Source organism: Sciurus carolinensis, chromosome 3 (genome assembly GCF_902686445.1).
Source record: "Sciurus carolinensis chromosome 3, mSciCar1.2, whole genome shotgun sequence".
Classification (NCBI taxonomy): domain Eukaryota; kingdom Metazoa; phylum Chordata; class Mammalia; order Rodentia; family Sciuridae; genus Sciurus; species Sciurus carolinensis.
The window spans coordinates 182,743,260-182,809,813 of record NC_062215.1 but is presented as its reverse complement, the minus strand read 5'-3'; the positions used below and the strand labels follow the sequence as shown (position 1 = coordinate 182,809,813).

Here is a 66,554-nt window from a genome sequence, read left to right as displayed (position 1 = left end):
CTCTGGTCTTGGGTCCAGCACACCAATTGGGTCGATTTCAAGCCCTTGTGCTGGCCAGCAGGTGGCGTGTCAGGGTACCTGGCCGGCTCGTTGCAACTCCAGGGGCCCCTCCTGTGCTGGCCTCTGTGCCTGTGGCCATGTTCTGCCCTCCTAGCCAGGTCTGCCTAGGCAGCCTGGGGCCTGCTGATGGCCTCTGCTAAGCTCGGGCCCTGGGGATGGAGGGCTGGTGCTTCTCACTCCGTTCCAGGCCCTGTGGTCCTTGTTGACCAAGAGGCCAGGCAGGTGTGGGCCACAGTGGGCGGCCAACACCACCAACCTGGCGACCCGTCCACACATCCTGCCGTCCCCCAGGGCTAGCTCCAGGTCTTTCTGCCTGTTCCTCTGGACATCCTCACACCTGGCTGGCCAAGGTCAGGACCCACAGTCCTCAGCCCTGGCCTGAGAGCCACCAGCCCAACCCCGGGCTGCGAGCTGACTCCTGTTGTCAGCAGAGGCTAACATGACCGGCTGAGCCAGGGCTCAGAGCCTCTGCCAGAGACCTGGGCTCAGCACAGACTGGATGGACACCTGCCTGCCCGCTGGAGGACACTGGTGCCTGCCGAAGTGGGGCTGGTGCTGGGAGCTGGACGTCCTCCGGCCCCCGGATGTGGTGGGTTGTGGTTCTGGGCATGCTGCAGGGGGAAGGCCCTGCGGCTAATCTGAGCGGTGGCCCGGCCTGAATAGCCACAGTGACATGGAGCCAGGGTGGGCATGTGCCAGGCACTTCTGCCAGTGCCAGCCTTGCCCTGGCCCTGCTGGCTGCCTGGCGCGTCCCTGGAGCTCACAGGGGCCGGGCCCTGCTGCTCCCTGCTTCCTGGCCACATGTGGCCAGCTTCTGCTCTTGTGTCCCAGAGGGGTGCTTCAAGACCCGGCCCCTCTGTGTTGTGTCGATCGCTGCAGGTCTCGAAGGCAGAGCTGCCCCAGGAAGCCTGACTGCCCACCATCACTGACTCACCCTCACCCACGTCAGGCTGAGTCTTCACATGTCCGGAAAAACCTGTTAGAGCAGCGGGGAATGCAGACGGGAGGAAGTGACCCCGCGACCCAGTGGAGGCACTGGGAGACTCTGCCTCCCTGGCAGCCACAGGGTGGTGTCCTGTCCCTGCTCAGGCTCGCTGTGCTGTTGTTTGTCTTAGGTTCTGATTTCACCTCTGCACTCGATGCTGCCACACCTGGGGGCCTGTGGTCCTGGGAGGAGGAGGCCTCAGCCAGGGGTGGCCCCCATGGTCTCAGCCCTGGGGAAGTGTGGGGTATGCCCCCAGCACAGGGGCCACACCCTCCAGGAGGGTGCCGTTCCTGGGAGGCCATGGGTAGAGCTGCCCTGGGGTGCTCAGGACTCAGGTGTCTGATAGGAGATGTGCTGGTGGTGGCCACCCTCCTGCCCCAGGCACGTGTGACCCAGAAGGCCCCTGCTCTTGGCTAGACCCGCAGGAGTGGCTGTGCCTAACATCACCCTCCTGTGGCTCCTGTGGCTTATGGGAATTGAAGCCAGGCGGGGAGGCTGAACACCTACCCGCTGCTCTGCTGTCTGGGGGGTGCCCTGGAGGACCCTCAGACCCCCAGTGCAACCCCTGGCACTGGGCGGGGAGGGTTGCTGGTGTAGCCACACTCACTGTGGAGGGCTGCAGTGTGGATGCCCATCACCCCTGCTGCTCCTTCCTGGACCCTGGTGGAGGCCCCCAGGACAGCTCCTCCAACCTCAGGGGTCTGGGGAGGACAGCCTGGGAGGCCCCGCTGGTGGCCTCATGCGCATGGATACTCTGTCTCAGTCCCAGCCCTTGGGTTCATGCCCTGTGGAAAGAGTGAATCAAAATGAAGTTTCTAGAACAGCACTTGCAGGGCAGTGGGTGGGGAGGAGTCCTGGGTATGCCAAGATGTGCCCTGGATGTGGCTGGCACGTGGGGTGGGGGCAGGTGGTGCCTGAGGGCAGGTCTGCAGTTGGCCTTCCTGGCCCTGTGTTCCGGGCAGAGCCGCCCCCTCCTAACTGGCCCAAGTCCAGCAGGTGCAAAGAGGTGCTCCACAGGACAGTGGCCCAGGAAGTCAGCTGGTAACCCTTTGTTACGGCAGATTGGTGCCCAGAGCCAGCTCTTGGGCTCTGTGGCTATTGGGCCTTTGGACAGGAGGGAAGATGGGCACAAAGGATAGCCAGAGACGTTTAGGGGGACTGGCAAGAGGAGTGAACCACGTTCAACCCCACAACTCTGGAAAGGAGACCTGGGGTCAGGCACCAGCTACAACAGCGTGCGTGGGGTGTGGCCCGTGGGATGTGGCCCTCGGTGCCTCTGTGCTGGGCGGCTGGCAGGGGTCCTCCTGGCGTCACTGAGCCCGGGTCTGGGAGGGTGTGCTGGACGGATGGCCCTGCTGTGCAGCCCCACTGCTACTGCGCCCCTGGTGGGGCAGGATGCCTCTCTCCTGAACCTTTGCCATGGGAGCCATGTTTGTCCTGCCCTCTCACCGCTGCCTGGAGTGAGCTGACTTGCCGATTCTAGCCTGGGCTTCCCTGGCCTCTCTGCTCCACCTGCTTGCCCCGAGTTTTGCTGGGACGTGTCCCTACTGTGGGTCCAGGACATGGACACAACTGCTCTGAACGCAGGCAATGCCCTGGGCACAGGGAACCATCCCTGGTGAAGCAGTGGGTGGGCCAGCAGTACCTGTCCAAGGTCCCATGGGCAAGGACGTGTGCTCTGGCACACACTGTGTTTCTGTGTCCCTGGTCACCACCTCTGAGCGCCTGTTGTATCCGAGAGGGCCTGCAGCCACACCTTTCACCTCATGTGGGCTGTGGGCAGAGCCCACTGGCCTCCCCCTGGCCAGCTGGACAGCCATTCTTGATCTTCCTCTTGGACCTGCCCCAGGGGCACAAAGGTAGCTGGCCTGCTCTTCCTGCTCAGAGCCCAGAGTGACTCAGCATCTGGGGAGCTGAGCCCCACCGGGAAGGAGGTTCCCCACTGCTGCCTGCCAGCCCCACTACCATAGTGTGGACCACAGAAGTGTCTGAGAGGCTGCTGGGGCCGTTCCTGCACCTGGGCAGCCTGGGCAGGAGAAGCAGGAGCCTGTCTAAAGGTGGAACGTGGGGCACAGGGAGCACCCGGAGAGAGTAACCAGGCCAGCCCGCCCTGCCGCCCCAACGGCCTGCTTATCTGCTGTTTGCAGCAGGGGCTGGTCTGCAGCCCTGTGCTCCGGGACAGCTCGGGGTCTGCAGAGGGTTCTGACCTGACCTCAGATGGGGATGCTCTCCAAGGTCTGGCAGCTGGACACTCTGGAGCACTGGACGGGAGCTACTGTGCTGAGAGCTGGGCCCGAAGCTGTGCTGGGCTCCCTGTCAGGACGGTCTCAAGGCTGCCCAGCTCAGGATCTCTGAAGACAGTGAGGCCATGCTGGAGAGTCTCTGGGTGCCCATGTCCACTCTGCGCTCTGGGCAGTGGGATGCCATAGGCAAAGACCTCCAAGTCACAGCCCACCCCTCATTCCTACCCCACTGACAGTGGGGCATGCTCCCCCTCCTGTGTCACTGGCCAGCACTCATCTGGAGTTGAGGTCCAGTGGACATGGTGGATGGGGCTGCTTGGGGGGCCAAGTACCCCAGATATGTGTCCTGTGCACCAGGCTCCAAAGGCACAGCTGTCATGTGCGGACTCAGACTCAGGTGGCCCATGGCAGGACCTTGGATGGGGAGAGGGGTCCAACCCCACACGTAACCTGTGCATCTTTGGGGTATTTGTTGTTTTCTTATTGATTTGCAAGAAACTTTTATTCATACAGACTTAATTCTTAGGACCAAATGTACCAAATATTTCTGTGGTTTGTCATTCATCTCAGAATGATGCTTATTTCCTGGGCAAAGAAGTGAAATTCCATGCCATGAAATCTACAAGTAGATACTTGCATTCATTTCTTGCTCCAGTGCCCTCTTTCACAAGTTCTTGTGCCCCAAGATTTCAAAAGCTTCTTTGCCTGCTGTAAAGGAAGGTTTTAGAAGGCCATACTTCTTCATCCATCCACAGATTCTCAGCCTTCCACACATGCAGAAATCAGGACATTCGCTCATGTCCTTATTTGGATGCAGAAGCCCTACTGGTCTGTGTGGGCCCCTCTCCAGTGGGGACAGCTTCCTCCAAGCCCACCTTCCCCAGACACACCTCAGCTGCCAGGCTCTGCCTGTTGATGGAGGAGGGGAGGTGCAGGGAAGGAGCCCAGAAGGTCTGGTTCTGCCCAAGAGCAGAACAGTTAAACCCTGGGATTGAGGTGAGAGAGGGTGTGGCTGACACCTGAGCCTCAGGTGAGCTTCATGGGGGTTTAGATTCATGTTCTGCTCAGCCTCCACACCTGCCTGGTGCCTGCTCCCTGGGGAGCCATAACCAGCAGGTGCCCAAGCCTGGGGGACCTGGGGCACTTGGACCTACCCTACGGCGTTGGGGGCTCTGAGGCCAGCATGCCCTCTGCGCGGAGAAGCTTGCTGAGGTGAGGCCCTGGGCCAGCAGCAGGTGGACAGTGGCACCTTACTTCTTGGACAGCCCGAGAAGTGCAAAAGGAACTCCTGTTTGTCCTTAAAAGGAAGCCTGTTTGGCTTTGGGGATTGACCTTGGAATGTCCCTGAGTTTTTGGCCATTTGGTTTCATTTCAGACAGGAGACTCCTCTGTCCTTCCAGGGCAGGTCCTTGGTATTTTGGGAGCTTGCGGGGTCTGCGCTGCACCCCCAGCATGGGGACTTGGGTGCCACCTGGGTGGGCTGATGGCTCAGGGAGGGGGGCTCTGGGAGGGGACTTGGCTTGGTGTGGAGGTCTTGGGCCCTGTGTTTGGGGTGTGAGTCTCTGACGCTTCTGTATAGTCTGGGATGCTCAGAGGGCAGGGGACGCTGAGCTGCATTGGGTCGGGAGCAACCCCTCGGCCCCAGCAGCCATGGTGGGTGGCTGAGCTCAGGCCTGCTGCTTCCCCTCTAGGATCAGAGCAGGGTTCTCCAGTTCTGGGGACGTGGGTGGTTCAGACTCTGCACTTCAATCCTGTGGCTCAGGTGTGTGGGAGACTCCTGCAGAGTGCAGTCCACCTCCTCTGGCCGGGTCCCTCTGCCTCCCCTGCGGGGCCACAGACCTGGGATGGACTCTGAGGATGGATGTGCAGGTGCCAGCTGACGGAGCCCCTCCGGCTCATGGCTGAGGGAGGGAGGGGGCCTCCATCCTGGCCGCCTCCCCACCCTCACGCTCAGGCCCCAGCTCGGGGACTGCATGTTTGCATGTACATGTTCATAGCATGTTGCTGTGCTGTGAAGGTCCACAGCTGGGGTTCTGCTCACTTCCCTGGGGGAGGTGCCACGCTCAGGTCCTCCGGCTGCCAGGGTCCCCGAGGTCAGCTGACTTTGTGGCCAGGGCACATCTGCACCGACCCTGCTGTGCTCCAAGGAGCCGTCTGCGTGCACCCACTGCCTGCAAGGCACCTGGGAGTTTGGCACGGGTTCTGGGCTCCTGGGTGGGCTTCTTGTGTTTCCTCTGTGGCTTCACATCCTGCCACACAGGCTGGCAGCTCTGCGCACACCACACCGTTGCTCGGCCCTGGGCACCGCGCTCTTTGGGCTGTGCTGAGTCACTGCCACAGCCTGAACCCACTGACCGGCCCAGCCCCTTGTCTCTTTTCCTAGAACTGTGCAATGCTTGGGCCAGCAAACTTGGCTTGTCAGGAGGCAGCAGGCCGCAGCCTGGGGAGAGGTGCAGCGTGGGCAGTGCAGGCAGGCAAGGGTGTCCGTGGCCCTGGGCAACCTGTGAGCTGCCTGGAGCAGAGACGAGGTCACCTGCCAATGGTTGCCCAATTCCAGTGACTACAGCGGACCCAACCTGCCCAGTGAGGCAGAGCCCCATGCCCTGAGGTGCCCAGGCCCGAGTGGCCTTCCACGCCATGACTGAGGCGCAGCCTCTCAGCTACCAGGAGGGTCGGGGAGTCCTGGACTCGGACATTCGTGCTGGTCTCCTGGCACTGCTGGGGACTCCACCTGAGGCCATGGGCCCGCCCCCAAGTCTGCATTCCTGAGGGGGAGTCTTGCCAGGGGACAGAGCTGCCCCTGGGGGTTATGTGACCCTGAAAGGGCTGTGGGGACCTATGAATGGCTGTGAGGCCCTGAAGTGGGGCATGTGGCCCGGTGGTGGCCCCATGGGAGGCTGTGGTTCAGGAGGCCTGCGAGGCCTGTGCTCGGCTGTGGCCCTGGGAGGCTGGTGGCCTGCACAGAGGCTGGCTGGCTGCAGGAGAGAGAGGAGCTGGGCCAGTGGTGCTGGTCACATATGGCCGGGGAAGGGCTGAGCCCAGCCCTGGCTGGCTGATGGACCCGGGCGGGCATTTCCCTCTTGCCATCAGTGTGCCTCCAGCCTGCCTGAGGAGGGACTGCCTGTCCCTCAGGAGTTACTTTGCGTGTCCCTGGAGAAGTCCGGTTGGCATCTGAGCCAGTCCTGTCTCCAGGGGACACAGTGTTGGTACTGCACTCTGACCTGTGGGGAGACCCATGCCCACAGAGCCAGGCTGGCTGGGAAGCAGGCCACCCCTGGCCAGGGTGCATCCAGGACTCCATGGGGCACTCATGCGAGGGAAGGCACAGTGCCCAGGTGGCTGGGGGCAGCCATCCTGGGAGCTTCCCTAACCCTAGTCAAGCTCTGCTGAAGGACGCTTGGGGAGGAGCAGCTCCCAGGGCAAGCCTGCTGCCCACAACCTGCCAGGACTCAGGGACAGCCGCGTGGAGCAGGACTCGGGCAGGCCCGTCACCCTTCCTGTCCCTGGTGGGTGGTGCAGGCTGTGGGGCTGGTGGTCTTTCTCTTGGACCTTCCACGGGGCCTGTGCCAGACAGTCTGGAGGGCTGATGGAGGGTGTCACCAGGAGGGGAGGTCTCGCTCACAGGGCTGTGGGAGCAGGTTCTAGCCAGTGGCTGGACCTCTGAGCCAGGCCTGGCTCACCACGGAAGCCTCTGCGAGACGGATGGGAAGGGCTGCAGAAGTGTGTGCAGCTTGCAGGAGCAGCTGCCCACCCTGGGGGGAAGGAGTTTCCTGGACAGGGTTTGGTCACTGTGAGGGGCCAGACCCCTCTTCTGCAGGCAGACACCGTGGTCACCGGTCCTCCCAGAGTTATGTTAGGGTCTAGGACGGGCGGTGGCCCCACACATCACGGCTGCCCAAGCAGAGGTAGTGGGATGCGGGCAGGGACTTGCAGGAAAGTGCTGCCTCTCTTGGGGGCTCGCCTGGGCCCCACCGTAGTCCTGAGCACTGGGGAGAAGCCGGGCGGGCTTGGGCACCAGGAGGCCAAGGCCCTGCCTGCCCCCTCCTCTGGCCTCAGCTGGCCTGCAGGACAGACGTGGCTCATGTGGCGGCTCTGCCAGCTGGCAGGTGTCAGTCCTGGCAGGCCTGAGGAGGAGCGGGCTGCACTGTCCCTGTCCTGGGGCTCTAGCGTCCAGGTGTTCCACAGGGTCCCAGAGGCTGAGGAAGGGTGAGGTGGAAGAGGTGGGACAGCTTGGGGGCTGCTGGGCAGGGGTGTGGGCACAGCCTGTTCTCAGGGCAGAGATGGACTAGGGCCTGGGGTTGTCCGGGTGGAGAAGGACGGGCACTGGGCATGCTCAGGAGTTCTGGCAGGTTCACACCATGGTCTCCAGATGGACAGCTGCTGGCCCTCAGATGAGAGACTCCACAGCACCTCCTCATACATGGACTTCTTCCCGGGTCCACCTGGTACTGGGTGGCAACCTGCATTGGCTGATCGACTTTATACAAAGGAAGAGCAAACTTCCTGATCTGCACATCAGGGAGCAGACCACTAACTTGGAGCCAGGGGCCAGCTGCCCTGCTGTGGTGAGCAGCATTCCGGGAGGCTGCCCAGGCTGCCCAGGAGCCTAAGGGTGCTGGCCGCGAAGCAGGCAGTGGGCTTGGCAAGTTTTTAAAGAGGTTTTTCTCCATCTCGTGGGTGAAGTGAGGGGCAGAGCAAGCATTCAGTTACTAGTGTGGACACTGATACTCTCAGAAGGGATGTTCTTTTCTCTTTCGCACCAGGGAACTACAATTTATTTTTTAAAAAGTTTAAAGTTTCTGTTTGTCTTTATGTTGTGGGAAATAGACTGGCCGAGGAGGAGCAAGCTACTCGGAGAGAACGCCAAACTGGATTTTATGCTGGTGGGCCCAGAGGAAAAGAAAGCTCCAAACTCTGAGCCCTGATCCACAGTTTCTCACAATATTTATAGGTTATTTGACATCATCTAAGACCCATCCTATTGTTGGGGCTGGGGCTGTGGTTCAGTGGTAGGCCCATGCCTGGCATATGTGAGGCGCTGGGTTCGATCCTCAGCACCATATAAAAATAAGTAAACAAAGTGATCGTGTCCATCTACAACTAAAAAGTATTAAAAAAAACGTTCCTCGTCTCTGCCGCTGAAGGCCAGTGTAGGGTCTCTAGCATGAAGCTGCTCACAGATAAGAAGGCTCTTCACCGGCAGCTGTGGCATTTCAAGAGGGAGATCAGACTCCTAGGCAGTGGTTGACAATCCAGAAGGTAGGAACCATGGCTGACCCAGAGGGGAGTGGAACCGACCCTTGCCTCGGCGTGATTCCGTCCCGCAGCCAGGTCTGGTTTTGCCATCACACTTGCACAGCGAGAGCAGGACAGGCTGGCCGGGAGGGTGCAGAGGGCCGGGTATGCCTGCCCTGGGCCCCTCCCTAGCCAGGCTGTGCGTGGCTCTTACCAGGTGAGGGTTCGGCTCTGATGTATTATGGAGCTGCCCACCCTGCTCAGGGGCACTGCAGCTCCTCCCTGGAGTGGCAGCCACAGTGGCCAGTTGGTATCACAGATGACTCAGGCTGCAAAGCTAACCCCTCATTCGGTGCAGGCACCTCCCGGGGGACCTGGCCCCTCGTGGGCTTCTCTACCTGACCTGGAGGACCAGGGAGCCCAGCCCAGCCTCTCAGGGTTTGGTACACTGCCACTGGGTGCCCCTCAGGTGGCTCCTGAGCTCAGTGTCCAGACCTCCTGGAAGTGTTGGAAGCAGAGATACAGGAGTCCCCTCTGCAGGCCTGGGACTTGGCTGGGTGGAACAGCAAGTGTGGAGTGGGGACAGCAGATGGTAACTCCATGTTGGTGGCTGTGGATTTGGGGCACAGTTCAGTTCACAGCATCCCTTGTGACCTGTTCTGAGCAGAACAGGGGAGCCCGCCCACCCTGGGGGCACTTGAGGGGCTCACCACTTGCTGTCACTGGACAAGAGGCCCAGACCCCTGCTGGGCTACGGCCCACAGACTTGGTTGGGCTCCAGGAAGGGCAGGTGGGTGCGCTGGGTGGCCCTGAGTGGCACTGAGTCCTGCCCACAGGTCCTTCTGGGCCCTCCCGGTGTTGGTGGTGGTCCTGCTGGTCGGCTTCCTGTGCACGGACACTGGACTGCTCACTCTGTAAGTCCTGAGACCGGGTACCCCGCGCTCTGGGAGGCTGGCTTCACATCTGTAGCCTCCACCGTGCCTGTCGGGCCGTGGTGGAGGGCACCTCCTCACCGAGCACCCATCTGCTCTCTGGGAGGAGGTGGGTGGCCCTTTCTTGTGGGGACCTATGAGTATCCTGGGCCCCCAGGGTATCTGTCTCCATGGCCACCTACCTACCAGGTCTCTGGACAGGCTGCAGGGGCATGGGCTGCCTGGGCAGGAGCCAGGAGCTCTGCGAGGCCCTTGCCCAACCGTCACTGTCCCCAGGTGGCACAGGCCTCTTGACCCTGTCCCTTGTCCTCCTGATCTCTCTCTCTCTCTTTTATACCTTTATTTTATTTATTCATTTTTATGTGCACATGTGCTAGGTGCTCACCACTGACCACAGCCCAGCCCTCCTGGCCACTCCTGGCCTGCACCCGGACAGGGAGGGTGCCTCCTCTGGGGCCCAGCCTCCGCCCTCTCTGGCCCTGCATCGGGCTGGCTGGCCTAGGTGTCAGGGGTCCTTTCTTGTTCTGGGGTGAAGGGTCAGCCAGGAAATGGACGTGTGGCTGAGGTCAGCAGGCCAGTGCTATGCCCAGTACCCTGGCAGTAGAAGCAGGCGGGGGCCCAAGCCTGTGGCGTGTGTGGGAACAGATGGTACGCTGCTGTGGCAGGGGTCACGCCTGCCCCGAGGGTCCCTCTGGGCCAGGGGTCTCAGGGACCTCCGGGTGAGGACACCAGGCTGGGGCCAAAGTGTTGGGAGGGGCATGGTGACGGCAGAGGTTTGGGTGTCCCCAGGGTGGGCTGCTGGGTACAGGGGGTGTGACCGTGACCTGGTCCTCCTCCAGCCTGCTCAGTGGCCCCGCTGAGGGACCGCCTGTCACCAACATCATGTTCCTCAAGACGCACAAGACGGCCAGCAGCACCGTGCTCAACATCCTCTACCGCTTCGCTGAGGGGCACAACCTGACCACAGCACTGCCCGCCGGCTCCCGCTTCCACCTGGGCTATCCCTGGCTCTTCCTGGCACGCTACGTGGAGGGTGCCCAGCAGGGCAGCCCTGGAGCTCCTCGGCACTTCAACATCATGTGCAACCACCTGCGGTTCAACCTGCCCGAGGTCTGGTGCTCCTCCTGGTGCTGGCTGGAGGCCTGGGGGTGGACGGGCCCGAGCTGAGGGGCTGGGTGGGCCACGGAGGCCAGCAGACTGCAGCTGACTGCCTCAGAAGGAGGCCAGCCTGGCAGCCCTCTCCTCCTGCTCCCTGGACAAGCCCCTCTTCCACCCAGGACTCTGGAGCTGCCCTGTGGTGACTCCACAGAGCCTCCTCCAGGTCGCTGGGCCTCAGCTGAGATGGACTCCTCCCAGGGCTTCTCCTTGTTTCTTTCCAAAAGAGACTAGGAGGCTGGGAGGCGTTGTGTGGGGTGTGTTTCAGGGTCTCTGGGTGCTGCAGGGGAGAATGGCTGGCAGGACGGGGGGCGGCCTGGTCTGTGGCCCCTGCTGCAGGTGCCTGGCACTGGGCCCCTCTCTGGGCCTGGGAGCCGACCGGCACCTGCCGCGGGTGGCGGGGGTCTCTGTGAGTAGGTCTCCCCAGCCTCCGACTGGGTCTTCCTTCGGGAACAGGTGCAGAAAGTCATGCCCAACAACACCTTCTACTTCTCCATCCTGAGAAACCCGGTGGCGCAGCTGGAGTCCTCCTTCGTCTACTACAAGGACTCCGTGCCGGCCTTCCGCGGCCTCCGGAGCCTGGACGAGTTCCTGGCCGAGCCGCAGCGGCACTACGACGCCAGCCTGGGCCTGCGGAACGCCTACGCCAGGAACCACATGTGGTTCGACCTGGGCTTCGACAACAACGCGGCGGCGGAGGAGGGCTACGTCCGCGCGCGCCTGGCCGAGGTGGAGCGGCGCTTCCAGCTGGTGCTCATCGCCGAGCACTTCGACGAGTCCCTGGTGCTGCTGCGGCGCCGGCTGCGCTGGCGCGTGGACGACGTCGTCTACTTCAGGCTGAACGCGCGCAGCCAGCGCACGGTGGCCCGCCTGGCGCCCGAGAGCCCGGAGCGCGCCAAGCGCTGGTGCGCGCTCGACTGGCGCCTCTACCAGCACTTCAACCGCACGCTCTGGGCCCGGCTGCGCGCCGAGCTGGGCCCGCGCCGCCTGCGCGCCGAGGTGGCGCAGCTGCGCGCGCGGCAGCGTGAGCTCGCCGGCCTGTGCCTGCAGGACCCGGCGCCCGAGAACTCCACGCGGATCACCGACCCGGAGCTGCGTCCCTACCAGTCGGGCGCGGCCGACATCCTGGGCTACAACCTCAGGCAGGGTCTGGACAACGCCACGCTGCGCCTCTGTCAGAGAATGGTGACGCCAGAAATCCAGTACATGGCCCGTCTCTACTCCCTGCAGTTCCCAGAAAAGCCCCCCAAGAACATCCCCTTCCTGGAAAATAAGGGGCCCGGTGCCAGGGAGAGGCCCTGATGGACCCGCCGGCTCCTCTCGCTCTGGTCTTCCCTGGGAGACCCAGGCAGCACCAGACCACACTCCAAGGTGAAGAACAGGGTGAAGACCCTTGTGAAGGCACCCACCTCCAAGGGACACCAGGGTGTGACAGTGGGCCCGTGTGAGTGCTGGTCAACCTGCCCGTCAGGGCATGCTGCTGGGCAGAGCTGGCAGCTTTCCATCTGTGGCTGCTCATTTGAGGAGTATTACTGACCAAGGAACAGTTCAGACTGAGAGATGTCAAAACTGCCTAGAGGACTAATTAGCCTGAGCTGATCTGTAACAGGTGGAACCAGCTCCATGGCTCCTTGCACAGACCGTCCTCAGATGTCCATCAGAGGAAAAAGTGAGCACCTGGTTGCCTTGGAGGCCATGTTGGATGTGGTCTCAGGGCTGCCCCTTTGTCCGCGGTGAGGAGTGCCTGAGGCCCTGCCTGGTAGTACATGCTCCCTGTTCCTGGGGCCCAGTGGGTAGCCTGGGGGTGCACACAGCCATCATCAGGTCCTGGGAAAGCTGGGTGCCTGGATTCTAAGGCATGCAGCCATTCCCACATGCCTGGTGTAGAGGCTCAGCCCGAGCTCCTGTGCCCAGCCTGGGGGGCCGTCCTTCTTGTCCGGGCCCTCGGCCCGAAGACCCTGAGGGTGCCGTGGGTGTTGCCTGTGTGTCTAGAGTGGTGACACTTTTCAAGGAACTGAAGTGGGGGAGACTCCAAACTCCAAACAGCCAGCAGAGGAAGCTCCGTGGACACCAGTGTGGGAGAGTGAGGAAAAGTGCACCTTCAGTGAGACCAGAGACGGCGGGCTGGAGACCAAGAGAACGTGGCCTCAGAGCACGGAGCAGCGGCTGTGGGGGAGGGAGTGAGCACCGCTGAGAGCCAGGTTTGGCCAGCGGAGTGTTTGTAGGACCACCTATCTTCAGACCAGAGGAAGTCACAAGTAGACACAGAGAAAATGCAGCAGGACAGTCAGATTTGGGATGAGCCGTGGACAGATCCAGGAGTCCCAAAGACGAGGAGAGGCGGCCAAGAAACTAGTCCAACCAAGAGCAGGAGAGTCACCCTGAGCGGAGGAGAGACGGGTTTCCAGGCACATCCTGTGAGAAACCCCTCCCAGGCTCCTGGCTTCGTTTCTGTTAGGGTGGGCAGGAGCCATGGTGTGTGCGTCCAGCAACTTTTGTGTTTCCCCCTTGCAACGTCATAGTCAGTCTCTGATTGTCCCTTGGTGCCGGGACGGGCCTGTCCCAGTGGTGGGTCTGGGCTGGTCCCACACTGGGGAGCATCTGGTGACCTGAGGTCAGGGTCAAGACCTGCCAAGCCACATCTGTGCCGGGAGCGTAGAAAGAGGTCCTCAGCTGCGTCTGCCTGGAAGGGTGCAGAGCGCAGCTCCCTGGGCAGTGCCCCTCACCTCCAGCACAGAGCTGGTGGCGTCTCCTCTGATGGGCACGTGCAGAAATTTGGCAGGCAACAGGTATGGGGTTTAAAAAGGACAGCAGAACACATACCTGCAGAAGCAGAGCAGATCTGGTTTTAACCAGGGACCCAGGCTTATGGAGAGCTGCCTGGAAAGTCACAGGACCGAGGGGCACGAGATGGGAGCATCCTGAGACAGGGACGTAGGACAGAGAGAGATACACCAAGTCTTAAGGGAAACGTCCAGGAGCTATCGAGATGCACAAGGCACAGCTGTGCATGCTGAGCCACCGGCCCTTTAATGAGGAGAACTGACAGCCTGCAGCAGGCTGGCTCTAGTGGGCCCTGAGTCAGCCCGTCTGTCAGTGCTGGACCCCAGCCCAAGCTGGAGTCCAGCCCTCTTGAGACGGCCACGGTCTCTCTTGAACATGTAGCTACTTCCTGCATAAACTATGCCTTTGTCTGGCTTGTGCTGAAATTCTTTCCCTCACATACACCGAGGGCCCTGCTGGTTCTGGATCAGGTCCCTCCCCTCTGGGAATCCCTCCAACCCTTCCTGGGAGACCTCTCTTCTCTGTGACATGGTCATTGAGACTTGGTCTTATTTTTCATTGGGTCTCAGTTTCCTCAGAGGGATTTATCCAGGTAAACATTTAGTATCAGCAACAACACAGGCATTTTCTTACTTAACCAATAAGTAATTGAGAGTGATCTTATCATTCGATAGCCCCTGGTTGTTGGGTTGAGTCCAACAGTCTCCCTGCTAGCACACTTTGAATGAAGGCTCGCATTGGAGTTGTTGCCAAAGTCATCCGCTCAGTGGACATAGGGTTTCTTGGGTCAGCCCTACAGTATTGTCCCAAGTAGCTGTGGACCGTGAAATGTTAACTACAGCCATGCCTTAACTGAAGAGACAGGCCTGCGCAAGAAGAAAATTAAGTGTATGTTAGTCAAAACACCCAATAAGAGCAATTTAGAGGAGAAAAACTTATTTGGAGCTCACAGTTTCAGAGGTTCAGTCCATTGCTCAGCCTGAGGTGAAGCAGTGTCGTGGCACAGGGATGGCAGAGGACAGCGGTCAGCTCATGGCAGCCCGGGCGGGGGGAGCCAGGGACAAGACATAGTCCCCAGGGCATACGCCAGTGATCTGTGACCTGAGCCACACCCTACCTGCCTACAGTTACCACCCAGTCGTCCAGTGAAATTGTTAATCCATCAAGTGGATTAATCCACTCCTGTTACAGCTCTCAAAATCTAATCACTGCCTAAAAACCCCACCTCTGAACCTTTCTGCACTGGGGGTCGTGCTGGCAAAACCTGAGTCTCATTATGGGTCCCAACCACAGCTAGGAGAAAGTCTCAGTCTGATGTGGAGCCTCCTGCGCTGTAGTCCTCAAGTCTCTGGTTATGGCACTGGGTAGTTTGGGAAAGATTCAGAGATGACGCTTGTCCTTCCACATTTACATCAAGCTGTGCAACTTCAGCTTATGGGGCTTTAGGAGAGACCAGCCCCCTCTTAGATATCTTAGATATTCCATGGGAGAAAACTGGGTTGGGGGACCCAAGGAGAATTCAGAACCCAGACCAGTCTGCAGGTAGATTCAAACAAACTCCAAAACTCAAAATCCCCAAACAAATCCTAAGAACGATGAGCAGAGACACTCTGATAGCATGAGCACTGTAGTTTTCTTTAGAAACTTACTCTCTCCATAGTCATACCAATTTTTATCAAAGATAATCAAAGAAAAATCAAAATAAGTTTAGTTTTGACTTGATTATTCATGTGAGTACATTGATTTACCATATAGTAATCTTGGGTTATAAACCTCTGAGGCACGGGCACTCTGGTGCTTGCCTGTGACCTCAGCAACTCTGGAGGCTGAGGCAGGAGGCTTGCAAGTTCAAGGCCAGCCTCAGCAACTTAGTGTGACCCTATCTCAAAATAAAAAATAAAAAAAGCTGGGGATGTGGCTGTGTGGTTTAGTGCTCCTGGATCCAATCCCTGGTACAAAAATCAAAACAAGACAAGAAGCCTGCGGCTGCAAGCCAAGCAGGGAACATGGATTTCACCTGCTCTGGCCCTCATGCCCTTGCCAGGGCCAGGACCCTGCAGCCAGGCTTCCTGTCCTGTTTCAGAGAGGACCAGTTCTCACTGAACTTACCCAAACAATCACATTGTCATTAAAAACATATACACAAATAGTTTTTTAATTCTGCAGGAATCAAATAAGGAGAAAAATAGTAGATGCCGCCACCTCTCTTTCAGTCAGCTTTTTTGTGGCTGTGACCAAAGACATGACAAGGACAAATTTAGAGGAGTAAAGGTCTGTCTGGGGCTCACAGTTTCAGGGGTCCCCGTCCTTAGACGCCTGACTCCGTTGCTCTGGGTCCAAGGTGAGCAGCATCGTGGAAGAAGGATGTGGGGGAGGAAGGCAGGTCAGGACGTGGCGGTCAGGAAGCAGAGAGAAAGCTCCCCTGGCCAGGGACGAAATGCACCCCAAAGCCACGCCTCCAGGGGCCCACCTGCCCCAGCCCCACCTGCCCACAGTACCACCCAGTTAATCCCGCCAGGGAATCAGCACACCGATCAGGTTAAGGCGCTCACAGCCCAGGGTGCACTTGCTTGTGCAGACTCCCCGTGGGCTCTGGGGGCCTCACCTCTGAAGCACGAGACCCGTCCGTCATTCAGAAAAGCAGTACTTCCAGATTGTGGCTAGTGGTGGACAGCGCCAGAAAGTCTTCCTAGGTCCAGGGAAAACGATTGAGCAGAACTCAACCTTTTAAATGAACACAGAAGCCCACAAATATCTCTGCATTCAGCCTCCTGGGAACAGTTCTGGTTGATTTTTTATTTCTTTGGGTGCAGGGGACTGGACCCAGGACCCCGGGTGCCCGTCAGACTGTCCAGCACTCAGGGGACTGGACCCAGGACTCCGGGTGCCCGTCAGACAATCTGCCACTCAGGGGACTGGACCCAGGACCCCGGGTGCCCGTCAGACATTCCAGCACTCAGGGGACTGGACCCAGGACCCCGGGTGCCCGTCAGACTGTCCAGCACTCAGGGGACTGGACCCAGGAACCCGGGTGCCCGTCAGACTGTCCAGCACTCAGGGGACTGGACCCAGGACCCCGGGTGCCCGTCAGACAATCTGCCACTCAGGGGACTGGACCCAGGACCCCGGGTGCCCGTCAGACATTCCAGCACTCAGGGGACTGGACCCAGGACCCCGGGTGCCCGTCAGACAATCTGCCACTCAGGGGACTGGACACAGGACCCGGGTGCCCGTCAGACTGTCCAGCACTCAGGGGACTGGACCCAGGACCCTGGGTGCCCGTCAGACAATCTGCCACTCAGGGGACTGGACCCAGGACCCGGGTGCCCGTCAGACTGTCCAGCACTCAGGGGACTGGACCCAGGACCCCGGGTGCCTGTCAGACACTCCACACTCAGGGGACTGGACCCAGGACCCCGGGTACCCGTCAGACAGTCCAGCACTCAGGGGACTGGACCCAGGACCCCGGGTACCCGTCAGACAGTCCAGCACTCAGGGAACTGGACCCAGGACCCGGGGTGCCCGTCAGACACTCCAGGACTCAGGGTACTGGGCCCAGGACCCCGGGATGCCCATCAGACACTCCACCACTCAGGGACTGGACACAGGACCTGGGTGCCCATCAGACACTCTGCCACTCAGGCAACTGGACCCAGGACCCGAAGTGCCCGTCAGACACTCCAGCACTCAGGCAACTGGACCCAGGACCCGAAGTGCCCGTCAGACACTCCAGCACTCAGGGGACTGGACCCAGGACCGTGGGGTGCCCGTCAGACACTCCAGCACTAGGTCCACTCCTCGGCTCAACTCTGGCCCCTATGAAGCAGTGAGAAGAGATGGGGTCCTAACCTTCCTTCCAGGGCACCCCCAGAGTCTCATCCTCCAGTTGGGCCTCACGACCTAAAGACAGGTTCCAAGCTGCTGTGCAGAAGGTCGTGTTGTGGGCAGGGAACTTCCCCGATAAGGCTGCACTAAGCCGCACACCCCACCGGCTGTGCAGACGGTCCTGAAGCAGGCCTGGGGTGGGCCAGCCCCCTGGTCTGCCGTGCACAGAGTGCACCCTTGTTGTGCAAGATGGCTGTCCCCGGTCAGGGTTGCAGTCCCTCCGGGTGACCAGCAGGTACCCTCCCTTCTTGTGCTCTGCCGTGCCCTCGCCCTGTGACTTGGTCCCTGCTGGCTCTCTCTCTCTGTCTGGGGTGAAGGACAAGTCCGTCCCTTGCAGAGCACCTGGGATGGCTTCTCACCTCCAAGGAGAGGAAGATCCTTCGGGCCCCAGTGCCCCTCTAGCCAGAGGTCCCACATGGATGCCCCTCATGGGCTCCCTCCTGGCTCATGTGGCAGGCGTGACCCTCAGGGGTCCTGGGACAGATGTAGAGGGCGGGATGGACACAGAGTTGTTTGGGGGTCCTGCTCCAGCCCACAGGACTTGCTGCAGACGGGCCTGTGGGTGATGCAGTTCTGAGTCTGTGCCATGGACAAAGCCCCGGACCCTTGAGGTGCAGGCTGGAGATGCCTCTGTAGGGGCAGAGCCACCTGGGGCACTTCTTGTCCTCTGCCCTCCATGCTGACCCCCTGCAGCAAGCTGGCTGGCCCAGGAGGGTGAGGGACAGTGGCCCAGCCTGGCCTTGGAGCTCCAGGGTGGAGCCTGCACAGAGCAAGCTGTGGCCAGAGGTCTGGGCATCCCCTGCTGAGCTGCATGGTGACCCCTGCAACTTGTCTAGGGACTCAGGGGCCCAGTGCCAGAAGACCAGGTCGTCTTGGGGTCCTGTGCCTCTTGGACCTCAGCGTCCCTCTTTGGCTCTGCCTGGGAGGGTGAGTGAGCACTAGTTGTGCCCGGACAGCTGAGCTGGTCAAGCACACCCCTGCAGCCTGCTGAGCTGGCCGCACTGGAGCAGGCGCCTGCTGCTGCTCCTCCTCTCAGGCTGGGGCACTGCCCAGGGTCTGACCCGGGCTAGGGTGCCGTGGTGTGCGGCAGCCCGTCCCTGCCACAGGCCTCTGAGTCCTGCCGTGGCTCCTGCTGCTCCGGCAGAGCCCGGTGGTCCCAGGCTCTGGGGCACCAGCCAAGCACGGAGAGAATGTCTCTCTTGTGCCACGCGGCTGGGAGAGCCACGTGGCCCCTGCACCTGCTCCCCGCCACGCACAATCGCCCTCTGAGCAGGACGCTGCCCTCAGAAGCCCCAGGACGTGCCGGCAGAGGCAGGGCTCCTGCTGGCTCCAGGACGGCCGAGGCGGGTGAGGCGGAGGACCTCAGGTGGAGCTGGAGGGCCAGCGAGCCCTCCGGCGCCTGCTCTTGCTGTGAGTGTTGCCCTCTCGGGCTGCACCCCGCGGGCCCCTGTGAACACGTGAGGGGGTCCCTGTTGCGGGGGTGGGGGGCTGGTCTTCTCAGGCGTGTTGCCAGCATCCTGACCTCGTGTGCCTGGTTGTGCCCTGGCCGCTGGCTGGACGTGCACTGCACAGCCTCACCGTGCCTGGTCTGCCTTTGTGCCTCTCAGACAGAGGCCCCTTGGCAGGTCCAGCCATGCCCCCAGCCTCCCAAGGCTGCCCGGGAGCTCACTGGGCAGGACCAAGCTCTCCGCGGGCCCAGGCTCCTGGGCTTCTTCCTGTGAGGGCCCTCAGGTCACGCAGGCCAGGGCCCCGCAGCTGTGTGAGGGTGTGTGGGTCGGCTGAGGACAAGTCGGCGTGCTGTCCACAGGCAGGGCTCTGACCACTTCAAGGGCCTGTGGGTGAGGGAGGCGTGGCCTCCTGAGGTCGGCCCGGGGCAGCGAGGTCAGGCCGCAGGGACCTCTGCCCTCCCCGTGGACCCCTCTGCTCCATGCCTGGCTCTTGCTTGGCACACATCACCACCTCCAGAGGCCCACGGCCTCCGTGGCTGGCACCCCAGCTCGGGCAGGGGAGGTTCGCCCAGGAGGAACTCATGGGCACCCCACCAGGCGTTCCGTTTCCTATGCCCTGGAGATGGCAGCCGGAGCTGCGCCAGGGCCCAGGCCTCCTGGGTGGGTCCTCTGGCCGGCCCGGCCTGGCCGTCTGGGGTGCACTGTGGTAGGGGCACCCTGCCCTGGAGGGTGGCTCTCGGGCAGCCCAGGGCCACTGGGGGGTCCCCGGGGGCTTGGCTCACTGTGGAGGCCACGGAGCTCCGTCCCTGTGCTGGAGCTGGAGGTGATCCTCGGCTTCCCTGGCACCCTGCCTGTCTGTGGACACAGCTCCTTGCTGCCCACAGCTCTGTCTGACTGTCCGCTTGGCCAGGCAATCCAGACGGACGGGGACCAGGGGTGGGCTCCCTGCGCCCGTCCTGCCCCAAGGCTGCCCTGACCTGCGAGCATGGGCGCCCCGCACATCCCACGGCGGACGGTGCTCTTTCAGCGGGAGAGGACGGGCCTGACCTACCGGGTCCCAGCGCTGCTTCCGGTGCCCCCGAGGCCCACCCTGCTGGCCTTTGCGGAGCAGCGGCTCAGCCCCGACGACTCCCATGCCCACCGCCTGGTGTTGAGGAGGGGCACGCTGGCTGGGGGCTCCGTGCAGGTGAGTGGCCGGCACAGGGAGCTGGGGTCATGGTCGTGGCACTGGGATGGGGAAACTGAAGCCCAGGCCCAAGTGCCCTCTGTGCTGGGCTCAGGACTCCATGTCCTCCAGCTGCGCTCCTCTCTGGCAGTGGGGCGCCCTGCGCGTGCTGGGGACAGCTGCCCTGGAGGAGCACCGCTCCATGAACCCCTGCCCCGTGCTGGACGCGGGCTCGGGCACCGTCTTCCTCTTCTTCATCGCTGTGCGCGGCCACACGCCCGAGGCCCTGCAGATCGCCACCGGCAGGAACGCAGCCCGGCTCTGCTGTGTGACCAGCCCTGATGCGGGCCTCACCTGGAGCAGCGCGCGGGACCTGACCCAGGAGGCCATCGGGGCTGTGCTGCATGGTAGGCAGGCCAGGCGGCGCCTCTGCCCACAGTCCCCTGGACCTCCTGCTGCCTGACAGCCTCCTGCCGGAGGTGACTCCACTGTCCTCGGGACTGTCTGGTGTTCCGGGTGACTCCACGCCCCTGTCCTCGGGACTGTCTGGTGTTCTGGGTGACTCCACGCCCCTGTCCTCGGGACTGTCTGGTGTTCCGGGTGACTCCACGCCCCTGTTCTGAGGACTGTCTGGTGTTCTGGGTGACTCCACGCCCCTGTTCTGAGGACTGTCTGGTGGTCCGGGTGACTCCACGCCCCTGTTCTGAGGACTGTCTGGTGTTCTGGGTGACTCCACGCCCCTGTTCTGAGGACTGTCTGGTGTTCTGGGTGACTCCACGCCCCTGTTCTGAGGACTGTCTGGTGTTCTGGGTGACTCCACGCCCCTGTCCTCGGGACTGTCTGGTGTTCCGGGTGACTCCACGCCCCTGTTCTGAGGACTGTCTGGTGGTCCGGGTGACTCCACGCCCCTGTTCTGAGGACTGTCTGGTGGTCCGGGTGACTCCACGCCCCTGTTCTGAGGACTGTCTGGTGTTCTGGGTGACTCCACGCCCCTGTTCTGAGGACTGTCTGGTGTTCCGGGTGACTCCACGCCCCTGTTCTGAGGACTGTCTGGTGGTCCGGGTGACTCCACGCCCCTGTTCTGAGGACTGTCTGGTGTTCCGGGTGACTCCACGCCCCTGTTCTGAGGACTGTCTGGTGTTCCGGGTGACTCCACGCCCCTGTTCTGAGGACTGTCTGGTGTTCTGGGTGACTCCACGCCCCTGTTCTGAGGACTGTCTGGTGGTCCGGGTGACTCCACGCCCCTGTTCTGAGGACTGTCTGGTGTTCCGGGTGACTCCACGCCCCTGTTCTGAGGACTGTCTGGTGTTCCGGGTGACTCCACGCCCCTGTTCTGAGGACTGTCTGGTGTTCCGGGTGACTCCACGCCCCTGTTCTGAGGACTGTCTGGTGGTCCGGGTGACTCCACGCCCCTGTTCTGAGGACTGTCTGGTGTTCTGGGTGACTCCACGCCCCTGTTCTGAGGACTGTCTGGTGGTCCGGGTGACTCCACGCCCCTGTTCTGAGGACTGTCTGGTGTTCTGGGTGACTCCACGCCCCTGTTCTGAGGACTGTCTGGTGTTCTGGGTGACTCCACGCCCCTGTTCTGAGGACTGTCTGGTGGTCCGGGTGACTCCACGCCCCTGTTCTGAGGACTGTCTGGTGTTCTGGGTGACTCCACGCCCCTGTCCTCGGGACTGTCTGGTGTTCCGGGTGACTCCACGCCCCTGTTCTGAGGACTGTCTGGTGTTCCGGGTGACTCCACGCCCCTGTTCTGAGGACTGTCTGGTGGTCCGGGTGACTCCACGCCCCTGTTCTGAGGACTGTCTGGTGTTCCGGGTGACTCCACGCCCCTGTTCTGAGGACTGTCTGGTGTTCCGGGTGACTCCACGCCCCTGTTCTGAGGACTGTCTGGTGTTCTGGGTGACTCCACGCCCCTGTTCTGAGGACTGTCTGGTGTTCTGGGTGACTCCACGCCCCTGTTCTGAGGACTGTCTGGTGTTCTGGGTGACTCCACGCCCCTGTTCTGAGGACTGTCTGGTGTTCTGGGTGACTCCACGCCCCTGTTCTGAGGACTGTCTGGTGTTCTGGGTGACTCCACGCCCCTGTTCTGAGGACTGTCTGGTGTTCCGGGTGACTCCACGCCCCTGTTCTGAGGACTGTCTGGTGGTCCGGGTGACTCCACGCCCCTGTTCTGAGGACTGTCTGGTGGTCCGGGTGACTCCACGCCCCTGTTCTGAGGACTGTCTGGTGTTCCGGGTGACTCCACGCCCCTGTTCTGAGGACTGTCTGGTGTTCTGGGTGACTCCACGCCCCTGTTCTGAGGACTGTCTGGTGGTCCGGGTGACTCCACGCCCCTGTTCTGAGGACTGTCTGGTGTTCCGGGTGACTCCACGCCCCTGTTCTGAGGACTGTCTGGTGTTCCGGGTGACTCCACGCCCCTGTTCTGAGGACTGTCTGGTGTTCCGGGTGACTCCACGCCCCTGTTCTGAGGACTGTCTGGTGGTCCGGGTGACTCCACGCCCCTGTTCTGAGGACTGTCTGGTGTTCTGGGTGACTCCACGCCCCTGTTCTGAGGACTGTCTGGTGGTCCGGGTGACTCCACGCCCCTGTTCTGAGGACTGTCTGGTGTTCTGGGTGACTCCACGCCCCTGTTCTGAGGACTGTCTGGTGTTCTGGGTGACTCCACGCCCCTGTTCTGAGGACTGTCTGGTGGTCCGGGTGACTCCACGCCCCTGTTCTGAGGACTGTCTGGTGTTCTGGGTGACTCCACGCCCCTGTCCTCGGGACTGTCTGGTGTTCCGGGTGACTCCACGCCCCTGTTCTGAGGACTGTCTGGTGTTCCGGGTGACTCCACGCCCCTGTTCTGAGGACTGTCTGGTGGTCCGGGTGACTCCACGCCCCTGTTCTGAGGACTGTCTGGTGTTCCGGGTGACTCCACGCCCCTGTTCTGAGGACTGTCTGGTGTTCCGGGTGACTCCACGCCCCTGTTCTGAGGACTGTCTGGTGTTCCGGGTGACTCCACGCCCCTGTTCTGAGGACTGTCTGGTGTTCTGGGTGACTCCACGCCCCTGTTCTGAGGACTGTCTGGTGTTCTGGGTGACTCCACGCCCCTGTTCTGAGGACTGTCTGGTGTTCTGGGTGACTCCACGCCCCTGTTCTGAGGACTGTCTGGTGTTCCGGGTGACTCCACGCCCCTGTTCTGAGGACTGTCTGGTGTTCCGGGTGACTCCACGCCCCTGTTCTGAGGACTGTCTGGTGTTCCGGGTGACTCCACGCCCCTGTTCTGAGGACTGTCTGGTGTTCCGGGTGACTCCACGCCCCTGTTCTGAGGACTGTCTGGTGGTCCGGGTGACTCCACGCCCCTGTTCTGAGGACTGTCTGGTGGTCCGGGTGACTCCACGCCCCTGTTCTGAGGACTGTCTGGTGTTCTGGGTGACTCCACGCCCCTGTTCTGAGGACTGTCTGGTGGTCCGGGTGACTCCACGCCCCTGTTCTGAGGACTGTCTGGTGTTCTGGGTGACTCCACACCCCTGTTCTGAGGACTGTCTGGTGTTCTGGGTGACTCCACGCCCCTGTTCTGAGGACTGTCTGGTGGTCCGGGTGACTCCACGCCCCTGTTCTGAGGACTGTCTGGTGTTCTGGGTGACTCCACGCCCCTGTTCTGAGGACTGTCTGGTGGTCCGGGTGACTCCACGCCCCTGTTCTGAGGACTGTCTGGTGGTCCGGGTGACTCCACGCCCCTGTTCTGAGGACTGTCTGGTGTTCTGGGTGACTCCACGCCCCTGTTCTGAGGACTGTCTGGTGTTCCGGGTGACTCCACGCCCCTGTTCTGAGGACTGTCTGGTGTTCCGGGTGACTCCACACCCCTGTTCTGAGGACTGTCTGGTGTTCTGGGTGACTCCACGCCCCTGTTCTGAGGACTGTCTGGTGGTCCGGGTGACTCCACGCCCCTGTTCTTGGGACTGGTGTTCTGGGTGACTCCACACCCCTGTTCTGAGGACTGTCTGGTGTTCTGGGTGACTCCACGCCCCTGTCCTTGGGACTGGTGTTCTGGGTGACTCCACACCCCTGTTCTGAGGACTGTCTGGTGTTCTGGGTGACTCCACGCCCCTGTCCTTGGGACTGGTGTTCTGGGTGACTCCACGCCCCTGTTCTGAGGACTGTCTGGTGTTCTGGGTGACTCCACGCCCCTGTTCTGAGGACTGTCTGGTGTTCCCGAGACTCTCAGTTCTCCAGCCAACAGCCTGGTGGGCAGGGGCAGGCTCCCCACTTGAGCCAAGGTGCTCACCTCTCCCTGGTTGCAGAGGCTGAGATCTGGCTCCAAGGCCCATGGCCTCCCATCCCCATGGCCTCCAACCTCCATTGCCTTCTTCTCCCCTGGCTTCCCTCCCCCATGGCCTCCAACCTCCATGACCTTCCTCCTTGCTAGCCTCCCTCCCCCGTAAACTTCCTCCCTCATGACTTGTTCCTTCTCCCTTCACTCAACCCAGGGGACCTGACCTTCAGCCTCTGGTCCCCAGGCTTTCCCTCTGTGACTGCCACCCACACCCTACTCCAGGAGCTAGCTGCCCACCACTCTTCGTGGACACCCTGACCTCTGCTTATAGGCCCTGGCCTTGGGCACTATGCTGAGGGAAATGGACAGTGTGCAGGTCCTCCGAAGAACCCAAGGAGGCCCTGCACCCCTGGCTTGCCCCCACCTGGTCTCTGCAGAGCTAGGGCCACCTGGACTTGGGACTTGCTGCTTGCCGTGCCCGGCCAAGGGCAGGGCATGGCTCGGTGGTCCAGCACTCGTCTAGCATACACCAGACCCCGGGTCACAGCTCCAGGACCAGGGGAGAAAAACCTGGCCAAGCAGTTCCTGGGCTCGCAGGACACCCCTGAGGCCTGTCCAGGCTGGGAGGACTCAGGCTCAAGCAGTGGGTGGTCAGCAGGGAAGCTGCCCTGACCTGAGGACCCCCTCATTGGCACCGTTCTACCTCTGCCCTTCCTTTGTGCAGACTGGGCCACCTTTGCGGTGGGTCCAGGCCATGGGGTCCAGCTGCGCTCGGGCCGCCTGCTGGTGCCTGCCTATGCCTACCGAGTGGACCGTCGGGAGTGCTTTGGCAAGGTCTGCTGGACCAGCCCCCACGCCTTTGCCTTCTACAGTGATGACCACGGCCACACCTGGCACTGTGGGGGCCTCGTGCCCAACCTGCGCTCTGGCGAGTGCCAGCTGGCCCCGGTGGACGGAGGCTTCCTCTACTGCAATGCCCGGAGCCCCCTGGGCAGCCGAGTCCAGGCGCTCAGCACCAACGAGGGCACATCCTTCCTGCCTGGGGAGCTTGTGCCCACCCTGGCCGAGACTGCCCGGGGCTGCCAGGGCAGCATTGTAGGCTTCCCAGCCCCACCCACCCACAGGCCTGGGGAGGAGGAGCCTTTGCTGGGGAGGAGGGGCACCGGGAATGCCCCTCACCCTCCTCCCCTCCGACGTGGGGTCCCAGAGCCCTCCAGGGAGGGTGCTGAAGGCCCCAATAGGGACTTGGTGTCTGGCCAGCCCTTCTGCCCCTCACGGCCCTGGGGAGGTGGGGACAGGGGGGCCTGGGTCCCAGTGCCCTCTGGGCCCCCTGCCGCGCTCCCCCAGCACCCCACGTGGCTGCTGTATTCCCACCCTGCAGGCCGAAGGGCCCGGCTCCACATGGGCATCTACCTAAGCCGGTCCCCGCTGGACCCCCACAGTTGGACAGAGCCCTGGGTGATCTATGAGGGTCCCAGCGGCTACTCTGACCTGGCGTCTCTGGGCCCTGTGCCTGGGGCAACCCTGGCCTTCGCCTGTCTGTTTGAGAGTGGTACCAGGGTCTCCTATGAGAACATCTCCTTCTGCATGTTCTCTCTGCCCGAGGTCCTGGAGAACGTGCCCACAGGCCCCCTGCCACCCAGCTGTGGGGACAAGCCTTGGGGGCACTGCCGGCCCTCTTGATGGGCCCTCTGGCTGGGCATGCTGGGAGGAGGGGTGGGGGGGGACGGCCTGGTGGCCCCAGGATGGACGAGCTCTGCACCGGGCCGTGGAGGTGACTGCGGAGGAACTTGGGCAGCACAAGCAGCGGGCATCGTTGGGTTTGCAGTGGGCGGTGTGGCAGCAGTCCTCTTTCCAAGACTGACCGTGTGGCCACTGCAGCCCTAGGGCCCAGGGTCTCATCTACATCAGGTCCCTTGTCACTGGATTGCCTGCCGCTCGCTGGAGTGAGGTCAAGAAATGAAGGACTGAGCTTTGTGTGCTGCAGGGTCCACGTGCAGGCCCTGGGAGGCCTCCACGCCTCCGATCCCCTGCCCCGACCATGCTGCTCCCAAGGGCTCAGTGGCAGCAGAGGGGACGGAAGGAGGAGCAGAGGACTCATGCCTCTTCTGTCCGCTGCCCACCTGTGCTGACTGCTAGTCTGGGGATGGTTGATGGTAACGTCTTCCCTGTCTGAAGTTCTGACTGTAGAAGCAGCTGGGCTCCATTCTGCTCTGCTGCCCCTGCCCAGAGGGGGGTCATCTCCCAGGGCCAACCAGCATGCTCTGCTCCCCTGGAGAGGGCACTGCTTCCATGGGGGCTGCTTTTAAAGTCCTACTTTCTGATTATAAAATTGTATCAATTTCTTTCTTTCTTTCTTTCTTTCGTTTTTTTAGTACTGGGGACTGAATCCAGGGGTGCTTAACCACTGAGCCACATCCCCAGCCCTTTTTTGTATTTTTGAATTTACAGGCAGGGTCTCACTGAGTTGCTTAGGGTCTCACTAAGTTGCTGAGGCTGGCTTTGAATTCACAATCCTCCTGCCTCAGTTCCTGAGCCGCTGGGCTACTACGCCTGGATAATTATATCTACTTCTGTTTCTATCTCTGACTCTTACCTGTCGTCTATCACCTATCATTAATCTATCTCATCTATCATCTACCTATCACCTATCATCCATCTTAACACAGCTGTCATCTATAACCATCATGTCCTTCGTCTACCTTCTGTCTCGTCTCTCATCTGTCATCTATCTATCATCTGTCTTCTCTCTCGTCTACCTTCTGTCTCGTCTCTCATCTGTCTATCATCTATCTACCTGTCTATCATCTGTTGTCTATCTGTCTATCTGTGAGTATGCTGCAGAAAATCTCCAATGTGTAGAAAGCCATCAAGAAAGACTGGATGTGGCCCCAGTAGCCTCCCCTCCTGGGCTGCGTGGGGCCTTCTGTGTGCCTCCCTCACCTCTGGCTTGTTGGGTCTGGGTGCCCCTTAGCGGGCACTCTGCTGACCAGCTCCTCTGAAGTGGTTCTCATTTGCCCTTACGCCATTTCTTCACAAGTCCCATCATGTGACCACTCCTTCGGGGTCTCGGGTCTGAGCACCTCCAGGGCTGCATGGCCACCTTATGCTGTCTTCCCAGGGGATGCAGTGTGCGGCCAGGTGGCCTCTGGGCTGCAAGGGGTCTTGTTGTCCCCCTTCCTTCTGAGGCTCTGTGCTGCAAGCAGGGGCAGGAAGAGGAGTCTGGACTGGGTCCTCGGAGGAGAGGAGGCCTCTCTGGCCCTGGTCAGGCCTGTGGCAGGTGTTTCCTGGGTCCATGTCCCGACTCATTTAGGGTCCCGGAACTGCACCCTGCAGACTGGCAGCTGATGCTCGGCCAACAATCGTTTCCTCAGAGTTCTGAGGTTGAGAGCCCAAGGCCACAGGAGGGCCTGATTTCTGGCTTGTGGAGGTGCAGAGGTGAGGGGCTCCCTGGGGCCTCCTTCCGGTGCTGATCCTGTTTGTGGGCGCCCCCTGCACTGTCCCCGCCCTGCTCTCAGGCCGCCACCTGCGGGTGAGGATTTCAGCATGCCTTGGATGCCCTGGGACCATCAGCCTGCCTCCTTGTGACCTGCTTCCTCTGCCGGCTCTCTGTCCACCCACACTGACCTCCAGAGGCCTGCAGAGTATCTGGGTGCAACCGTGCTCCTGCCCTGCCAAGGGCTGGGTCCTGGCCACCGCTGCCTGGTAGGGGCCCTGTGTCAGGTGGCTGGGCCCGAGGCCGCCTGGGACCACTGTGTGCGCTGTCATCTTCAGGAAGGCGGCCATCCCTGCAGGCGTGGCCTCCTCCCTGGGGCCCACGGCTGTGCCCTGTGCCGGCCAAGCCAGCTGGCAGTCTGAGGAGTTAGTGGCCACAGCAGAGGCAGCGTGAAGGCTCCGTCTCCAGGGTTCCAGGAGGGCCTGTCCTGGAACTGCCCCCTCCAGCTCGGGCAGACAGAGGCCTGCTGTGCCTGCGTCCCCAGGTCTGTCTGCTCCTGAACTCTGGGTCTGAGAACCCCAGGGGCCTCGCCCACAGGGGCCAGGCCCGCGGCCTCAGGAGATGCCCGCTTCCTTCAAGCCCCAGTGCTCAGAGGGGCAGCCAGTCCCCCCGCGCTCCCCACACCACCTCTGTCGTGCCGGGGGTCCCGACGCCTCCCGCGCTCCCCGCACCACATCTGTCGTGCCCGGGGTCCCGACGCCTCCCGCGCTCCCCGCACCACATCTGTCGTGCCCGGGGTCCCGACGCCTCCCGCGCTCCCCGCACCACATCTGTCGTGCCTGGGGTCCCGACGCTGCCTCCTTCCTCTGCTTCTCCAGTCACGGTGCTGTACCACTGAGCCACATCCCCAGACTTGAAAAACGCTTTTGAGGCAGGGTCTTGCTAAGCTGCTGAGGCTGGCCTTGAACTTATGATCTTCCAGCCTCAGCCTCCCGAGTGGCTGGGGTCCCAGACAGGTGCCTCTGTGCAGGCTAACAAGAAGGACGTTCTGAGACATGTCACTCACAGGTGGACCTGGGTGAGTTCGGCTGCATTCACGAGGAAGCAGTATGGACACTGAGTCTGGGGGCATCCATGTGGCATGAACACTGAACTCCAATGACCGTTCCCCAGTCTAGGCTGGTGGGCTGGAGTGGGCCTGAGGCTGTCACGAGCCCCCGCAGGCCACGTGGCTCTGCAGCCTGCCTTGGGTGCTGCAGGGCTGTTGTAGTCTGGTCTGTAGAAATTCAGCTCACCAATGCCTCAGGTCACCGAGGACCAGCACCCTGAGCATGATGCAGAAAATCCATGAAGACCCAGGACTGGGAATTGAACCCAGGGCCCTGCACATGCGAGCAAGTGCTCCACCACTGAGCTGCACTTCATTTTTGAGGTAGGGCCTCGCTAAGCTGCCCAGGATGGCCTTGAACAGGTGATCCTCAGCTGCCATGGTGCCTGAGATGGGGGCTCTCCAGATGGGAAAGGAGACTGCAGGCAAGGGCAGTGTGCCCGGTGGACTGAGGCCCCCAGCAGCCACAGACTGGAATCTCAAGGTGTTGCAAGAAAGCTGCCCCCAAAGTCCTCCTAGGGAAAGTGCCCTCAGGGAGCGAAGGCCAAAGGACCATGTCCTCAGACGAGCAGGCAGAGGTCTTGCAGGGCAGCTCTGGGTAGGAGCACCTGCTTCCAGGCTGAGGCACACACAGGTGGGGCGGGGCGCTCATACCCGAGAGGGACCTCTGCTGGTGATAAAGGGGATGTTTCAACATGATGACCGTCTTGGTCTACCAGAAAGTCACAGCGATCTAAATGTGTATGAACCTAATACTATGCTTCAAAATATAAACTAAAAGTGGTATAAACTAAAAGTGGACGGAAATAACAGGCAGCTCCTTAATCATGGCAGAAAGTTCAAGATTGAAGTCTTCCAGAACTGATGAGCAGGCCGACAACAAGGAGACCAGTGAAGACAGAAGATTTGCCACCCTGGGGGACACAGAGCCGGCTGACCGGCAGGCGGAAGACGGAAGCACAGGGACCAGCCCTCCTCGGATGCACCGGGCTCTGCCGACAGCACTGTGCTGGGCTGTGGAGTCTCCGGATTCCAGAGGACAGAAACGCACCGAGCCCTCAAGTTGGACATGAAGACGAAGAGAGAGTAGACGCAATTTTACGTTCAGAAGTCAGGAGACAGTTCTAGACAATTATGGTTCCAAGAAGCTGCAGCAAAACCAGAAAATGTTTGAAATTACTTATGCAAATATAAAGCGAAACTGGGCCTAGAGGGAATGGGGGTCCCCGGTCATCCCTGACCTCAGCGAGCCATGGGGGGCAGCAAATCACCCAAGGGAAGGAGAGGGGGAGAAGGAGGAGGCGGCATGCACAGTGGGGGCTGAGACAAGCCCTTAATGCTCATGAAAACAGGAGAAAACACAGGACTCCCAAGAACTCAAAACTCAGTGGAAGAAAACAGTTGATTTAAAATTGGAAAAACCCATGTGCACAGACAGCCCCCTCTAGAGAAGACTGGCCAGGGCAGATGGCGCCCTTAGTACTGCAGGTGGAATGAGCGTGGCAAGGAGCCCCCCTCAGCCACACCAGAGCACCCGTGGGGACCAGGCATGAGGCCCGCTGCCGCACATTTCAGGTCCAAACACACTTGCCTGAGACCAGCGATGGTTCTCCTCTGATTCACCCCAGCAAGTGGGAGGCTCAGGCCCCAGGAACCCGCACCTGCACCCCAGGCGCTCGGTAGGCGGGTGGATACTCACAGGGGCAGCGGCAGCAGGCGAGGGAGGACCATCCAGCCCAGGAAGAAGGTGACACTGGCCACAAGGACACAGGGGAAATCTAAATGCAGAGTTCAGGGGAAGGAAGTGGTCCTCGAGGCCAGGCAGGGCCATGGCTGACAGGTCCCTCCGGGCTGTGGCTGGGCAGCAGGCGAGCAGGTGAGGTCCAGAGCTGTGATCTCTCAAGGCCCACGGGACCAGCGGCGCCAGAGTGGCCCCGTCACAGGTGCACCTCGTGGCCTGCAGGTGAGGGCAGTGCAGGGCCCACCTTCTCACCTTCTGCTCACTTTTCCTGCAAACCCTAAACTACTTTCAGAACTGGAATTCATCAGCTGGGCGCGGTGTCCTCGCCTGTGATCCCAGTGGCTCGGAGGCTGAGGCAGGAGGATCGCAACTCAAAGCCAGCCTCAGCAACAGCAGGAGCAACCACTGTGCATTGTGTCCGAGTGGCAGCCCTGCCCCTCCGCAGGCAGCTTCCTTCCCTGGAAACGTGCTAAGCAACTCAGGGAGACCCTGTCTCTGAACAAAGTACAGAACAGGGCTGGGGAGGTGGCTCAGTGGTGGAGTGCCCCTGGGCTCCGTGCTGAAAAAGAGAAAAGAAAAAAAGAGTGAAGTCCATCCGTGTAGGAGAGAGACAGGAACTCCACCGGTGACTGAGAGGAGGAAGAAAGATGACCACTTCTGCAGTCTGCACAGTGCCAACTGTGACAGGCTGACCAGCCACAGGACTGGGCAGAGGATGCCTGCCTGCCCTCAAGACCCTGTGCACCCTGGGCCCACCCTCTCCTGGGCCTCCGGTCCCAGACATAGTGCCCAGATGTGTGGTCACACAGGTCTGGAGGCTTCTTCAGGTGAGACGAAGGACTAAGTAGGTAGGCTTTGAATGAAGCAGGCGGCCTCCTGGGATGGGTGGGCTCCCTCCAGAGCCAAGGCCTCTGAGACTGGAGGAGGGAGAGGGGACCCAGGCCCTGGGGAGCCTCAGGAGCGCTGGCCAGGCTCCAGCGTGTGCGGGGCTGTGGGGCACACAGCTCTGGTCCCCCGTGATGGCCTTATTTCTCGGGACTTGGTCTCCTCAAGCCTCCTCTGTGTTGTGGCTGTTGGCTCCCCTCCTTCCTGAGGAGGGACACACTCGCCCATCTGCTGACGGACCGGAGGTCTCCTCTGCCTCCCGACTGGTGAAGGTGCTGCTGAGTGCGGAAGCAGGAACCTCACTCTTTCTCTGAACGATATTCTACTGCACAGCCACTGAGTTTCAGAATTAAATTGTGATGAAAGCGTAAGAATCAGAAGTGACCGTGGGCTGTGTGACGTGTGGGTGGGACAATGACACCCCTGTTCCTGGGCCTCAGAGCCCGGCCAGCTGCCCCAGGCTGCAGCCTTTCCAGCCATGCCTCTGGGCTGGGCGTGTGAGATGCCCCTGCTGGTGTGGGCCGCAGCCCTGCCAGGTGGGAGGGTGCAGGACAGAAGCCCCTGTACCACAACCAGGGGCCTGCATGGCCTCGACTGTCCCTGGACTCTCAGAAACTGATGCAGATGGTGGAAGGTCACCCACACTGGATGGCTGACCCCCAGGGCTGAGCCCCCAGGGCTAACCCACCAGCAGCCCCAGTCCCCGGCCAGTCCAGGGCTGAGCCCCCAGGGCTAACCCACCAGCAGCCCCAGTCCCCGGCCAGTCCAGGGCTGAGCCCCCAGGGCTAACCCACCAGCAGCCCCAGTCCCCGGCCAGTCCAGGGCTGAGCCCCCAGGGCTAACCCACCAGCAGCCCCAGTCCCCGGCCAGTCCAGGGCTGAGCCCCAGGGCTAACCCACCAGCAGCCCCAGCCCCCGGCCAGTCCCCAAGTGCCTTGCAGCGTCCAGACCCCAGCCCTGCCTCCTGCAGCCAAGGGCGAAGGCCTTCAGGCCCCTGCAGGTTCTCTACCTGGAGACCTGGTCGCCCTGGATCCAACAGGACGGGACCTCAGGCTCCCAGCAGAGAGGGACTGAGACAGTGTCCTTTGAGAAGGGTGGAACAGCAGGACCGAGGCACAGGAGAGGCAGGCTTGGGCAGCCTGAGCAGGACCCCAGAGCCTGGGCAGCCTCTTTGCGGCCCTGGGGACGGGCCACTCAGGACCCCCGGAAGCCGAGCCTCTGCCAAAGCACAGGGAAGACCCCCCTGTGAAGCGTGGGTGGGTGGCACACCCAGCCAGGTGTGATCACGCACAGGCAGAGCGAGGGGCGGAAAGAATGAGTGTGGCTCTCAGCAGCGCTTTACAGGAAGGCGGGAAGGCGGTGGAAGTGCTGACTGGCCGGGGCCGCTCTCGGTTCTTATCTGAGCGCCGTCACCGCAAGTGGCCCGCCCCAGGCAGGCTGCCCAGAGTCCTCGTCTCTTTTCTTCTTTTCAACTGTCGTTTCCATGAGACCTTTTCCTCCTTTCTCCTTTTCTCTCTGGCTTCCACATCTGACCCTTGACTTGAGCCACGCTCTTTTAAACACAAAGTGTGTTCATCAATCTGATTAGAATTCTGGTGTTTCCGATCCTCAGATTGGCCTCAGCTTGGACACGTCCCTAATTGCTCCTTTCCTTTGGGGACAGTGAGCTGTCACTGTTCCCTTGTACTCTGCTGAGTCAGGGGCTCCTCACCTGCGGTGCTGGGTTTCCCCAGCTGGAGGGGGTCTGGGCCAGCTTTGGGTGACCTCACCTGCACTGGCAGGTCCAGCACAGTGGCCCAGTCACTCCTCAGGGCTGCCCGTCACCCAGAGGTGTTTCCACAGGGACCAGTGAGGAAGGGCATGTGCTTCCAGACTGCCGGGTAGGACCACCCTCCCTCCCCACGCCGCGGGCTGCACCCTGACCCTCAGAATCCCAGCTCTTCCAGACTTTGCCAGCAACCTCTCGTCATGTGGGTCTGCAGTGCTGGGTGGACTCAGGGCTCAGCCAGGCAAGCACTTCCCTCAGCCGCACCGGCCTGGTCTGCACTGGTCATTAACCTGAAGTCCTTTCAGCATGGGAGGAGCACACGCGCACGCCCACTCCGGTCCACGCGTGACACCCTCGCCCATGCATGCGGCCAGTTCAGACACCCAGGGGCTGTGACCCGAAGGCTGTGCTCCTGCTCTGCTGTCCTGCTTTGCAGACGCGTGGCCCTGGCACCCCGGACCTTCTGGTCTCTGTGATGCGCCTTCCCTGGGACTGCCTAGGATGCCTCTTCTGCATGCTCAGGTTTTCTACCCTCCCACCTGGGCTGAGCTCGCCTGGCAGGGTGCTGTGGGCTGCTGGGGCCCTCCAGGCCTTTCCACACCTCTGCCTCTGCCGGGGAGGTGGCGAGGGCTGCAGGACTAGGACCTCCCCAGTGGCAACGCCAGCCCTCAGGAAGTGTCTGCCTCTGCCCCTTCTTCTGCACTGGACCCTGGCTGCCCTCCGAGGCTCGCCGCCCAGCAGTCGGGCTTATCCCAGGTGGACGCTACAGTTCCAGAAAACTGGGCCCTCACCCTGGGTCTGCAGACCACGCGGGAAGGAAGGCCGTGCCTAGGCCCAGAGTCCACGCCCAGGGCTGTGTCCTGTGCACAGACCATGTCTGCGTCCAGCTTCTCTTGTCACACTGCCAATGAGTGTGTGGGAGCTGTTTCTGCGGTCTCCCAGCCGCAGAGGCCTGGCACTTGACAACACTCCATCTTGCCGGGAGTCCCCAGAGCATGGGCCTCCTTGCCTGCCCTGGACGTGATTCCACGGAACACTGAGCGGACAGGACCCAGGGCAGTGGGCTCAGGAGGAGCTCAAAGGGCTGAGTGGTGGGTAGCAGCAGCACCCGAGGACCTGGGCCGCAGGCCAGGACGGGCTGGGGGCCTGCTGGCCTGTCATCAGCCAGGGCCTAGCATGGAGCAGGAAGAGTCCTTGACACTCTCGCGCTGTGGGGAGTCACCCTGGCCCCTCCTGTGGCCTGGCGTGTCCACCCACTCTGCAGCCATGAGCCCTGGGGGCATGCCCAGGTAGGGGTCACAGGGGCCTGAAAAGGACCAGCAGGCTCGGGGGACACCTCTGCCAGCGAGGAGCCTGGTTCTGGGGGATGTGGGGCCTGGGAAGGGTCGTGGGTGGAATGTGGGGTCTCCATGGTGGTTGGGGAGCTGTGTGAGCAGAGGTGAGGGCCCAGGAAGGCTGCCGTGTTCCTGGGGCCATCTCAGGCCAGGCCCTGGGAGGGCCAGTACCCTCCTCCACCGTGAGCCCCACCAGCCCGCCCTGCCCCGCCCCCAGTGCCAGGAGCAGGACGGTGGCCTCAGCCTTTGGTCATTATTTAATGATGATGCCCCAGACCCCCAAGCCCTGATGGCACAGGTGCCCTGGTCAGCCTGGGCCCTGGTCAGCCTGCCCCAGATGGCACAAGAGCAGGGGCACCTGGCACAGGGGTCATGAACCATTTTGCCCACCCCTGCTGGGAGTCCAGCCAAAACCTGCTAAAAACAAACACTGTGAATGAGAGCCAAGAACTGGACTCCGGAGGAGGGCAGCTGGGCACCCGGGTGCCTGCCCACTGCCCCACCCATCCTGCTGGGACCCCATGGCTGGGAGGGCCCGTGTTGGTCTGGCTGGCATGGGACTGTCCTCCAGGCGAGCAGCCGCAGCCCTGGGGTGAGCGGAGGGTGCTGAGGGCCCCGCCCTCCCTCTCCCCCACTCCTGGTGCGCTGGCTGCGCGGGCCTCAGCTGTGCGTGAGACGGGAGGGCCCTGCAGGGCCGGAGGCGGCCGTGTCCCCACCCCGACTGCTGCAGAAGCTCTTCTCACTGTGCTGAGACGCCCCGCGAGCGAGCGGTGGCCCTGGCCCATCTGTGGGAGCGCCTCTCCACGGTGGCCTCAGGGCTGCGCCCGCTATGCGCCTGGACGCCCCTGCTGGAGGGTGCCCCCGAGCCTGCCCCAGGCAGTCTGCAACCAGGCCCCAGCTCCAGGCATGGGCTCCCTGTGAGGCTGCGGAGGTCACAGCGACCGAGGCGACAGGGTTCAGAAGACTGGGCTCTGGCCAGCGGTCTCGCAAGGCCTGCAGCCCTGGTCACGTCCAGCACTCCCCATCAGGGGACAGTGGGCCTGCCGTTGCCAGCTGTGGAGAGCATGGAGGTTGGCATCCCTGCAAGGGCCTGGGCAGGCTGGTTCAGGGTACGGGTGGTCACCTCCCAGGCGGCTCGGCCCAGGAGGTCCCTGCTGCTCTGCATCCTCCTCAGGGGGCACTGGCCCGGGGCTCTTGCAGTAGGTCTGCAGGATGCTGGTGGTCAGAGGGGCCAAGAGCAGTGTCCGTCCTCCTGTCTCAGAGGCCGGGGACCCTGGGGACTGTCTGCCGAGCCCCTGCGGCCCGGGGACGGGGGGAAGACGATGGTGGCATACTCGGTGTGTATGCAGGAGGCAGGGGGCTCTGGGGTCGGGGTTTTCTCTCGCCACTCGAAGTCCAGCTCCCCGTAGTCCAGGGCGAAGACAGGCACGGCTGTGGCCTCCTCCTTCTCAATGGAGAGAGGAAGGGGGTGTTGGAGAGGCTCATCGGGAAGCCTGGGTCAGCCCAGACCCAAGTCCACGCTGTGGGCTCTGAGCAGGTGTGTCCAGCTGCCGCCCTGGGCCTGAAGGCCCTCCCACACTGCCCCAAGAGGCAGCCTCCTCTGTGACTGCTTCCCCTTCTAAGCTCTCCTCGGCACTCCTGTAGATTCAGGATTCCAAAATGTGACTTTTCTAGCTCTTTTCTGCCCAGCATAGGATGAGCAATGGCCTCACAGGTACGCACACCTGTGGGCCACGCACCCTGGGGCAGAGGCAGACAGAACCCAGCGTGTGGCTCCGGGCACCTGGGAGGAAACGGCCCTGCAGGCCCTTGGACACCAGCCTTGGTGGCAGCGTCGCTCACGGGGAAGGGGACCCAGACTCACCAGGGGCTGCTCTTTGCTTCCGGCTCCTCCAGCCTCTGCGGAGAAACACGTTCTGAATCTGGAGGCAGACGCAGAGTCAGCCTGCCAGGAGAGGGCCTTGGTCGGGGTCCCTGCCTGGGACTTCCTCAGCACACCCGGGGGATTTTCAGGCCCTGTGGGGATGTCCCGGGAGAGGCGCCATGGCTTCCTTCCTGGGCACTGACTGGGAGCCCCCGCTGCGTGGAGGATCCTGGTGTGCGTGCCTGCCACAGGGACAGGCCTCCCTCTGCCCCCCGCCAGTGCAGTGAGGCAGACCCAGAGATGCTGCAAGTGCCCGGTGGTGCTGCACAGAGATGCTGTGCATGCATGTGGCTGCCCAGTGAGCATCCCTCAGGAAGTGACAGCCCAGGGACCTGGCCACTGAGAAGGGGCAGCGGCCCAGCGGCTCCTGCTCAGGACATGTGGCGTTCTGTCCAGGCTGTAGGTTGGCATCACGTCACTCTTCGAGGAACCGGGCCCAGGACAGCGTGACCCAGCAGTGTCTGCTGGCAGGGCTGGGGCTGCAGAACAGACTCCACCCCTGCCTCCAGCCCCGGAGGTGACTCTCATCATCAGTGGTTCATCGAGGACCAGCTGTGTGGGCTGTGGTAACCACAGGCCCTCACTGTGGCCAGGGTGTGGGGGAGCTGGGGACAGAAGCCACTCGGGGAGAGCGGGGGGAAGGCCTGGCAGAAGCCGGGCTCTGCCTCTGCAGGACAGTGGCAGCTGTGACAGGCCTTACCTGGCATGGCCCTGGAGCAGGTGGTGGCCAGGATCCAGGCCAGCAGCAGCACCACTGGGACACCCACCAGGACGCTGGTGACACCAACAGCCAGGCCTGGGAACTGGCTGGCCGGCCTGGGCGAAGGACGGGGGTGTGCTGTGGGGGGCTCCAGTGTCAGGGACTCCAGGACCCTGTCTAGAGGGCCAAAGGCACAGGCGTCAGGGACACCCATGTTGTGTCCCCAGGCCTTCATGGGCACCACGGCCCTCTCCAAGGTCTGAGGAGTGTCCACTCAGACCCATGGTGATGGCCACTGCCCTGCCTTGCACCTTGGGGGGGCTTCCAAGCACAACTCACTCTGGAAGCACCTGCCCCCTGCCCACCTCCCTGGGCTCTGCCCTCCCTCAAAGGCACATGGGGCTGGGTGCTTCCAGAGGGCAATGGGGACGTCAGGCGCCGTGACTGAGTCTGGAGGGTCCCTAGGCAGGAGGTGCTGCCTACCCTGGCTCTGCCTGGCCCTCACCTGTCACCCTGAGCTCTGCAGCTGGGGTCTCCTGGATCTGCACCTTGGAGGACAGAGAGATGACCCCGCAGAGGTAGAGCCCACTGTCATTGCACCGTGCTGAGAGGACGCTCATGTGGAAGTCGAGCCCATTGGGCAGCCGGGTGACTTGGAAGCGGGGGTCCCTGCCGGGCTCACTGAGGCCCTTGTGGAAGGAAGCCAGCTTGATGTTCTGCTTGCTGGGGCTCAAGCGGTACCAGTTCAGCACCAGGTGCTCTGACCAGTTGGAGAAGCTGCAGGTGAAAGTGGCGTTTGCTCCCTCCTGCACGGTGAGCTGAGCCGGAGAGAAGCTGAAGAGGCTCGATGGCCTGCTGGGGGCCTCTGAGATGGACAGAAACAGCCGCGTGAGGAAGGGCCTGGCAGCCCGTGACCCTCCCCTGGCCTGTCGGGACAGAGTGGCTTGCACAGCCTTCCCTGGCTGGGAGTCCCTGGGCAGTACCCTGCCCACTGTCTCCAGCCTTCCCTGCCCCTGGGAGCAGCAGACGCTCACCCCGCACGGAGCTGTTCCTTTGACTTTCTGAGACCCAGGCTGGGGCTTCCGCCCAGCACTCTGGCTCTGACTCAGTCCCCTAAAGACTTTGACCCTTTTCTCTGTGGACTCCAGGTTGCCAGTGCCCTGTGGGTGCTGGCCTGTGGGTGGCCTGCGCTGGACCTGTGTAGGGTCACTAGGATGCTGAGTTGGTGGGGAGGGACTTCCGCTGAAGACCCCAGACTCTCCAGGGCTCCTTGGCAGGCTTGGTTCTGGTGTGCCCTGGCCCAGAGAACACCAGGCATGGACAGTGCTGCCCTGAGCAGCAGGCAGTGTGGGGCCTTCATGTCTTCCAGCAAGACCCTGGGACTGGAGGTCACAGCAAGGGGCCCCCAGAGATCAACTGGGCCTTGTGCTCAAACAGACAGAAGTGGGCGCCTCAGGGCTGGGCTCCCCACTCTTGCTGGTGTGTCTTGCCAGGGCCCCGTGGGGACACCCTGCATGACCCGCTGGCACGCAGTGCTCCTCTGTGGGGCCACGTGACACCCAGCAGCCTCCCAGCCCCAATGGACAGGAGGGAGCATGGCTGAGCTCACACGTGCTGGGCGTGACCCCACGGGCAGACCCTCTGGGCGGTGGAGCCTGTGGCCCTGATGTACGGTGGGCAGGTGAGGCCCTGAGGGATGAAGCGCAGGCTGAGCTGCTCTGGACCCGACTCCGTGCAGTGAGGGAATTTTCTGCACACACGTCTCAGGGCACTGCCCAGCAGTTCAGCTCTGGGACAAGGCCCTGCGGCCACCCACCCACACCTCCTCAGTTTGCGTCCTCTGCTGCTGTCCTGCTCACAAGTCCACTGGCTCTGCCTCTTCGTGCAGGCCCAGCTTCATCCCAGGTGCTCCCCGCACAGTGGCAGAGTGAGGCTGCCAGGCTACAGTCCCTCCGTTCCAGGGACAGGATGGCCTCTGAGGTGACGGGTTCAAGGTGGCTGAGGTCCAAGGAGGAAGAGGGCCAGGTACGGGTGGTGAGCCACCATGAGGCTGCCTGGCACAGGGTGGACAGGGGTCTGGAATCAGGGTGTTTGAAGGGCTGTGGCAGCCACCCCTGTGGGGGGCTCCTGAGGCCCCCATCAGACCCCTGCTGAGAAGCGCACCTCCTCCCCAGCCAGGGGCAGCTGACTGCACCACAGCCGTGGATGGACGGTGAGGGCCCTGCAGACCCAGTCAAGTGCTAGCTGGATGTGAGGTGAGCACAAGCCAAGAACTGAGCTAGGGCGCCTCCCGGGCTGGGGGCCCCGCACCCTGTCCAGAGTGTTGAGGCTGCAGCCCAGGTAGCTCTGGGCAAGGGGCCCGTGTTCCAGTCCTGTGGCTCTGTAGCACCAGGATGACCAGGTAATCAGGAGGCTGAGGGGACTGGAAAGGCCAGGCCAGAGCGGGGATAGCCCCTGTAGGTGGGCTTCCCTGTTAGCAGGTGGCCCTACCTGTGCGACCCGCGTCCTGGCCACACACAGCAGCCCAGCACACAGGAGCACCCTAGTGGCATTGACACCCACTGGCCACGCTCCAGATGGAGAACACACGGAACTTCAGAGGAAACCTTTATAAACACCACGAAGCTGGACTGAGATTTTGCACGAGCTACCTGCAGGAACATGGCATTGGGAGTGCTACTGCTGGTGGGGCTGTGTCACCTGCCCGGGGCCAGGGGCCCTCCTTCCCTTCACGCAGCGTGGCCACATCTGTGACCTTCTTCCTTTGGGTCCAGAAACCTGGGGTTTCCCACCTGGCTCCCCAAATCCATGGCCACACCCAGGCCCAACCACCAAAGCTTCCAGGCAGATTCCCATGCCCTCTCGTGGGAAGCCCTGGACCAGACCAGGGAGCCCCACCGTCTGGGAGCCTGCCCCATCCTGTGCAGCCTGGTTCCTGTCATCCTGCCTGGTGGGACCTGCCCCTCGCCTGGATGGCTGAGGCCTGCGGGCACACCTGCATCCCGGGGATGGCTAAGGGCTGCCCAGGCAAGACCCTGCAGGACTTTGCTGGTGGACTCAGGGCCTGTCCTCACCGGCCCTCGCCTGCTGCTGAGCCTGCACGTGAGACAATTGAGTCACTTGCGTCATCTTCTCTCTCACAGGGGACTGTGACTGCCTGGGCCTGTCCTGTGGGCTCTGCCCTGGCCTAGACCAGGTGGCCTGCCTGGTTCTGCCCAGGAAGGTCCCTGCTGCTGGCCAACATTGCTGAGGTGTGCCAGCAAGAGGCTGTGCTCCATGGGAAGGGCTGGCCCTGGTGTTCTGCTGCTGCTCTGAGCTGCCTGACCAGGGGACTGCTGAAGCAGAATGGTGCTCTGATGGTCAGGGACTCCAGGGGGCCGGGCCAGGGCACAGGAACAGAAGACATGCTGCCAGGCACTCAACCCCACAGACGGAGGAAGGTGGCCCTGCACCAGCTGGGCACAGGCTGGGCCGTGCTGGGATACCAAGGGATTTGTCTGATCAGCACAGGGACAGAGCCTGGGCAGCCTTCTGGACCTCCTGGTGTCCCTTGCTGTCCTTAATTGTCCTTAATTGGGTAATCAAGGATTTCGATGTTGTCTGTTTGCAGAAACTGATGAGGGACCTACCCTTCGCTCTGCAGCCTGTGTGGCAATAAAGGGCCCGGGCCTTTCTCTGAGTCCCTCCCTCCCCTCACCCACAGACCTCCACACAGGCCCTGGGGACCCCTCTGGGGACCCACACAGAAAGCTACCTGGCTTAGCCCCTCTGCCCACCGCCTGCCTGGGCAAGGGGTCTAGGACTGGAGGGAGGAGCTCAAGCAGCTCCAGGGACTCCCAGCAGGGATGGTGTCCCTGTCTGTCCAGCCCTGTCCCGCCTACCTGGGGCTCCCACCCCAGGACTGTGGAGCGTTCAAGTGTATCCCAGAGTCCAGGTGTCAAGGACTCAGCCTCCACAGAGGCCTTGGAGGGCCGGTCAGGCTGTCCGTCTTGGGGGCACCGCCAGAGAAGGTACCTCTCAGAGCCAACACCTCACGCCTTATTCAGGCAGGACCCATTTGGGGTGCTGAGAGCATTACTGAGCGGGCCCAGGGCCCCCAGAACCCCCACGGCTCTTATTCACCATGAGGGGAAAGAAGCAGCCTCCCTGTGCCTGGAGGAACATCTATCCTGCATGGGATCCCTGAGGGCATCTGCGAGACCCTGGCCAGACCTCAGTCACCAGCTACCAGAGTCCTCACCCACTCCTCGTGGCAAAGGCCTCACGCCTGGACTCTGAGCACCCAGGAGCCAGGAGGGTGGCGGGACACCTGCAGAGCCTTCATGCAGCCCCCCTCGGGGAAAGCAGACAGCTGCAGGTGCCCTGGGGATGGCGTGTGAGTCAGGGTGCTCCTGCGCTGCGTCCTGGTGGGCGCTGTGTGGAGGGTGTCCCCAGAGGACCTGGCTGGGCACCCCAGAGATTCAAAAACTGGCCGTAATGCGGGTGGCAGGGAGTTGTGGGTGGTCTGTTCCCGGTCCCACGCCTGGGGTCCTGAGCGCCACATCACAGAAGGCAACCTTACCAGGAACGGGGAGGCTGACAGAACCGTCAGGACCCGGTCACTGTGGAGCAGGGCGGGCCCTCAATGGGGAACATGCACAGAGACTCACACGCAAGGAGGCAGCTCAGGAGATGCTTCCAGAGCCAAAGACCCCGGAGGCAGCCGGCCAGCCCAGGGGCTGGAGGGAGGCCTGGACACACTTGCCGTGGGAGACCCCCTAGAACCGCCAGATACTACCTTCCTGTCCTGCACACCCCAGCAGCCTGGCCGACCAACCAAAGCAGCACTGGGACCAGTAGCCACGTTGCTGTGCTTCAACTCTTTCCTACGGAATTTTCCAGAATCAACAACAAATCGACAAGTCTGACTTCAAAATATCACTCGCCCGGGGTACCTTGGTGTAGAGCACCGGCCCAGCATGTGTGAAGCCCTGGGTTCCATCACCAGCACCACAAAAACCAAAAAAATCCCCCGAAGAAGCGCCCCAGGTCGGGCTGGGCCCTTTTCACAGAGGGTCTGGTGAGTCTCAGGCGGCGCAGGCAGGCGCTGGTGTCCTTGAGCTGCAGGGCGGGGACAGCAGAGGGGCTCTGGCCTGCCACCGTCTCGTCCCTTGGACTTCAGGGCTTACTTCCCAGGACAGGGCCTGCCGCCCCCTGGGTCTGGGATATCACGACATGGGTAGGAAGGTGCAGGGCCACTGTGGGTAGAGTCCACGAGGAAGGAGCGAGACATCTAGGGGCCCACACGTCTGGCAGGACGAGCCGGACGCTGCCCTGACGAGGGCCTGTGCTGGGGCTACTGGTGGGGGACGGGGGCACAGCACCGCTGAGAATCCTCGGGCAGGAGCTGGAGTCTGGAGGCAGAGACGGCCTCCCCTCTTCCGCTGTGGGGTGCAGGCAAGCACCAGCGCGGCTTGTGTGTGGGGCCACTGGCTGACTTACAGCCACCCGACCCCTCAGGTCCCTGTCCCAGACCAGGTACAGCCCTTCTGCTGGGCTCCCAGGAGGCCCCAGGGGCCACTCTCTGGTCACAGGCCCTTGGCCACCGTCTCCAGGTCTGCTGCTTCCAAGGCCTGAGAGCAACCCACCGGCCTTCTCAGAGAGGCGTGCTCTGAGGGGGAGGCCGAGGACCAGCTCATAGCCATGCCCAGGAGAGGGGCCTTTGGGCACGAGGGGGGTCAGGGCAGCCCAGGCCCGTCACCTCGTCTGGGTCCTGCAAGGCCAGAGGGCAATCCTGCGTCTGGCACTAGGAGCCCCCTTCTCAAGATGCTGGCCTGGGCCTGGGGAATTAAAGGGGATGAAATGTGGCACAAAAGGGTCAAGGGCAACCTGGGAGGGGCCCTTCTCCTCCACTGTGGGCAGGAGGACGGAGGGCTGCCCTGTATGTGGCTCAGTGCTGGAGCTGCTGGACTCCAGGGTTCCACCTCCCCAGAGCTCATGGTGGTCACTGAGGGCCCCCTGGCAAGCATCCTGGAGTCTGCCCAGAGTCCCCAGTGAGGCCACCTCCTGGGCCATGAGGGCTCGGAGGACAGATGGTCAGGGCGCTGGGACAGACACCCTCTTGATGTATTAGGGAAGCATCAGCATCAATCCGCGCTTTGGGGCCGTTCCAGCCACACCCAGGCCCCGCAGACGAGACACACAGGACCCTAGTGGCCAAGGCCTAGGGCTCTGGCCAGACTGACCATGGTTCTCCAGAGAAGGTGCTGGCTGCATCCCACACTCAAGACCAGCTTAGTTGGTACAAGAGTTCTGCCCGCCAGAAAGCAAGGAGGGCCAAATTGGAGGCCAGAGTGGGAGCCTCACCTGCCAAACACAGGGTCCGCATGACCCCTTGGGGGCCTGGCCCCACCAAACACCCTTCCTACCACAGTAGCCAAGGGTGCCAGTCCCTTTAGAGCCCTGATTCAGCCCCCACCCTGACCTCATGTCCCAGGGCCCCATTACCTAGGAGCCATCCTGGCCTCCAGCCCAACTGCAGCACTGCCCAGGCGAGCGGCCAGGGCACCCCCTGGACCCGCATGTCCAGAGTGCCAGCCCGAGCCTCCACCAACTGCCGAGGCCTCCGTAGCAGCTCAGTCAGAGATGGCAGGAAGGGAAACCGGCCCAGGTCAGGTAGGAGGGAGGGGACCTGCCCTTGGCCCCCGCCCCCTCTTCCTCCACTTCCACGTGGGCGGGGAGAGAGATTGCCGCATCTATTTCCTGCCACTCCGACTAGACGGGGTTCTGTGGAGTAGAGGATCCTATCCTTGACACGGTTCTGTTGGAAGCTCATCCTCCCTCTTGGGGGCCATAGGGGTGGCATGTCTCCATGTATAGTTGCTTTTTAATATTAATAATCAATATATCATTAGAAACTTATTGGAAAAACATTGGGAAAGTTTTACTGTATTGGGACACAAAAGAGTATATAATAAAAATTTAGTAGTAATACATAAATAAAATATATGAAAATAAACAATTGTAGCTATGCTTGAGTTAAAAGGAGCCTGGGATTGCTTTAGTATAATAATTTCTAAATATAGATGGATAGAGAGGCATTACTCTGAGCTTGGATGCAGTGTTTAGCCTTTGTTGCTTTCCTAGTTTTAATAATTGAGTCTAGAGATACTTTACATAATAAAAATATTTAGGTTAGTCATAAATATAATTTGTGTTTTTCCTATGTTTATTTCTTTGAGAATCAAAATAAGATTATAGTCCACCATTAAGTGAAATAGAATAGACTAAATATGAACTATAAGTTGATTTCTCTGCCCTCTGTTAATAATAGTAAAAGCTTTTCACTGTTAAACACTGGAGTTCATGGTGGGGGTAATTTCTCAGAAAATCTAGTGACATATTTGCTTTGGAAGTCTAAAGTTAACAGGTCACAGTGCCCTCGGTTTAGCTGGGAGACTAGGTTGTTTCAATCTAGCTGGGAAATAAGGCTGTTTTGACCTGAGCCATCATATAGAAAGAATGTGTACTCTGAGAAGAAGCAGAGATCGTACTTTGAAGGTTTTTTTTTTTTATTTTGAACTAACCGTAAAATGATATAATCATTACTAAAGAAAAAAATGTATAAAAAGACTGGCAGAAAAACAAAGATTCAGCCTCAGAACACTCGGTGTCTCTGCTGTTTCTCCACCGGCTGACCCCTCCACCTAGGACCGCCCACCGGCCAGGGCTGGACCCCCCCGCAAGAGATGGAATGGGGGAGGGGAGGCCACAGGAGGGAGGCCACAGGAGGGAGGCCACAGGAGGGGCGCGGAGAGGGGCGTGGCTGCGGAGGGGACAGGGCTGGGGCCTGCGCCCTGCTCCGGGCAGCCCTGGCGCAGTGGAAAACAGAAGCTGCTGATGGAGGCGCGGCCGCGTGGGTCTCACCGCCCGGAATAACCCGCGCTGGAAACCGCCTGGCAGCGCGCCAGGCCGGCCGGGCTGGCTCGGAGGAGGCGGAGCGGGCGGTGGAAAGAGCGCGTCAGCCCGGCGGCGAGGCCGCGCAGCTGCGGGTCGGCGCGGGGGCGGAAACCTGCCAGCCTGGTGCCAGGTCCGCGGGTTCAGCTCGGTCCTGACGGCAGCGACGCCGCGAGGCGCCCGCCCCTGCGGGACAGAGCTGTCCGAGCGAGAGCGAGCGCGGGGCCGCCGGGCACGGAGTCCGTCTCCTTTCCTTCCTCCACTTCCCTCTCCCACCCTCCCCTGCTCTCGCCTTCCCGGCCCCTCTCTCAGCTACTCCATCCTGCTCCTGAGGAGGGGTGGGGGCCGTAGCCTGACGGGTCCTGCGTGGTCCCTCAAGCCTCCATTCCCTGGAGTCCCCAAGAGACATGGAGACCAGGCCTGGGGGATGCTGGGGTTCGCAGTCTGAGCCTGGGGGCCCAGGACATGCAGGCAGGCAAAGCAGGCGCAGGGATCTGGCCGACCTGGGCCAGAGCAGCAGGGTCCTGGGAGCAGGCTGGGTAAGGGGTGGTGGGGCTGCACCCCACACCGTACCCTCCCCAAACAGTCCTCAGCGCACACAAGCCCACAGCACCTCTCCTCCCGTCGTCCACACAGTGACCACAGGGAGCAGAGCCTGCTCCTTCGCAGTCTCCTGTGCGGGGTTGGCGGGGAGGGCAGCAGTCTCGTCCACCCTCCCTGGGTCTCTTCCCACCCTTCCTGGGTGAGCCCATCTTTCACTGGTCACTCTTCCCTGACAGGTGTGACCAGCCTTTGGATAACTGGGCTTTGCCCGCTGTGGTGGGGACACAGTCTGAGGCAGTTCAGTTGAAGGGGCCTTTAGAGCAAATTGTGTTTTGGTCGAGGACCTGCTCTTTGCATTTGAGGTAGCTGTAGATTTCCTGGGGTTGTGACAAACGGTAGGTTGGTCCTGGTGTGTTCTGCTCTTTGTCAGTGACACTTTGAGAGGCTTCGGTGCTGTGGGAGCTGACGGTGAGTCGCGCTGTCTCAGCTGGACGTGTGCGCCCTGCCCCTGAGGACACCCACACCCTCCTCCTGGGCCCCCTGGCTAGTTTCCTCACCGGGGTTGCCACACAGCACCCCTCCCTGGGAGTCCAACTCAGGCTCAGTTTCTGGTCCCTTCCAGCACTGAACCAGCATGTGTTGTGTGCACCCAGGATTCCTGGTCTTCAGCCGGCAGCTCTGGCGACACAGTGAAGCTGCGGTGTTCACGCGCGTGGTCCGGGTGGACCCGTTCACTTCTGCAGTGTGGCTGTTAGGGGTGGCGTCTGTTCTGTTTGGTCAGGTGGGCGATGTGTTCTGGCTGGACCACTGACAGAATCCTCACAACCTGGCCGGAGCTTCCTGAAGCCAGATCTCCACACGTTTGCCTGGGAGGGCCTCCCATCCTCCAGTGTGAGAAGAGGAGAGCCCGATTCCCAGGTCGTGACACCGTGAGTCAGCGTTGCAGCCAGGGGACAGGCCAGGGGAAGTGCAGGAAGCGGTGGGTCGTCCTGAAACTGCTGCTCACGGGAGGCAGTGCTAGCACCCCTGACCCAAGGCCTGCTGTGCCCAGAGTGAGGCCTGCGGGCCCTGCGGCCCAGGCAGCAGCCTGATTCACAGCTTCGTCTGAGGTTGGAACAGGAAATGGTTAATAGTGTTTGCAAATAAAAACTTTCTGTTCTATTCTGTTTTTGAAACATTTCCCAGAAATTGAAGAAAGAGCAGCTAATTTATCTGCCCAATTATGAACCAAATTTAAGAGCCAAATGGGACCTTTCCAGTTTCTTGCAAGCAGGAGGACCCTGGCTGTTACTGAGGCAGGAGAGTCCTACCCACCTTTGGTTGTTTCTGAAACTTCCTGGAACTTCCTCAGTGGTTCCCGTGCCCATTCCCACTTCAAATGCCCACACGTGATTGTTCGTCTCTGTGTGCGTGATGTGCGTGCAGACGTGCGTAGGTCTCTCTGTGTGCGTGATGTGCGTGCAGACGTGCGTAGGTCTGTCTCTGTGTGCGTGATGTGCGTGCAGACGTGCGTAGGTCTGTCTCTGTGTGCGTGATGTGCGTGCAGACGTGTGTAGGTCTGTCTCTGTGTGCGTGATGTGCGTGCAGACGTGCGTAGGTGCGCATAGTGGCGCTCAGAAGCTGGCCCCGGTGGATGAGCAAGACCAGGAGTGGAGGCCTGGGACAGGCACTAGGCCTCCCCTCCCGGAGGGCCAGTGGGGCTGAGTCTTCCCAGACAGGTTGTTTCTCATGGTCCACTCATGCCCTGTCCTGGCACTTCCCAACCTGTGAGCCCCTAGCAGGGAGGGGTCCCCCCACGCCTGGCTCCACTTGGAGAGTCCAGTGTTGACTTGGTTCAGCCCGAGGAGGGTTCCCCCATGCCCGGTTCCAGGCTGGACCACAGCCGAGGCTCTCGACATGCGTGGGGCATTGGGGTGGGGGTTGCAGTTGTCTTTATGGCTTTCCTGGTAAAGAAGGGAGCGCTTCTGGTGACCAGTGTGTCAGCCAGCTTGGATGTAGCCTTGGGCACTTGGGTTGTGGGTCTGTGGCCACAAACGGGCAGGTGGCCAGAGGCACATGGCCCTGGCTCCTCAGTGGGCCCTGGGTGTCTGAAAGTCTGGACAGGTCTGCAGAGACCTGGTGGTGCTGCTGTGGACTGTCAGACGCCTCGTCCCTGCCCTTTGGGTCGCAGATGCACCTGACGTGGCTTTCTGGTGTGTGTGGTCAGCCATAGTCCCAAAGCTGTTTCCTGAACTCAGAACCTGGGAAGGTGGCTAGCCCTGCAGGGTAAGGAGACAGCTGGGGGGGCGGTTTGCACGCCATGGGGTCCCCAGGCCAAGGCTGTGAGGGGGGTGGGCAGCACCTATCTGCAGACCTCCTCAGGAGCACAGGGTTCCCACAATGTTCTGGAACTGAAACGTAAGCCCACAACCTGAGGGTCAGTCCTGGTGGATCGGAGGGTGGTTTGGGCCAGGTTCATGGTGGAGATTCTGGGAAACTTGGTGCTTTGGTAGCAGTGGCAGTGGGTTTACTTATCACTTGAAGAGGAAATACGGGGGGGGGGGGCAGGCAGAAGGGAGCAGTGACACAGTGGTGCCAGGGACCAAGCTCCTGCTCCTCTGCTCCTTTGACACAAGGTTTCTAGCCTGGAGGTCACCTCATTGGCTAAGGAGGCTGCTAGAGCACCAGCCATCATCTCTTCACTAACAAACCAAAGAAAGTGAAAGGGAAATGAAGAAAGTGGGTTACCCAACTATCCGATTCCAAATTAAGGAGCCTTCTCAAGAGAATATCCCAAAGGTTTCATCTTATATGTTGTTGTCTCACTTAGCTGTAAGGCAGAAAAATGCCACATATTTGAAAAAGAGTCAAAAAGACTCCAATATGAGAACAACAACAACAACAACAAATTCACTTGTCAGATTGAGGGCAGACTGGACCAGGATGAAGACAGAATGGATGAACTGGTGGAGGAGAGATGGTACAGTAAGGACCCAGCGACAGATGAAGTGAATCAGAGGGAAGGTGAGGAAAGGAGAGTGGAGGAGGAGGAGAGGGGAGGTGAGGGGAGAGGATAAGAGGGGAAGAGAGGAGAAGGAGGAGGGGAGGGGAGGAGAAGGGAGGAGGAAGAGGGGAGGGGAGGAGAGAGGAGGAGAGGGGGTGGAGGAGAAGGAGGAGGGGAGGGGAGGAGAGGGGGTGGAGGAGGAGGAGGAGGGGAGGAGAGGGGGTGGAGGAGGAGGAGGAGAGGGGGTGGAGGAGGAGGAGGAGAGGGGAGGTGAGGGGAGAGGAGAAGAGGGGAGGAGAAGGGAGGAGGAGGAGGGGAGGGGAGGAGAGAGGAGGGGAGAGGAGGAGAGGGGGTGGAGGAGGAGGAGAGGGGAGGAGAGGAGAAGGAGGAGGGGAGGGGAGGGGAGGGGAGGAGGAGAGGAGAGGGGAGAGGAGGAGAGGGGGTGGAGGAGGAGGAGAGGGGAGGTGAGGGGAGAGGAGAAGAGGGGAGGAGAGGAGAAGGAGGAGGGGAGGGGAGGGGAGGGGGTGGAGGAGGAGGAGAGGGGAGGAGAGGAGAAGGAGGAGGGGAGGGGAGGGGAGGGGAGGAGGAGAGGAGAGGGGAGAGGAGGAGAGGGGGTGGAGGAGGAGGAGAGGGGAGGTGAGGGGAGAGGAGAAGAGGGGAGGAGAGGAGAAGGAGGAGGGGAGGGGAGGAGAAGCGAGGAGGAGAGGGGAGGGGAGGAGGAGGAGGAGAGGAGAGGGGAGAGGAGGAGAGGGAGTGGAGGAGAGGGGAGGAGAGGGGAGGAGAGGAGAAGGAGGAGGGGAGGGGAGGAGAACGGAGGAGGGGAGGGGAGGAGAGGAGGAGAGGGGGTGGAGGAGAGGGGAGGAGAGAGGAGGAGGAGGGGAAGGGAGGAGAAGAGAGGAGAGGGGAGGGGAGGGGAGGGGAGGTGAGGAGGAGGAGAGGAGGAAGAGAGGGGAGGGGAGAGGAGGAGAGGGGGTGGAGGAGAGGGGAGGTGAGGAGGAGAGGGGAGGTGAGGAGAGTGGAGGAGAAGGGAGGAGGAGGAGGGGAGGGGAGGAGAGAGGAGGGGAGAGGAGGAGAGGGGGTGGAGGAGGAGGAGAGGGGAGGTGAGGGGAGAGGAGAAGAGGGGAGGAGAAGGGAGGAGGAGGAGGGGAGGGGAGGAGAGAGGAGGGGAGAGGAGGAGAGGGGGTGGAGGAGAGGTGAGGAGGGGAGGAGAGGAGAGGAGGAGGAGAGGGGAGATGAGAGGAGAGGAGAGTGGAGGTGAAGAGAGGAGAGTGGAGGAGGAGGAGAGGGGAGGTGAGGGGAGAGGAGGAGAGTGGAGGAGGAGGAGAGGGGAGGTGAGGGGAGAGGAGGAGAGGGGGTGGAGGAGAGGGGCGAGGAGCGGGAGCAGAGGAGCGGGGAGCCAAGGAGGGGCGTGGGGCAGAGGTGCGGCACAGAGGAGCCGAGCTGGTGCAGAGGTTCATCTTGAGTCCGCAGGGAGGTGAGGGTGGTCTGAGCTCCTGGTGTCCCTTGGGTGCTGATGACAGTGGCGCACAGGTCCCTGCACCTGCTCCTCAGGTGCAGCCTTGGAGGTTGGCAAGGGAGAGCCCATTGCAGGGACCTGGCTCGTGCACAAGGAAGAGCTTGTGGCACTGAGCTCCCTCTGCCAAGAGGGCGCCCCTGGCCACGGCGGTGGACCCTGCGGACCCTGTGGCACAGTGGCACGGACCTCTGCAGGGCCCTGTTCACAGCCTGCTGAGGGGCTGGGGTTCTCCTCTGGAGCCGCGCTGGGGACACCTCTCCCCAGTGATAATGGGGATGTGGCCTGCAGGTGCTGGGAGAGCTTGCTGGTTGGTGTCAGGGAACCCGGGGGCTCAAGGCTTCTGGACGTTGAGCGGGTGCTCATGACCTGCCTGCCAGCAGCTACCGAAGGTCACCCCAGGCCCTCTCTATGCTGGGCTGCCTGACTGGCCTGGCCCTTCCCACTGTGTCCAGCCGAGGCCTGCTCCTTTCTCAACTTGCTTTTCCTTGTGGTCAGGCCAATTACTGTCAGGCACAGACTGAATCTCAAACACAAGCACAAACTGCCCGGGAAGTTGGAGTTCCCTGTGGACAAAGCTCGAAGGCAGCCCGCCGGGCACTTAGGGTGCTGCCCCTGTGGAGAGGCAGGAGCAGAACTCCAGAGGTGGCAGCCAGGCTGGGGACCCGGGTAGGGAAGCAGTGGGTGGGGTTTCTTCTCCTTCCTGGTAATAATCGAGAAGGTGCCTTCCCGTACCTGTGCAAATCTTAAGTATCTCACCAATGAAAGTGCCGAGGAAGAACGCAGTGCTTCTCTTTCTCAGGCTGCGTGCCCGCAGTACGGGCGGGACAGTGGCTCACGCACAGTGCGAGCTGGAAAGTGCCAGACAGCTCTGCGGGGCCGGCTCCGGCTGCTCAGGGCTCCGGCCTGTGCTGTAAGGGCGCCCACGCTAATTCGCCCAGGAGAGAAGAGGAGGAGGAGAGGCCACGTGGCCTTGACCTTGGGGAGGGACCCAGGGAATTTCACGCGTTGTTTTTCCTTTCTGCTTCCCCTTTCTCCGTTGCCATGGAGACTGTGCTGCTGCCAAGGCAGCGGATTGGACAGCGCCTGGTGTGCGGAGGCTTCCTTTGGTCCCTCTGGCATCAGCACTGCGGACGGAGCCCAGCAGCAGCATGGACGGGGCTGGGGCGCGTGTGTGGGCGGACACCTTCGCCCGGCTGATGGCCGAGAGGAAGCCCAGGGACGTCTGGGTTCTGCACCCTGAGGAGAGCCTGGTCGCCGGGGACCTGGAGGGCGGTGGTTTCCAGTACCAGCTGAAGGGGCTTTCGAGGTGCGGCTGAGCGGTGGTGGAGGTCCAGGAGAGGGGGAGGCTGAAGGTGCCCCCCAGTTCTGGGCGGGCCTGGTCTCGAGGCCAGGCTGCAGGGGGCCTGGGTGTGGGCACCCTGTGGTAGGGAAAGTGGTTTCTCTCCCTGGTCTAGTCCCCAACAGGTGGGTGGGGCCGGGAGTTCCTTGTCCCTTCTGGAACGTGGGTGCAGTTGTGTAGCGTAGGCCCCAGGGCTTCTGAGGCCAGGGCCCTGGTGGGGCCCGGATGGTCACTGCTCTGCTCACGCTGGCCCCCTGGCTTGCTCTGCCCTGGGACAGATGAGTCACCTGCCTCTGTGGTGCTGCCATGGCATTGTGGGCATCACGGGCATCCGGCAAGGGAAAGGAGGGCTGTTCTCAGCCTGGGCTGCTGGTGAGGGGCTGGGCGTCAGGAACCATGGCCTCAGTGCATCAGGCTGCGCCCTGCGCCACGGCGTCTGTGCCTAGGGAGGGGGTGTGGGCAGTCCAACTCCTTGCAGGCTCCGGGCCACTCAGGCTCTCGGGGTGCTGGCCTCTGGGGGACACCAGGCAGGGAGGGGTTATTCTGCCCTCTGAGCCGGCGCCCTAGCTGCCTGCCTGTGTGTTGGGTCCTGGCCTCTTCAGGTGTGGGCCAGCAGTGACTCTGGGGCCTGAGCTGAGAGCCCCTCCAGAGCCCAGCAGAGCTGTTCCAGCAGGCTGGCATGCATGTGCTCACGGGGCCTCACCCAGGCGCAGGTCTGCCCGGGAACGACCCTCGAGTGCTGCCCTGTTCCCATCACCTGTGACGCAGGGCAGGGCCGGGCCTGCTCTGGCCTGACTCATTCCTCGGCTGACAAGTCTCTTTGGGATGTGGACCCCAGCACCCCACTGCTGAGCAGCCACACCAGGTCCAGCTTCTGGCTCTCACCTGCCCGACCCCAGGCTGCCTTGACCTGGCCAAGCTCCCCAGGCAGGGCTCAGCCAGCAGTAGGAGCCCACAGGAACAGGCCCAGGAGTCCTGGTGGCAGGCAGGGCTTAGCCAGCAGCAGGAGCCCCACGGGAACAGGCCCAGGAGTCCTGGTGGCAGGCAGGGCTCAGCCAGCAGCAGGAGCCCACAGGAACAGGCCCAGGAGTCCTGGTGGCAGGCAGGGCTCAGCCAGCAGCAGGAGTCCCACGGGAACAGGTCCCGGAGTCCTGGTGGCAGGCAGGGCTCAGCCAGCAGCAGGAGCCCCACAGGAACAGGTCCCGGAGTCCTGGTAACAGGCAGGGCTCAGCCAGCAGCAGGAGCCCACGGGAACAGGACCAGGAGTCCTGGTGGCAGGCAGGGCTCAGCCAGCAGCAGGAGCCCCACAGGAACAGGCCCCGGAGTCCTGGTGGAATGCAGGGCTCAGCCAGCAGCAGGAGCCCCACAGGAACAGGCCCCAGAGTCCTGGTGGCAGGCAGGGCTCAGCCAGCAGCAGGAGCCCACAGGAACAGGCCCCGGAGTCCTGGTGGCAGGCAGGGCTCAGCCAGCAGCAGGAGCCCACAGGAACAGGCCCCGGAGTCCTGGTGGCATACAGGGCTCAGCCAGCAGCAGGAGCCCACGGGAACAGGCCCCGGAGTCCTGGTGGCAGGCAGGGCTCAGCCAGCAGCAGGAGCCCACAGGAACAGGCCCCGGAGTCCTGGTGGAATGCAGGGCTCAGCCAGCAGCAGGAGCCCCACGGGAACAGGCCCCGGAGTCCTGGTGGCAGGCAGGGCTCAGCCAGCAGCAGGAGCCCACGGGAACAGGCCCCGGAGTCCTGGTGGCAGGCAGGGCTCAGCCAGCAGCAGGAGCCCACGGGAACAGGCCCCGGAGTCCTGGTGGCATACAGGGCTCAGCCAGCAGCAGGAGCCCCACGGGAACAGGCCCCGGAGTCCTGGTGGCAGGCAGGGCTCAGCCAGCAGCAGGAGCCCCACGGGAACAGGCCCCGGAGTCCTGGTGGCAGGCAGGGCTCAGCCAGCAGCAGGAGCCCCACGGGAACAGGCCCCGGAGTCCTGGTGGCAGGCAGGGCTCAGCCAGCAGCAGGAGCCCCACGGGAACAGGCCCCGGAGTCCTGGTGGCAGGCAGGGCTCAGCCAGCAGCAGGAGCCCCACGGGAACAGGCCCCGGAGTCCTGGTGGAATACAGGGCTCAGCCAGCAGCAGGAGCCCCACGGGAACAGGCCCCGGAGTCCTGGTGGAATACAGGGCTCAGCCAGCAGCAGGAGTCCCACAGGAACAGGCCCCGGAGTCCTGGTGGCAGGCAGGGCTCAGCCAGCAGCAGGAGCCCCACGGGAACAGGCCCCGGAGTCCTGGTGGCATACAGGGCTCAGCCAGCAGCAAGAGCCCCACAGGAACAGGCCCCGGAGTCCTGGCAGCATGCCGGTGACCCTTTTCTCCTCAGTCTTTCAGAACGTGGGGCTGAAGGCAAAGGGGGTCCGGCCTGCATTTTGCCCAAGTGTGGACTCTGGAGGCTTGGTGCTCGTGCACAGGCAGGAGGTGCAGGTCTGGCTGCTGGTGGGGGAGGTTTGAGGTTTGAGGTTTGAGTGGGACGTGGGCCAGGGGCCGGGAGGCGCCAGCAGACGAGCAGTCTGGTCCCAGCACAGCACAGCACCGAGGCCCAGCGGCGGGGCCTCAGCAGCAGCCCGGGCCCCTCACCTGTCCCTCTTCCCCCACAGGCTCCAGTGCAGCCGCTGCCCTTGGACCTGGCGCTCTGCCCACCTGCAGGTCCTCTTCCACCTGTGGTGGAATGGGGGCAGCGGCCGGGGGCTGGTGAGGATGCGTGTCTGGGGCCAGCAGTGCCGGCTGTGCCCCCTGGACACCGGGGCAGAGTGCCAGGTGAGCCCTACTGACGTCCACAGCTTCCTCAGCAAGCTGGTGCTGCACATCCTGTGGAGATGCTACGGGGACCGCGGCCACCCAGGGCAGCACGCAGAGGTTCTCCTCGGGGACTGCGAGGCCTGCGCCCTGGGGCTCTGTTTCCTGCAGCAGGTGCCCCACCCTGCCAGGGGGCCTATGGTCAAGAGCGCCGATGCCAAGAAGGGCAGGCCCGCTGTGCAGGGCAGTGGCTCTGCCACAGTGGCCAGCGGCCAGCAGCTGTTCAACCCCATCAATGGCCCCACACCTGCCACCATCCCCCTTCTGGTCATTGACTTCAGTGAGAACCTGTCCCCCGAGAGTGACGGCTTCCTGGGTGGCGGTGAGGGCACCATAACCATCCCTTTCTCTCTTGCTGGTGGCCGCCAGAAGGGCTCCCTTCCAGCACCCATTATTGGCCAGGGCTCCCTCTGCCTATCTGGGAGCTCTGTGGCCGAGTCTGAGCACAAAGGCATCCCGTTGGATATCAGGGCCCCCATCTTCCACCGCCGAGGCCTGCCGGGCAGCATGCAGAAGGCCTTCGCACTCAGGGGCTTCCTCTTTAAGGGCCAGGGCTTCTTCCTCAGCCCCAGTGGTATGGCTGAGGGCAAGGGCCCGGTGTCCTTCAGCTATGGCCATGTCACTGCTGGGGGAGACCCACCCCTGGTAGCCTACATCATTGGCCTCATGGCTAATGGGGAGGGCTCCCTCACCTTCCCCTCATTCTTAGCCAGCATCATCAGAGGTCAGGACATGGTCTCTGACATCGCCCAGGGCAAAGGGCAGGAAGGCGGTGGGCAGAGCACTGTCACCGAGGGGGAGAACCCCCCTCCAGAGACCCACACTCAGGACCCCACTGCCAGGGGGGAGGGCTCCGTCACCTTCCCCTTCCTTGTTACTGGAGATGCCAGGCATGGAGACTCTCTCATCAACATTGCTGAGGCTGAAGAGAAGGGAGGGAGCCAGGATCCGGCTACTGCTGGCCATGTCCCACCTCTGGAGAGTGGAGCAGCCAGCCCCGTGGCCATCAGCCAGGGCTCCATCACCATACCCTTCTCAGTCTTCGGTATCATAAATCACAAGGGTCCCAGCTACCCGGCCGGCCCGGCCCAAAGCAATGGCTTGATCACCTACAGCTATTACCAGAAGCGACGGCTGAGGTCCAGGCCTGGCAAGTCCAGCTGCACCCACCGGGAGGAAGATTTCTGCTCCCGCAGGGCCCATCGAAGGCGGCGCACGGAGCCGTCCGAGGACTTCTGGATCTGCGTGTCCATGACCATCTGCATCTTGTGGCTTCTGTGCATGTACAGGCTGAATCTTGGGGGCCTCTAGTGGTCAGCCGGCGGCTCGCTCTGGCGGCCATGTGGCTACCCTCCTCTGAGACCACACAGCTGCCAGCCAGGCCTCCCGGTCCGTCCTCTTTCTGACTCCATTGCTGGTTAGTGGGTTCACGTTGTGAGTGATCTGAGATGTGCTCATTTGCGCCAGGAGTTTATCGTGTGTGTCTGTGTCAAACTCCAATAAAGCAAAACGAAAAAGCCTGCCGGCCACCCCCAGAGCTCCCAAGAGGACGGAGGGGGCGCCTCGGGGTTCGGCAGGTGGAGGGCATGCCTGCGGCGCGCTCTCCTCCCCCTCCCCCTGTGCGCTTCCCCCGGAGGCCCGTGAGGACCGCGGAGGTGTGGGGAGTGGGCACGCAGGAGGGCACAGCGCGCCCTCGGTGACGGCGCGTGAGGCCTGGGTGTGGCCCCGCCCCGTTCCCTTCCCGCCCCGCGGGCCCTGGTCCTGTGCGACCCCACCCCACCCTGCGGTCCTCCAGGGTGGGTAAGCAGGCGCGAAGGGCTGTCCTCTGGGAGGGGAGGGTCTCCGGCCTGTGGTCCCTCCCGACGAGCCGGGACCCCGCCCACCGCACCTGCGGGGAGCTCTAGGACCTCGAGCGGAGGGCGCTGGCCGGCGCGTGCGGTCCCCCGACCCGGGGCCGGCCCGGGACCGCCGCAGGCCTCTCCCGAGGGCCCCTCCAGTTGCGGCCCGCGGGTGCGTCCCCCGGTCCCCGCCCCGGCCCCTTCCGCCCCTCCCCACTCCCACCCGCACCCACCCGCACCCACGCTCCAGGCCCCCGCACGCTCGCGCTGTCCCGCCGCGCCCCCGTGTGGCCGCTGGGCCGCACGGCAGCCAGCTCAGCGGTCTGGCCACCGAGGCTCTGCAGTGCTTCTCAGTTTACTCGGTTGACTTCCTTGAAACCTAACAAGCTCGCATCCTCAGTGTCACTCAGAGTTTCCCTTATACTAATAATTAACAGTAATTAGATTCAGTAACGACAATGAGAGTTAACGAGCCAGGCGCACCGATTCTGGCAGAGCCGTTCTGAGCATTGTGGAGCAGTAACAAGCCACCTGCAGGCCTGGGACTCAAGTTTTGCGGTCACCGGACCCCCCACCGGTGCAGCAATAATGACGCTTGGTAAGCAAGTTGAGGTAGAGGTATGGACAGCCGTGGTTAGAACCAGAGGCACTCAGTGTGCGCCACCTCCTGGGCAGGCGAGCTTCCTGGAGACAGGGCCACCGTCCCCGCACTGTGAGAGCGGGTTGGGGCCCACTGGAAGGGTCTGCTGCAGTCTCCCTCACGCTGCTGGGGGCAGAGTGAACGTGGCTTATGCACCTGGAGTGAGGGTCGTCTCACCTGGGGAGGCCTGCAACTTCTCACTGCAGGGCTGGTGAGGGCCAGGCTGGTCGAGCGGGGGACTGGGGCTGCCTCACCTGCAGGCTATGGTGAGGAGGCTGCGGAAGTCCCTAGAGGGATCATGGTGGGCTGAGCTTTGGCCTTGAGTGGCCGCAGGCTAGCTGGTGGACCCTGACAGAACAGAGGACAGACCATCCTGGACCCTAGTGAGAGGTCCTGGCTGGAGTGGAGGCTGAGGGACTCCCTCCCTTCCTGGTCCTCTGTTTTCGCTGTACTGAGGGTTGAAGCCAGGGGGCTACATCCCAAGCCCTTTTAACTTTACTTGTTTCCAGCACTAAGATTGAGCCCTGGGCATGGCCTCTACACTCCCAGTCATTTTCTTTCTTGATTTTGGGAGCCGGTCTCACTAAATTGCTGAACTTGCTTCCCTCTTGCCTCAGCCTCCTGTGTCACTGGGCTTACAGGCGTGGGCCACCGTGTCCTTCCCTTCTTGGGGCCTGGGGTCTTGCAACTCTGCAGGAGAGGCAGGGAGGGGTGGGACACGGTGGCACGTCCTGCCCTGGACGCTGTCTTTGGGGAGAGCCTCCTGTTGTGGCAGCGGTGTCTGTCTGCCGGGTTCTGGCTGAGGTGGGGTCTCTGCTGCTTCCTGGGCTCTCCAGCACTTCCTGCAGCCCAGAGGTGGGGTCTCTGCTGCTTCCTGGGCTCTCCAGCACTTCCTGCAGCCCAGAGATGGGGTCTCTGCTGCTTCCTGGGCTCTCCAGCACTTCCTGCAGCCCAGAGATGGGGTCTCTGCTGCTTCCTGGGCTCTCCAGCACTTCCTGCAGCCCAGAGATGGGGTCTCTGCTGCTTCCTGGGCTCTCCAGCACACCCTGCAGCCCAGAGATGGGGGTCTCTGCTGCTTCCTGGGCTCTCCAGCACTTCCTGCAGCTCAGAGCTTTCGTCACATCCTTATTTCTCTGTACCCAGTGGGGCCTCCTAGGACACTGGATGATGGACATCTGCAGGCAATGGTTTGAGTCCCTGTGGCCACTCCCACTACCCTGAACAGAGGTCACAAGGGCCCTCATGTGTGACTCCTAGAGGGGCCAGTCCTGGGCAGTGTCAGCTCCAGGGCTCCACTGAGGCGCCTGCATGTGTGGGAGTCTGACTCAGCTTCCATAGCTGGAGCCGGCCTGGGCCTCCCCGGGTCACTGGGGAGAGAAGCTGGGGGAGTCCAGGGAGCCCGAGGGGGCCTCCCTGGGTCAAGTAGAAAGTGACTTTAAACCCAGTTCCAACCCCAGTTGGTTCCCAGGCCCAGGGCCATGGAAGGAAGGGGCCTGGGGATTGTGGATGCCCCACAAGACCAGAGCCAGATGGCTGACAGAAACCTCCCGCCCTCCTCCCAGAACTGAAGGTGGCCCTTGCCTGGACACTCAGCCAGGAAGCTGGGGTCCCCTGTGTAGCACAGCCAGGCTCAGTAACCCTTTGTGGGACTGCTCCATACAAAATAGGTTTGTCCCTTTGCTCTTAGTCAAAAAGCCAGGGGACAGCTCATTGACAGCTGTTAGGAAACAGAGTGGCCTAACGCTGGCTTCGGGGACCCTCATGGAAGGGGTGGGAGGGAGTCTGAGACAGGACAGATGTGGCCTCGTCCTTCTGGCGGGGTCTGCGGCAGCCTGCTCTGCGGCAGGCTTGTGTGAAGGTGTGGCGGGAATCTCTCCACAGATGGGAGCAGCTGCCTGAAGTGCCACTGTGGGGTGGCATGGAGGCACCTGCTGGCTGCCGCCCCTCCCAGCACACGTGACTGCAGCCCCTGGCCAGGCAGGGCAGTGAGTGGTCAGCAGATGTCTGACTGATTCTGCAGGGAAGGTGAAGGTCGGGCAGTTCGTGGGGGGCGCCGGTCTGAACCTGAGGTTGCAGGACAGGTGCAGGGGCCAGGTGGCTCAGTGGCTTGTGTCCCACAGGCCAAGGGTGGTGGGTGCCAGGGATTCTGGCCCCTGGTTACAGGCGGCAGGGAGGAAATCCAGCTGGCCCCGGGCAGGCTGTCCCTCTCCTCTGGAATCACCCTTGCACACGGGCAGGGCGGGGAGCTGGTGCTGCCTCCTGACCTTCCGACGCCCACATCTCACCCTCACGGATGTGCGGAGGCAAAGCCTGGAGGCCCTGGGTGGGGGTGCCGCCGCCTCTGTTTCACCTGGGTATGGAGGCCTGAGGGGAGCCTGGGCACTCACCCTTGGTCCATCCTCCCGGTGCCCTGCCTGTCCGGGCACCCTCTGTCCTCCACAGCTGGGAACAGCCCTGGGGACCCTGGAGGTGACGGTGGCCCAGCCCAGAGGAGCGGCTCCTGATTTCTCTGTCAAGCTGCATCTGCAGCAGTCACTCTGCACGAGGCCCGTCCAGTGACAGGCAGCCTGTCACCACGGGCCTCCGCACTGCGCCGCCGCGCTAGGCAGGGCGTGTGGGGACGTCTCAGTGAGGCTTCCCTCTGCGTCACCTTGATGGCCAGGGAGCCAGACGTGCTTGGTGGCCCACTGGCCTCCGCGCGCCCTCCCCCCAGGAATGCAGCAGTTAGGGGCCCAGAGGCACCGACCCGCCGCTGCGTCCCACACATTCGGGTGCGTTTCGGTCATATCTGACATGTTTTCTGATGTTCCTTGTGAGTCCTCTGACCCCTGATGCTCACCTAGCAGAATCTCGCTTGATTTGGCGACTCCATTAGGGACCTGCTGTCCGCTCCACTGTGACCGGAAGCTGAGACCTGCTCTGTGGCCTCTCCTAGGCTGCGTCCCGCTGGTGAATGTCCCACGCGTGGCAGCTGCATGTGCTGAAGTCGGGAGGCAGTGCTCTCCAGAGCTCTGACTTGCTGGTCTCACCCTGCCGTGACTGAGAGGTGGTGACCCCGGGGGTGACCGTCCCTTCTCCGTGTTCCGTTTTCAGGTCATGCGTTTGAAGCTGTTCTTAGGTCCGTGAGCACTAGGAGTCTTGCATCTCCCTGACCAGCTGGCCCCGTTCATGGCGGGAGGTCCTCTGTCTCTGGGAGCAAGCCTGGCCTGGTCATCGAGCCTCGCTGCCTCTAGACACGGCCTGTGGGGCCTGTGTTCTGAGTGCGAGTCCTGCACACAGCAGGCAGCTGGTGTTTTCTTGGGAGGATCTCTGCCTTTGGGGATGCTTTTCTCTCCATTTCATGTAGAGACAGACAGTTCACTCTGAGCCTCTGTCCTGCTGATTATTTACTACTTTGTTTTTATTTGCCTTGGTCTCTGTCCCTTTAATTTATTTGTTTATATGTGGTGCTGAGAATCCAACCCAGTGCCTCACACACGCCAGGCATGTCTCCACCACTAAGCCACGTCCCCAGCCCTATTTTGAATTTCTTTTAGAGATTGGGTCTCACTGAGTCGCTGAGCGTCTCACTTTTGCTGAGGTTGGATTTGAATTCAAGAATCTCCTGCCTCAGCCTCCCCAGCTGCTGGGATTACAGGCGTGCTCCCCTGCGCCTGTGCAACTGGATATCTTTTAGACTGTGTTGAGCATCACTAATCTCAAAGTCTGAAGCCTTCTGGTGCTGACATGCACCCAAGTGGAAGAAACCACAACGCGGAACGATTTCATGCATGGAATGACTACCAGTGTTGTGCGTGGTCACCTCAGGTCCTGTGCATAAAGTGCACATGGAACACAAAGGCATCCTATTTTGACTTGGGTCCCATCTTCAAGACATCTCATCATGTATGTGAAAATTGCAAAATCTGAAAAAATTTTAGTCCAAAGTATTTTCTGGTCCCAAGCATTTTGGGTAAGGGACACTCAACTGCACTTCATTTTACTCCTCTATGGGCCTTTTAGTTATGTTTCTTGGTGTTACTCCTTTTTTAAATTAAATTTAATTTTTTTTTGAATTTTATTTTTTTGATTCATTGTACACAAATGGGTACAACTTTTCATTTCTCTGGCTGTACATGATGTAGAGTCACACCATTTGTGTAATCATTCATGTACATAGGGTAATGATGCTTGTCTTACTCCATTATCTTTCCTTCCCCCTGCCCCCCTCCCCAATCCTCATTTCCCTCTACACAATCCAATGATCCTTCATTCTTCCCTCTCCCGCCCTTGTGTATCATCATTCACTTATCAGAGAAAACATTAGGCCTTTGGTTTTTTGGGATTGGCTAATTTCACCTAGCAAGATATTCTCTAACTCCATCCATTTACCTGCAAATGCCATAATTTTATTCTTCTTTATGGCTGAGTAATATTCCATTGTGTATATACATCACATTTTCTTTATCCATTCATCTATTGAAGGGCACCTAGGTTGGTATTACCTAGGTTGGTATTGGAAGTTATTCTAGAGGCTACACGTATATCATGGACTTACCACTTTGTGTAGGATGTAGGGCTTTTTTTTTTTTTTTTTTTTTTTTTTTTTTTGTGGTACTGGGGATCAAACCCAGGGCCTTGTGCTTGCAAGGCAAGCGCTCTACCTACTGAGCTATCTCCCCAGCCCGCATGTAGGGCTCTTGCAGAGGAATACTCGCACTACTCCTGAAAGCGTGTGAACTCTAACCTGAGGTTGCTTTTACTTAAACCGGCCCCTTGCCTTTTACGGCCGCCTAGGGTTCTTCAGTGTAACTGTTTTAGTGGTGAGGTGACAAGGCCCGGAAAGCAGGAGGAGGAGGCAGGCCGCAGGGCCCTAGGTTCCCCACCCCCTCTTTTGTCGCATTTCTCTTCTTGGGTTGGATGATTCCTGTCCATCTGCCTTGTCCACTAGCCATCTCCTCCCGCTCCTGTGCCCATCGGTTCAGGCATCTCGCTCTCAGGTTCTAGAAGTCTGCGGGTTCCTCCATTTCCACTGCTCCGGGTATTCTTGCCCGCTCCTTTGCGGACTGCCCAACCCCTCCCACCCCTAGGGGCCGGTGGGCGTGGCCTCCTGGCCAGCTCTCCTGCTGCTTTCCATCTTGGAGGGTGCTTGCGATGCCCCACTTCCCTTGGGGTCTCCCAGCATCCAGTGGCCTCTTGGCGGGCCTGGTGAGTTGTGCTGCACGGGTGGAAGGCAGTCTTAGACCTGACCCTTAGCTCCGTCCTCCGGCGCTGGCCCCGTGCTTAGGCCAGTGCTTCCTGGTCCTTGGACAGGGGCCTCAGCAAGGCCATGGTTCCCCGTGGGTTCCATCTCCTGGGGACGGGGAGCAGACAGAAGCTGTGACGTGGCTCACGGGCCCTGTCATCACCAGGGGTCCAGAGCGGCTGTCCTGCGTCTCTGCTTTGTAGCTGTCTGCATGGGTCGCTGTCCCGGTACAGAAGTCCCCAGCCACACCTCCACTGTGGTCCTCCAGTTTGGCAGCTGCAGAGTGGACTTGCCTGCCCCCAGGCTGTGATGGCAGCTTGCTATTGCCCGACAGCAGAAAAACGGCTATGAGTTCAAACCTGGAGTTGCGTAAACCAGGCACCTGTGGCTTCTGCGGAGAGGCACAGAGTAAAGCAGCTCCCGCCCTGTCGGGTGGACATTCCGCTCAGGCCACGACTTACTGCTGATTGAAGACCACTGGGCGGAGGAACGCAGACTGCTTCCCGTGCTCTTTCCACAGTGTGTTGAGTGTGTCTCCTGAGTGGCTTTCCATTCCAAGTCTTCTCTTAGGAGTGACTCTGAGCGTGTGCTTCATAGCTGCAGCCTAGGCGGGTGCAGGTCTTGCGATGACGCAGATGGGGGTCAGTGACTAAGCTCCAGCTGCAGGTGTGGCTGCTGGGGTGCATGTCCTGGAGCCAGAGGAGCTAGGGCTGCTGAGGAAGGGCTGTCTTCGATGACAGACCTTGAGAGAGCCTGGCCAGACGCTCCGCATGGTCCTGAGCACTTTCCGTGCCACGGCTTCGCTGGCATTCCCTGCGGGTCCTGGCTTCCTCTTCTCCTCAGACCCGGCAGGCAGCCCTGTTGACCCGGACTTGGCCTGAGGAAGAGAAGGACGGAGCTTGGCTCTCGGGTCTTCACAGGGCAGGGCCACAGAAGCCCCTGCTCCCAGTCTGGCTGGAGAAACTCCAAAGCCCTCCGTAAACCTTTGCCTCTTGCCCCGGCTGTGCAGAGCGGAAGGAGCCCCAGCTTCAGCACCTGGTGCTGTGGGATCTCATGGCCTCCACCTAACTTGGCTCGAGATCTTGTTTTTCAGAGGCACAAGGAAAACAGGCCTGAATTTATAGGGAAAGGACACACAGTGTTGCATCTGAGCTGAGGCGGGCTAACACAACGGCTGCTGCAGAGGGCTGTGAGAAGTGCTGGTCACATTTTCTTCCTCTGTGCACAAGAATAATTGCTTTTGTTGTGGGTTTGTCAAATGTGCCTCGAGTCCCACTGCCCTGAATCATGAGCTACACCAACTTGCGCGTGACAAATGGCTTTTATTGTGCACAAACACACCAGTGGTAAAGCATCTTCCAAAGAGGGATGTCAGGGAGCCCTGAGTTCAGCGGCTGTGCCTCTTCCTCCCGCTGGGGCTGGAAGACATTCTCACTCGAGCTCTTACAGGGATGGGCCTGTGCCCCCCACGCTTCCACTGCTGATCTCCGAAGTGCCTGGGGACCTCCTGTGACTTCCTAACCTCTGGGGGTGCCCTCCTCCCCATGCTGGGGCTTAACTCTGTGGTGGCTCCACTCTGCCGCACTTGGCTCCTCCACCCGTGGTCGCCATTCCCAGGGTCACCTCCTCTCCACCAAGTCCATGGCGCAGAGGGGAGCAAGGGGCGGGCCCTCTGGGCCTGGCCACCTCCCCTCATGCTCCTTTGCCAGCCAGAGCTGGCGTGGCCCCCTTCCCTGCCTGGGGGGCTGGGGTGAAGGGAGGGAGGGAGACGTGGTCGCCTCCCACTGCCAGAAGGTGTCCGATGGCTTCTGTGCCCTGACCCACTGCCCCCTCCTCTAGGGAGGAAGTCCGGCTCCAGGACCAGCTCCCCGAGCGGCTGCTGGAGGACAGTGCACCCTTCCCTCCCTCCACTTCCCAGGCTCTCTCTGGCTCTCGTTTCTGAAATGTCACAGAGCGCGTATGCGCATCTGGGGCTGCACAACTGGCAGCCATGGCTCTTCTCTGGAGACCAGAGCTTGCCCTCAGGGGCTGGTGGGGCTGGTCCTTCTGGGTCCAAGGAGGTCCTGCCCAGGCTCTGCTCCCCAGGGAGGCGCTTCTGGTGGTGACACTGATGCTGGGCAGGCACTCTGCCCCGCCCGCGGCCCTCCCCATGGTGAGGACGCCTGTTATTGCATCCAGGGTCCAACTCAATCCAGAACGCTCTCATCTTGAGAACCAAGGCTACATCAGCAAAGACCCTGCCTCCCCAAAGGCCACGATCACAGGTTCCTGGTGGACACAGCCTCTCTTCCAGGGACCCCATCCAGCCTTCTGCAGGGCTCGTAGTGAATGGCCTAGTCCTAGAGGTGGGGGCTGTGGGGTCCCTGGCTCCCTCCCCAAGGGAGGGGCTCTGCCCTCGGCTGTATCTGCTGGGCTGGAGGCTGGCCCTGCGGTGCCCTTCCAGTCCTGCTGGCTCAGGCCAGGCCAGCATCCTGCGATGCTGGCTCACTGCCCCTCACTGGCCTTGAATCACATCAGTGTCTGTCTTGGCAAATGGTGGCACGTTCCAGGTGGCCTGATGTGTGAGCCATCCTGCCTGGGCCTGCTCCCTGGGTGTGGATGAGGTGCAGGTGCAGGTGTGGATGAGGTGCAGGTGTGGATGAGGTGCAGGTGCAGGTGTGGATGAGGTGCAGGTGTGGATGAGGTGCAGGTGCAGGTGTGGATGAGGTGCAGGTGTGGATGAGGTGGAGGTGCAGGTGTGGATGAGGTGGAGGTGTGGATGAGGTGGAGGTGCAGGTGTGGATGAGGTGGAGGTGCAGGTGTGGATGAGGTGGAGGTGCAGGTGTGAATGAGGTGGAGGAGCAGGCGTGAGTGAGGTGGAGGTGCAGGTGTGGATGAGGTGGAGGTGCAGGTGTGGATGAGGTGGAGGTGCAGGTGTGGATGAGGTGGAGGTGCAGGTGTGGATGAGGTGGAGGTGCAGGTGTGGATGAGGGTGGAGGTGCAGGTGTGGATGAGGTGCAGGTGTGGATGAGGTGGAGGTGCAGGTGTGAATGAGGGTGGAGGTGCAGGTGTGGATGAGGTGGAGGTGCAGGTGTGGATGAGGTGGAGGTGCAGGTGTGGATGAGGTGGAGGTGCAGGTGTGGATGAGGTGCAGGTGCAGGTGTGGATGAGGTGGAGGTGCAGGTGTGGATGAGGTGGAGGTGATGAGGTGGAGGTGCAGGTGTGGATGAGGTGGAGGTGCAGGTGTGGATGAGGTGCAGGTGCAGGCGTGATTGAGGTGGAGGTGCAGGTGTTAAGAATTAGAGTTAACTCCAGGTGCCTTGGAATGGGGGTTATTTGGAGACAGGGTTCCGTGCAGTGCTGAAGGGTGAATGAAGTCCCTGTGTGGCCCTCCCCCAGCATTCCTGGTGTCCTCATGGAGGGGGAAAGTGGAACATTGACCACTAAGCACAGAGGGAGCCCTGTGGACGGGGAAGCAGTGGCCTGCCAGCCATGGAGAGGGAGCCGGCCTTCTCTGCAGCTGCTGCAGTCTGCTCTGGGAGCATGCTGCCTGAGGCCTTCCCTATATACTCATGTGACCCCAGAGACATGATGCGGCACCTTGCCTGGCCCCAGCCTCTGCTCTCCCTCCGCAGCCCACTCCCACCCTTCTCTGTGGGTCCTCAAGCCCTGGGCCACCATCCACCTGCCCATCACCCTGGGGTCTGGTGCAGATAACCAGGAACAGCGCTGTGCCCCAGAGCGGCCGACGGTATTCCAGCTAGCCCATCCCAGGCCGGTGTGCCCCACCTCGCCACGTCTGACCTCCAAAGCCAGGGTGGAGTGTTGCCCTCTTTCCGGATTCCCTCTGCCTCCCCTGACCCTGGTGCTTCCTGGTGGTCCTGTGTGGTGGGGATACCCTGGTCTCATGGGTCTGAGTGAACCCAGGGGTCCATTGTGACTGAAGGAGGGGCAGGTGGGAGGTCCTTGGGACAGGCAGTGTGCCCTGAGGGGACCATGGGCCCATCCCCTGCTGATGTCCTGTGCCAGCTGTGAGAGGGAAGCTTTCCACACACTGCCCCTTCGGTTGCCCTCACCACATACCAAGCAAAGGGCCACTCAGTCTTGGACTCTGAACCTCCCAAATGACAAGGCAACGGAACCTTTTCTTCTCAAGCCTCCTGCTTCACGGTTCCACTCTTAGGGCCAAATGTCCTACTTTCTGTCAAGCCCTGTGAATCCATCAGACTCACCTTTCAGAGGTCCCATCTTTGATGTGTTGAGTTTGTCCTGAGCTGTCACATGGTGCTGAATTCATGGCCACCTGAGTGGTGGCCTCCCAGGGGATGGTGGTAAGCCATCGCCAGAAGGACTCCGACCCAGGAAGGCAGCGGGAGGACCCGCCTGACTCGAGGAGGCCCTGGGCCAGGTTGCACAGGATGGCTCTGCCAGGCTTGGTGTAGCTTCTCTTGTGCTAGGCTAGCTCGCACGCGGGTAAGGGTGGAGTCACACGCAGGCTCCGGGAGTTGGGGAGCAGGCTTGTGGCGAGCAGCCTGCAAACTCCTTTATTGCGGGAACAGCTATACACTTTATAGGCTTCTTGCCCAATCACCATGTGCCAGGTGGGTCAGACCCCCAGGCTCCTGTACGGGTTCCCTTGGTAACACTAGGTCAACTTGGGGCAGTTCTTTACTTTCCTAGGT

General features: G+C 61.5%; 4 protein-coding genes across 13 annotated transcripts; 3 read left to right on the top strand and 1 right to left on the bottom strand.

Moving 5' to 3' along the window:
* The first annotated feature begins 5,925 nt into the window (after positions 1-5,925).
* Positions 5,926-15,220, top strand: Gal3st2 (galactose-3-O-sulfotransferase 2). Its single transcript, XM_047543920.1, has 5 exons — positions 5,926-6,043; positions 7,356-7,494; positions 9,360-9,437; positions 10,295-10,565; positions 11,067-15,220. Exons 1-5 carry the CDS (start codon positions 5,926-5,928, stop codon positions 11,910-11,912), a joined length of 1,452 nt encoding a protein of 483 aa, XP_047399876.1. The 3' UTR covers positions 11,913-15,220.
* Positions 15,221-18,617: 3,397 nt separating this feature from the next.
* On the top strand, positions 18,618-26,487 carry Neu4 (neuraminidase 4). Of its 2 annotated transcripts, XM_047546111.1 has the most exons (4): positions 18,618-18,689; positions 19,612-19,913; positions 20,044-20,299; positions 24,875-26,487. In XM_047546111.1, the coding sequence occupies exons 2-4, from the start codon at positions 19,713-19,715 to the stop codon at positions 25,831-25,833; spliced, it is 1,416 nt and encodes a 471-aa protein (XP_047402067.1). In that variant the 5' UTR covers positions 18,618-18,689; positions 19,612-19,712; the 3' UTR covers positions 25,834-26,487. The 2 variants fall into 2 exon arrangements, with proteins under 2 accessions (XP_047402067.1, XP_047402068.1); XM_047546112.1 differs by lacking the exon at positions 18,618-18,689 and having other exon boundaries at positions 19,058-19,913.
* Positions 26,488-34,662: 8,175 nt separating this feature from the next.
* Pdcd1 (programmed cell death 1) lies at positions 34,663-43,670 on the bottom strand. Of its 9 annotated transcripts, none has more exons than XM_047545969.1 (5): positions 43,532-43,670; positions 37,551-37,910; positions 37,046-37,161; positions 36,286-36,343; positions 34,663-35,868 (listed from the first exon to the last, which is right to left on the bottom strand). In XM_047545969.1, the coding sequence occupies exons 1-5, from the start codon at positions 43,605-43,607 to the stop codon at positions 35,378-35,380; spliced, it is 1,101 nt and encodes a 366-aa protein (XP_047401925.1). In that variant the 5' UTR covers positions 43,608-43,670; the 3' UTR covers positions 34,663-35,377. The 9 variants fall into 9 exon arrangements, with proteins under 9 accessions (XP_047401925.1, XP_047401926.1, XP_047401927.1 ...); XM_047545970.1 differs by having other exon boundaries at positions 34,663-35,865; XM_047545971.1 differs by having other exon boundaries at positions 35,501-35,868; positions 36,286-36,437; positions 37,046-37,222.
* A 7,477-nt stretch (positions 43,671-51,147) lies between these two features.
* Rtp5 (receptor transporter protein 5 (putative)) lies at positions 51,148-55,703 on the top strand. Its single transcript, XM_047546735.1, has 2 exons — positions 51,148-51,328; positions 53,993-55,703. The coding sequence occupies exons 1-2, from the start codon at positions 51,171-51,173 to the stop codon at positions 55,500-55,502; spliced, it is 1,668 nt and encodes a 555-aa protein (XP_047402691.1). The 5' UTR covers positions 51,148-51,170; the 3' UTR covers positions 55,503-55,703.
* Positions 55,704-66,554: the final 10,851 nt, after the last annotated feature.

What these genes read in the sequence shown, in the direction of transcription:
- Gal3st2 (XM_047543920.1), top strand. Translation starts at nt 5,926, where the DNA reads ATGACTGAGGCGCAGCCTCTCAGCTACCAGGAGGGTCGGGGAGTCCTG. An exon ending in GGCCATGGGCCCGCCCCCAA is followed by an intron (nt 6,044 to 7,355) that starts GTCTGCATTCCT and finishes GCTGGCCTGCAG; the next exon opens with GACAGACGTGGCTCATGTGG. An exon ending in GACACTGGACTGCTCACTCT is followed by an intron (nt 9,438 to 10,294) that starts GTAAGTCCTGAG and finishes GTCCTCCTCCAG; the next exon opens with CCTGCTCAGTGGCCCCGCTG.
- Neu4 (XM_047546111.1), top strand. Translation starts at nt 19,713, where the DNA reads ATGGGCGCCCCGCACATCCCACGGCGGACGGTGCTCTTTCAGCGGGAG. An exon ending in TGGCTGGGGGCTCCGTGCAG is followed by an intron (nt 19,914 to 20,043) that starts GTGAGTGGCCGG and finishes CCTCTCTGGCAG; the next exon opens with TGGGGCGCCCTGCGCGTGCT. An exon ending in CATCGGGGCTGTGCTGCATG is followed by an intron (nt 20,300 to 24,874) that starts GTAGGCAGGCCA and finishes TCCTTTGTGCAG; the next exon opens with ACTGGGCCACCTTTGCGGTG.
- Pdcd1 (XM_047545969.1), bottom strand. Translation starts at nt 43,607, where the DNA reads ATGCGGGTCCAGGGGGTGCCCTGGCCGCTCGCCTGGGCAGTGCTGCAG. An exon ending in GAGGCCAGGATGGCTCCTAG is followed by an intron (nt 37,911 to 43,531) that starts GTAATGGGGCCC and finishes TGTCCATCTCAG; the next exon opens with AGGCCCCCAGCAGGCCATCG. An exon ending in CTGCTCCAGGGCCATGCCAG is followed by an intron (nt 36,344 to 37,045) that starts GTAAGGCCTGTC and finishes GTCTGCCTCCAG; the next exon opens with ATTCAGAACGTGTTTCTCCG.
- Rtp5 (XM_047546735.1), top strand. Translation starts at nt 51,171, where the DNA reads ATGGACGGGGCTGGGGCGCGTGTGTGGGCGGACACCTTCGCCCGGCTG. An exon ending in CAGCTGAAGGGGCTTTCGAG is followed by an intron (nt 51,329 to 53,992) that starts GTGCGGCTGAGC and finishes CTTCCCCCACAG; the next exon opens with GCTCCAGTGCAGCCGCTGCC.